At 44.7% G+C, this 71,578-nt stretch overlaps 1 protein-coding gene across 1 annotated transcript; it reads left to right on the top strand.

Moving 5' to 3' along the window:
- The first annotated feature begins 29,111 nt into the window (after nt 1-29,111).
- Nucleotides 29,112-69,377, top strand: DDRGK1 (DDRGK domain containing 1). Its single transcript, XM_042808138.1, has 9 exons — nt 29,112-29,216; nt 35,765-35,923; nt 46,074-46,180; nt 48,103-48,204; nt 58,101-58,223; nt 60,404-60,442; nt 64,997-65,053; nt 66,387-66,435; nt 67,753-69,377. The coding sequence occupies exons 1-9, from the start codon at nt 29,129-29,131 to the stop codon at nt 67,923-67,925; spliced, it is 897 nt and encodes a 298-aa protein (XP_042664072.1). The 5' UTR covers nt 29,112-29,128; the 3' UTR covers nt 67,926-69,377.
- Nucleotides 69,378-71,578: the final 2,201 nt, after the last annotated feature.

Here is a 71,578-nt window from a genome sequence, read left to right as displayed (position 1 = left end):
TTACTGAAAGCCACAGCTGCTATAAAAGGGAAGTGAAGAGACGATTGTTCCTTTGTTAGACATCAAAATTTGATGGCATATCACTGTGACTGAAAGGCTCATGAATGCTGAAAATAAAGCAGGGTTAGAAGTTCCCCAGGATATCAGCTGGGAAGTATCATGGGAGAGGCTGACCACTTTTGGTCTCTTGTGATCACGCTTGCATCCAGGAGATGTGCAAGGCTGTTGTGAGCTCTGCACACCTCTGGCAAGAGCTGGTCTACCACAAACAAGTCAAGACAAGGTTGCTGTGAATCAGGGTGGGGTTTTTTCCCCTCCAATTTCTCCATGCAAAGTATTTCAGGTAGAGCCTGGATAGCAGGAGCTGTAGTGGGTCAAATACCCATGCCGTTCCTGTTACCCTGAGCACGGGAACATAAGAGTAACTGCACTACTCTAGAGCAAAGGTCTGCCTAAACCCACGTCTGATAGTGGCCCACGGTGAGTGGCTTCAGGACAGTGTAAGTTCTGCAAAGGTCTGGAGCAGTGGCAAGCAGCCCTGGCTTTGCCAGGACACACCACTGTGGTCATTCACTGGAGCTGAACTGGAGAAGGGTGGTGAGTAGCTTTGCTCATAGGGGTTCACAGCCAGCCTAATGGCTAGGGCTTTCTCCAACAAGGTAAGGTCTAAACCCACCATGTCCCCACTGGGACAAGAGCTGTAAGAACTGGTGTGTTATGCAGAAATTATTCATCTCCTCTCTCTTTAGGCATTTGAAAGCTAGACCACATTCAGCACTTTTGGCTATAAGTCAAAGAAGAGTTGGTACTTCTAAAAGGTGCTTTTTTTGCCTCTTTGCCTGCATGTGTGTTTCCATATGAGAGAGAGACAGACATTGCCTCTAGAAGATAAGTTGGACTTAGACACCAAGCTTTTAGATAGTTTAAGGAGCTGGATCCCCTGCGTGACTCACCCACACCTCACCTCTGGCAGAGGAGGAGACCTGACCCACCTCTCCTGAGCCCTCTCTGTCCATCTTCCCCTCACTGGTACCAGAAAGAGCAGGCTGGACATCACCATGTGTTCCCCCCGAAATGGGAAGCAGGGTCATTCCCGGAGGAGAGATATTCAGGTACCATCTTTATTTTTGACTAAGTCTTCCGGGAAGGAAGCGCATGCAATCATGTCTACATAGTATTGAATCAATCTAAAACCCCTGCCAGATCCCAGCAGCACCTGCCCCCCTCTCAGCTACGCTTTGTCACACCAAACCCAGTGCTCTCAATCTGCTCAAATTTATGAGGATTAGACGACACTGGTGAATCTTTGCTTGGCAAACCCCTCTGCAGCTGGAGTTTCCACCCAGCTGAATGGTCCCAGACCATCAGCAGCTCAGACAAAGGAGTCCCAAATTTTGTTACACCTCCAATGACCCTGGTCGCACAGACAGAACTGCCACGTTGAGAGCACTAGAGAGCAGTGAATCATCAGATGGATCATATCTTGCTGTCCTCTGAAGTTTGTGAGGAAACAAATACCCCGAAGAACATAAAAATTAGAGGGTTTGAGTTGTTTCGTTGTTTTTTATTTCCCTGAACAAGTGTCTTACTGTTTAACTTTGCTTCTATATAAAAACTCTTTTACTGAGGGCTTCATGGGAGAAGGTGTCCCAACTCCTTTGGGCATCGGCTAGCTTATCACCAGTACCTGTTTGCAAACCAAAACACAGAGGGTGCTGCAAGTCAGCTGGGAAGTTACTGGGCATGGGGAAAACTGCCTGCCTGGTCTGGCAGAGCGAGCCCTTTGCTCTGTGCAAATTCAAAGGCTTGAAAAGCCCTCGCCTGCTGCCCAAGTTCACTGCACAGGGTCTGTTTCCCTGTTGTGCCACGCTGCTCCTAGATTGATGTCTGAACACACTGGACGGATGATGCTGGAAGGAAAATACTGGACAGATGGACATAAAACAGTGCTGGATCTTGCCCAAAACAACAGGCAAAAGTATCTCCTGTGATTTACAGGTAGAGACCTATAAATCACAACCACAGAGGGGCTCAGGTTAGATCAACACCAAGGATGAGGGGTTGCATCTCACACTGGGCAGTGTTGCCAATTCCCCATCATTTTCTGCCCAGACCAATGTGCCAAACACCAGTGTGAGCTCTGCCATGAAAAATACAACTCAAGAGTGTCGTCCAGATCAATCATCATCCTCTTTACGAGTCACAAGGACAAGCAGTGGCTGTTCCGATTGCTTTTGGACTTTGCTGGTTTCATTTATCTACATTCAGTGCTCCAAGCCCCATCTGTCTCGCAAAGATTTTCTCTTGACATCAGCCCTGCGTGACAGTTCTTTATCAACTTCATTGTGTCTTTTAACACAAAGGCAACCTGCCATGACTCTTCCAGGGGGCTTTGTAGCAGAACAAAATTAAAATGCTCCTCCACTTAACACTTTGCCTACTTCAAGAGTGATTTATGGCTGTTGTTGAATTCATGCATCGTTTGCAGAGATAAATCTCAGTCACTTATGTGTGGCTCATCTCATGAACACCTTTTAAGTAAAGAAGGAGGAAAAAAAAATCAAATGTGAAACTGGAAGAGAGATCAGCACAGAATGGAGGGAAGTTCTTTGGGTAGCTTTTCCTCTGAAGGATCTCAAGACCTGCATGAGAAATGCGTAGTTGCTATTTCCTCATTTTACAGATGGGCAGAGGGAAGGAGAGGGGAAATGTTGTTCCCACTTGCTTATAAAGTGGTTAACCGAGTAAACAAATAAATAAATAAATAAATTTACCTTATTTTCCAGACTAAGGCTTGCCCTCACATTTTCACAGTTTTGTAGATTCCTCCATTATGTAAAACAAAAAGCAGTAAGACTGTACACTGGATACAAGTTTCAGCTCTAGCTCTCACATCTTTCCAAGCCCACCTAGGTAAATTCCTTTCTCACAAAAAGGCAAAAATATCAGATCACACATTTATAGCAAAGCAATTCTCACTTTATGCAGCACTGGCTACCCTGTACACACCAGAAAACCTCCCACAATGACAAATATTTGGCCAACACAGCTCCAACTGGTGCTTCCAGGACTTTTATCACGGGTGTAACTGCACATAAACTGGTTATTCGCAGAGTTCACGGCAAATACAAGTCTGGATGCCCAGAGCCACACCAGATCTGAGCATGCTGATTGGATCTGCCCAGAAAAGACGGAGCGAAGCAGCCAGCCCAAAGCATGATGTGCATGCTGAACAAAACCCACGCAGAGATGGAGAGAGGATGAGCTGTGTCCTCAACCCTCACCTTGTTTCTCCCGTGCTCCTCCTCAGCCATGTGCCCGGGATCACCGTGCTCAGCCCGGGGACCCTCAAGAGGCATAAGCAGCCCCACATCCCTAAAGCAGAGTTAGTCAAACCATGGAGAAGCAGGTCCCAGCGCAACTGAGAGTGTCTGCAAATGGGAGCACAACTGATACGAACCTTAATTTCATGCTAAGGCATGTTTCAGTGCTGATCAGAAAGCAAAGTGGGGAGCGGAGCTGGAGCACAAAGCAGCATTTAGTACTTTTGTTCCTAAAATGTTCTGCTGTTTTTGAACAACTCACAAAGACACAGCCCCCATAACCTTCTCCCAACACTTTTTACATGAAAGCCCTAAAACAGTAGGCAGATCATTTTCTCCATTTCACAGTGATGAAGAACAGTTTATTCATCAGCTGTCGCTTTTTATCACTTCCTTTTAGGGGCCTTTAGACACCTTTTCGGGAAAATAAATCTGGGAATGTTCTTAATAACCCGCACGCTTGATTAGCGGTTATTACGCTGAGCTGGGAAGGTGACACCCTGCTACATCCTCGCTCTGTGTCTGGGGACCAAGAGGAGAAATGATTGATGCAAGGCCATCCAGGCTGGCTCTGGAGGGAGCAGAGTGCAAGGCCAGGTCTTTGGTGGCTGTGAGGATGGTTTAATTACAGACTCTGCTCTTCTCTGAGGACATACTGCCCAGTTACTCCCAGCGGTTCCAGCCACAGAAGCTGTCCTTAACATTCAAGCCTGGTCCTTCTTTACTACCAAAGTGGGACTGCAAATATTTTGGCTGATGACTCTATCAGCACACACCCTTTCATCCCACATGTCTCCGTCTCAGCGTCACTAACCACCTCCACCCAACTACTGTCCCAATTCTTTCCCCTGCTCCTCCCATCACATAGAATCAGAGAATTATTCAGGTTGGAAAAGACCCTTAAGATCATCGAGTCCAACTGTTAACCTAACACTGCCAAGTCCACCGCTAAACCATGTCCTTAAGTGCCACATCTGCACGTCTTTTAAATACCTCCAGGCATGGTGACTCCACCACTTGCCTGGGCAGCCTGTTCCAATGATTGACAACACCTTTAATTGAAGAAATTTTTCCTAATATCCAATCTAAACCTCCCCTGGTGTGACTTGAGGCCATTTCCTCTCATCCTATCATTCAACTCATTGCTGTGTGGTCTCCACCCCAGATTGCATCAGGAAAGCTGATCCAAGACCCTCCTCCTGCAAGAAACCCTCCTTCCCCAGGAGATGTCACCAGGTTTGATGGCAGTCTTCCCCATGCCCTCAGACCCAGCTCCCCTCTTAGATCTCTCACCACCCTCTTAGCATCCCTTCCTCCTCTGCCACCTGTTTTGGGAACCTTCCATTCATGCCCTTGGGTGGCCCACCCATGCGGGTCAGGCAGCAGGCAGCATCAATCAGCCACAAACCCAAATTAAGCTCGTCAAGGCTTGTAGGCACCTGGGGACCTTCTTTCCATGCATTATCCTCACTGCACTCAACCAGCCTGGAGAAATACCACAACCAGGGTGAGCACCAACCTGGAGAGGGGAGAATGGAGGTCCAGGAGGGGCGGAGAGTGAGAAACACTGATTCCTGCCCCATCCAGCTCTTATTTTTAGATAGTCTTCTTGGTGTGGCCTTCACACCTCACTCCATGCCCACGCATCCTAGAAGATAAAAGCAAATCACCCAGATCATACCGAAAAGCAATCCTCCGCTTTCAGCGCTGATAAATTAAAAGCTCCTTGGCCTCTGAGTGAAAGGAAGTTTTCCCACACAATAGCTCAGATCCCATTAAAGCAATGACAAGCAACCACTTTGTGCTTCACTTAAAATTTAGCTAGGAGGGAAAATATTACTTCAGATGGCAAGAAGAGATTGCTTTTAATTGAAACTCTTTCTGAACTGAGCTGCTGTTGACACTTAGTTTTCAATTAACAGTTCCACGGGTTTTAGTTCAGTTCTGTGAATCAAGGCTATAAAGTGAGAAAAAAAAAAATCAAATCAAATCAAAACTTCTGGCTAATCTTTGAGAAATTCAAAGGGATTTAAATGCGAGTCTGTGTGCTTGTTTCTCTTCGTATCCTTGACTCAGTGGTCTCCTCGTGATTTCCAAGCCCCACAAGGTTACCTTCACAAACTATTGAAGAATTGAAGTTGGGAGGAACCTCTGAAGTCTCTTATCCAACCACTTGCTCAGAGCAGGGACAACTTGAAAGCCAGAGCTGGTTGCTCAGAGCTTTGTCCAGGTCAGATGAACATCTCTAGCAGTGGTGGTTACACAGCCTTGGTGGTTTGGGACATCAGGGTCTGCCTGCAGCTCCCCAGAGGTGGGAGGCACAGTCATGCATCCATACAGCACAACAGCCTGGGACAGGGTGGGAAGAATACATCTCTGACGAGAGAGAAAGGTGTAAATCAGGTAAAATCACTACAGACACAAGTTTAACGGTGTTGCACTAAAAATACTGTTTTGTGGGCAAAGAGGAAGCACTCTTTATATGTATATATATATAAAGCCAATAATTTATTGTTGGCATAACTGAAATCACAACGATCTCACCATTACTGGTCCATTTATAATACAGAAAAAATACTTGTGCTTAGTTTCTACTCCTTTTCCTGGGGTTTGCTCACCCTGCCCTGCTCCTCTGGGTCCTGAGTGATTTCACTCTGGTGTTGTTCAGCCATATTTGGAGTCCTTCGCCAGGAGGAATATGATGTTCATGTGATTGGTTTCTTCTTCCTTGCTCTAGGATCCACGTGAGGTCATTTTTACATATTTGCTAACATGCTTTTACACAAGCTTATGGGCTGTCTTGGGATGAGGACACAATTTCAGGAGAGTTTTGAAAGCCTCAGGGACCTAACTGAGCTCATCTGCTCAAAGACATTGGGTCTGTGCTTTGTCTCAAGGACCGATGGCATGATTGGAAGGTAAAAATATAAGATATGCACAGCTCAGGCAGTCAAGGCAGTTATTTATCGGCTCTTACCCAGAACAGACTAAGGCATTTCATACTCACCATCCTCAACGAGACCCACCAGGCTCTGCTGTCTCTGCTGGCATTAGCCAAGCTGCTAGAAATTCATCCTCATGGTTGCTGAGCTGGCACCTTCCAACTCTCTGCTTTTTAACTTAGTTTTTTGTACCTTTTTTCACGATTTCCCCCCCCCAAACTCCTCAAGCTGCTATCAACAACTCAGCGATCATGCTTCTGTGTTTGACTTCTAAACCAGAGGTTTGACTGGAGAAAAATTCCCTTACTTGAAACATTTTATTCACCCTCGTCCATCACAACACACCAGTTTGAACCATAACACGTTGATAGTGTCCTAAAAAGTTTGGTTTAGGTTTTCACTGAAGCAGCAAAACCTTTGTGTAGCTGATATAGGAACTGATATAGAGATTGAAACTTAGAAACAGAGATTTAATGAATGTCCTCCAAGTTATTCCTATGAAAATCCACCAATGTACAAACGCACTTGTACCCACCATAGTCCTGTGGGTCATGCCCAGCCCTGGGCACCACAGTATGGCAAAAACCATGGTTCCCAGTCCCTGCTTGAGGATCCTGTTCTTTTCCAGCCACCTGTGTGATAGGCTTGGATGTCATATGCCAGACCCAGGGCAATGCCAGGAGGCAACCAGGTGGAGCTGGCTTTGTCCCCATGCAGGCAGTGTGCAGGACCAGACTCACCTTGAAGCCACTAACCACCCAGTAAGCGAGTTGCTTAGCTTTGCTGTCATCTCCCCACCTGTGTTCCCAAAAATGATCAAGAAATAACAATAATTAAGGTCATTTTCTGGGAGTTACTTCCAGCGTTCTTACACGAGAAAAAAAATATCCCTTCACCCACCAGTATGGCCAGGGAGGTCATTTTAAATGTAATCCACTGGGATTGTTCCAGCCAAGAGCAGGAGGTTGGCTGGAGCACATTTGCTCCCAGCAAGCCCTGCCATGGGAAAGCGAGATAGAGAGGAGCAGCCCCTGCAAAGCCAAGCCCTTAAACCCCAGCTCGTGGCAGAGAGTGGTCCAAGCTGCAGTCAACAAGCCTTCCCCAAGACATTAATTTTCTCATTATGGCCTGATTTTAGCACTAGAGCTTTTATTGTCTTCGGTCCCTAGAGGTCAATAGAAGGAACGGCCTGAATGTTGGGCAATTTGTTTGACTCAATGTAATAACATTTAAATGGGCCGTGAAGACAAAACAAGATGCTCCATGTCTATCCAGAGGCTGCTTTTGTCCCTTTTTTTTTTTTTTTTAATCCCTGGTGATAAAAGTGTAACTCTCCCAGGTCCTTCAAGCTATTTGCTCTAATATATTACCCACCACACTAGAGATAGTGCAGTTCCATCTCTTAAATTTTGTGGGTGTTGTTCTTTATTGTTTGGGTGAGGCTTTTTGGGAGGGGTGAAAAAGGGAAAAGTTCAATTCATTTGTGGACTTTTCATTCACTTTCCTGAAAAAGGATGATTTAGAGACTGTGCTAGTGGGGCTTATGGACCATAGGCAGTCATACAGGCTTAAAACTGGCCTTGCTCTTGATCTAGATAAATTGCCTGCTCTACTGTACATCTGGGTGGCATTTCATCTGTCTGGAAACCAGATGCCTGGATCCTGTTACCAAACCTGCCAGTGAATCACCCCATGCCCCTGAGAAGATCACCCAGGGTTAGATTTGGGTGGGCAAACTCACCACTGAGCCATGTCTTATTTTGTGAGCAATTTGATGTGAATAATCTGGGAAGAGGACCGATCCACTTGAAAAGCTATTGTCATGCTTATCTGCAGAGCAGTGTTGTTATGAGTAATTAAAATTGACTTGGTGAGTTAATTCTTCTAATGATTTAATGGAGAGAAAGAAGCCTGTTATCGAAGTGCTCGGTGGGCTGCAGGAAGATCAGGTTGTGGATGTGTATGGATGACTTTCCTGGCATCGCTCAGCTACACTTGCAGGCTGAGGGGATCTCCCTTTCTTGGAGGGTTTGGGGAGGAGAAAGGCACTGAAGAGCATGAGGAGATCAGGTCCTCTGCAGGAAGGATCTGGATGGGCCCCAGGAAAACATGCCTCCGTCGGCTGCATGTATCAGAATTGCAGAATAACTGAGGTGGGAAGGGGGCTTTGGAAGTCTCCAGTTCAACTTTCTGATCAAAGATGGGCCATCTTCCAACTTAGTAGATTGCCCTTGGCCATGTCCATCAGAGTTTTTAATATCTCCAAGGATGGAGAATCCACAGCCTCTCTGATTCCCTTTTCCTATGTTTGACCACTCTCACTGTGAAAAATTTTTCGTTGCGTCTCACTGGATTCATTTGTCACCTCCTGTCCTTCCCTGTGACCCTCTCAGAAGAGTCCAGCTCCACCTTCTCTATAACCCTCCTTTAGTGGTTGTCGATACAACTTAGACCCACCTTAGACCATTACCGTTTCTCTATCAATCTGTCATCTCTCTTGAGCGTGCTTGCAACAAGGGGATGTTGGCTGTGCTTTGAGACACAGCTGTATTTCACGTGTGCACTCCACCACTTAGATGACCTTGCAGGTCCCAGAAGACAGGACACCAGGCTGATCTGCATGAGGTACAGGAACCTGAGGCGCCTCCTGGCTCTTTTAGGCTGAAGCTTTTTTGGCAACTGTCAAAACCAGCTCTGCAGCATATGGTGAGGTTATGAAAAGCTGGTATTTTGCATGTGTCTGGAAATTGGTGGCCTTCCAAGTAATGAAGTCCAGTCCACTTGATTTATTCTCTGGATCAGGATGTGAAGCAAGTAGAAAAAAAAAAAAAAAAAAACAGGAAGGGGAAGAAAAAAAAAAGGAAAGTGGGGGAGAAAAAAAAAAAAGGATTGTAAGGGAGATGTGAATACCAGGATGGAAAGCTACGATGTGTGGTGGCAAAATGTGTCTGCTCAGCTCATATCTGGACTTCTTCCTTTCGAATCTGAATGGAGAAGGATATCATTCACTGTGATATCCTAGTTTTGGTGTCCAGCGTGGGTGGAAGAAGATGTGCAAGATGAGACAACTCCAAAGCTTAACAGCAAATTTTGGAAAGAATTTGAAAATTGCAATTATAAATGGAGGTGGACTTGCAAGCCCTGGAGACAGGCTGTGGGGACAGAGGAGTAACTGAGGCGAGGTATGGCCATGTGGCATGGCCAGAAGTTCCTCCTGTGGGTATTCCAGAGCTGTCCTTCCACACATCCTTGGCAGGACAAGAACACTGCTGCTCTGCTGCTCTCCAAGAACATGTCTACACTTTCTCCTTCCCTGACATTGTTTCTATTTTTTTTTAAAAAAAAAAAAGAAGTTTTGTTTTGATGATTTTTTTTTTTTTTAACATGGCCTAACAAAACTCCAGATAATGACAAACAAGTGAGCAAGACTTCTGGCACAAGCAAATGAGATTTAATCTGTCAGCCCGTGGGTGGATGGAGCAGGATAGTGCTGGCTGTATTCTCTTAAGGTGGCTCCTTCCATCCCTGGAGCTGCTTAAAATAAAGCAGATGGGAATACAGAATTATCCTCAATGCTGAAATACGGTGCTGCATCCAGAAGGTGTTGCTTTTTGTGGAGTCTCTGTTCTGACACACTATATCCACACTAGTCACACTAGCATCGACTGGAAAGTGATTGCCCAGAAACTTAAAGTGCCAATGCTGGAGGCAGCGAACCAGCTCCCCTGCAGTGTTTGAGCTCGGTTTAAGGGTCGAGAGGGTTGACACATGTAAAAGAGGCCAATTGGACTTGAGGCCAAAGAACAAGCCCTAGTTAGTTTGCTGATAGATACAACCACAGTGCACAGACAGACCCAGAAAACACAGAAACACCTCACTTGATGTGGTTTGCACAAGGCTGTTTGGTGAGAGAGCTTCTAGCCCGTGCTGAGGTCTAGCCAAGAGTTCATTTAAAGAACCTGGACCAAAATCAAGGAGCTGTTTAAGTCACCCCATGGGCCAGGAGGTGGCATTGGCTGCTCTTCTCCAGGTCCTGTTGAATTTTTTTGCTTCAGTCTGATCCAGATTGTGTTGGGTAGATGAAGATCCAGCTTGGTTCACACCAAAGACCTGTTGCATTAAAGCAATGGGTCACACCAGGACAGAGGGATGGATGTTTGTGTTCTCACTACAGCCAAAGGAAAAGTTGGGAGTGGTTAAGTGACTTGTCCAGTGCCACACAGATAAGCAGTGGGAGAAACAGGGATGAACAGAGATCTCCCAACTCGGTCAATGACAGGACCCAGAAAGGTGCTGGCTACCCACCAGTGAAAGGGCAGAAATAGCTGTGTTTGCCTTTTAACATGCTCCAGCACTCTGCCATGCTCTGCCCTGAGACTTGACAGTTGAAGGTGATGCCATGAACATCGGGATGTGCAAGATATGGTCCAAGCGCTGCCTGATCGCATGCAGGAGGATGCTCCATCCCCAAGGAAATACATGGCAGCAGGAAAATGCTTCCAGGGAGCAGAGACAGTCACAGACCTGCAAGTGGTCCTGAGGAGCAAGGGGGACCTTGGGCTTCCCCAGGGTCCAGAAGAAGGACAAGATGCTGCAGGGATGCTGCATGGGACAGGACTGGCTTTGACACCAGGCTGAGGCTGGAGGTGAAACCCCTCTGAGAAGGCAGAAGATAAGAGTGACAGGGACAAGTATAGGACCCCCAGCAGCCCCAAGGGAGCAGGAGGAAGGTGGAGGCCATGACCACTGAGCCTAGGGCTTTGGCTGGCCGCAGGCAAGCTCCATGAAGGACTTTGGCAGGAAAATGGCCAGTTTGGCCAGCAGAGACCAAGCCTTAACCAGGGACTGTGTGGATGCTAACCAGCCGGGAGCACATGGGTTCTCGCAGCATCCTCCCACACTTTATCAACTCCATTTTGCACACGGGGAAACTGAGGCACGGAGAATTGAGACTGACTTCAGGCAAGCAGCAGATGTCAGAGTGATATGAATCCCTTGTCTTATGCTTCCCAGCCTTCCTGCTTGCGTCCTTGAAAAGTCTGTGGGTAGATTTAGAAAGGGCTTTAGGCACCTACAGGTGAAAATAGGGTCCCATGGGCATTCTTGTATTTAATGGTGATTAAGCACCTTGTCAGCATCTGCCCCTATACGTCCTGTCCTTGTGTTTTGGAAGGAGTGAGGAGGAGCAATCACTTTTTCTTGATTTTACTGCTCTGGGTAGGAGTTTGTACAGCTCCCAGGACCAGGGAAGAGACACCGCAAGACCTGCTGCAGGATGGAGATCATCAAACTGCTGCCTTGAGACCAGTTCAGTGACTTCAAAAGGCAACGACCACAGGATGGCAGCAAAATCCGTCCCAGGGGAAGTCTCCAAAACCAGTTTTCCCCTGTCCTTCTTGGCTGGGTACCGTTAATGGCACCAGGAGACACATGTGCAGTGGCTGGCAGTGCCACAGCAAGGTGAATGCAGAACCCAACCCAGGGCTGCAAAGGGACAGGGCTGAGGGAAGGTAAAATGGCCTTTTGATATTCTCCCGGCTGGGAGTATGAGTCTGCTCTCAGCCCCATTTCTCAGGGTTATTTTTTTTTCTTTTCTGTTGAAATGCAATCCTAAAAAACAAAACAAAAAAAAAAAAAACAAAAAAAAAACAAAAAAAAAAAAACAATATAACTGCAAAAACACACCAGGATACTTCCATTTCTCTTGGCTGAATCCCCAAGGATTCAGTTCCAGCACCTCACCACCCTCACAGTAAAGAACTTGCTCCTTAGATCTAGTCTAAATCTCCCCTCTGTCAGTTTAAAACCATTCCCCCTCGTCCTACCCCCACCCCCTGACCCAGAGTCCCCCCCCCCTCTCCTGTCCCCCCTTTAAGCCCTGGGAGGCCGCTCGAAGGGCTCCCCGGAGCCTTCTCTTCTCCAGGCTGAACCCCCCCAACTCTCTCAGCCCGGCCCCCCAGGGGAGCTGCTCCAGCCCCCCCAGCATCTCCGTGGCCTCCTCTGGCCCCGCTCGAGCAGCTCCGGGTCCTTCTGCTGTTGGGGGCCCCCGAGCTGGCCCCAGCACTGCAGGGGGGTCTCCCCAGAGCGGAGCAGAGGGGGACAATCCCCCCCCTGGCCCTGCTGCCCCCCCTGCTCTGGCTGCAGCCCAGGGCACGGGTGGGTTCTGGGCTGCCAGCGCACAGGGCTGGCTCACGGGCAGTTTTCCAGCCACCAACCCCCCAGTCCCTCTCCTCGGGGCTGCTCTCCAGCCACTCCTCACCCAGCCTGGGTTTGTGCTGGGGATTGCCCCGACCCATGGGCAGGACCTTGCCCTTGGCTTTATTGAACCACATGAGATTTGCCCAGTCCCACCTCTCCAGCCTGTCCAGGTCCCTCTGGATCCCATCCCGTCCCTCCAGCATGTCCCCGCACCACACAGCTCCATGTCGTCAGCAAACTTGCTGAGGGTGCACTCGATCCCACTGTCCAAGTTTCCAACAAAGATGTTAAACAGCACCAGCCCCAACACCAACCCCTGAGGAACGTTACTCATCACTGCTCTCCACTTAGCTGTGATGAGGCTGCAGCTTTCCAAGGTTGTTTCCCTCCAAGCACTAACCTCTGCAGATGGTAGGAGAGCAGAAGACGACCACACCACATGTGGAGCAGGGAGAACAGGCTGTTCTGCTGAGAGATGCAGAGATCTCTGGCTAATGAGTTGGCCCCGTTTCCATAAGGACTGCCAGGATGAAATGGGGTCTCTCCTCCACTTATTCATTTGAATTGGCTGGTTAAAACCTCTCTGTCTGTGTCATCTCTGTGATGAAAGAGTGAAATGGGAAGAAAAGGAATGCACTTTCATTTATCTCTCAGTAGGAATTTTGGCTGAACCCCACTAAAACCAAGGTAAATCAGGGCTTTTTATCAGAGCTTTCCAAAGCAACATCTACCTGGTATCCTTTCCCTTACTTCTCTCATTTCTAGAGCAGATAAAAATTGCAGGACAGAGGAGAAGAAAACTAAAGGTGTGAGGCTTGTTGTGTTTTTTTAAGTGGGACATTTTGGGAATTAAATATTTTCTAAAAAATAACATAAACATTTCCTGATTGAATCTCCCCCTGACCCTTTTTAACCCTCAGAAAACTACTGACTCCACACAGCTATAATTGCTGAGTGTTTCATTCAATTCAGGGCATCTCCCATAAATAGAGGCAGAGAGACTTCCTTGAAGGGTTCCTGATCTGTTTTTAAACATAATGGAGACATGGGTGCCCAGAAAGGCAACAGGTATGAAAAGGAGGCAGAGGTATGTTCAGTACCTACAATAATAAATCCTACAGAAATAAGAAGCCTTTGCACGGGCTTTGGCATGAGCCTCAGCAGAACCCGGCCAGCAGCCCACCAGCTTGGAGCAAGAGCAGAGCAAGCCCCAAGCTCCAGAGTAGATGTTCTCCACCCAACATCTCCATGGTCACTCCAGACAATCCATCCAGGTCACTCCATCTGTGCCTGGCCACTCTGCTCAGCATCTGTTTGGGTTTAAACTTTCCTTCCCAAGCTAATGCGTGCTGCTTTTCAAGGACCACATGGTTTTCCAAGCTCTGATGCACGAACACCGATCCATTGAAAGACGCCTGCAGAGTTTCACTCTGACAATACTGACATGTTCTCCTCCAGGGTGCTGCACAGCCAAGAACAAGTTTTAAACCAATCTGATGAGAGCTGAAACAGAAGAGCAGCAAAACCATGCTACGTTGTTGAAAGAAAACGAGGGCAGGTCAAAACTCTTTGAGATTTCCCTTGCATCAACATGTCCTTGGATTCAGCAAAACTGCCTTTCCTAGAAGGAGGAGTTTAGTCACCTCTGATGATATTGTGTCCTCTGCATGCCACTTTCTGGCGTTGGGCTCTGCACTCTGCAGGGGACACTTCAGCCTTACAGGTTTTTTTTCCTATATCATCACCATAGGGCAACAGGAAAGCTATTGCTACAGGCTGCACAAGAGGTTAGTAGTTTGGTAACCAGCAGTGGGGATTTAAACACTGTTCTCAGCCCAAAGATCAACAGATCTACGATTCCATGTTTCCTCCATCATTTGTCTCCAGCTCAGAACAGGAACAAAGCTCCTTCCTCCTTTCATTCATAGCAAGTATTTAGCAGATCCATGTATCTGAGAGCACTCACAGAGGGGACACTTTCCCCCCATCCATCGTAATTTCCAGAAAGGGATAGTTTCAATGTAATCATCTTTACCAGAAGATTCAGCTTGAAAGACATCCCACCGAGAGAGGATGGCTTCACTGCATCACTTCAAGGGGTCAGCGCGCATACAAATCAAATTCCTGCATCTCCAATATAAAGAGATCTCTTAGGACTGTAGGGTTAGGATTGAAGAGTCTAATAAGGGGAAAGAATTAAGCCTGCAATCACTTGGACTGATTTAAATTAGGTTTTTTTCCTCTCACTTTGATTAAAATAAGCCGATTTTCCTTTCCACCTGTGTTTCTTATGCAGGCAGAATTTCCATTAACTTCAGTCGATGCTTTTTTTAACTTCTTGAAGCTACAGCTTCATGGCATCCCTTCATCTGGTTGTCAGGAGTTTCCTTAGCACATTGCCACTCTCATGATATTAATTATAATATCTCCCTGCTTTATATACCAGTCACCTCTGTTATTGAATAGACCTGTGTGCCTTTCTTCTATCTTATTAAAGAACACTGACCTTCGTTATGCATTACAGAATTACAATGAATATTCATTACAGAATAGTGATGATATTGGGCTTACATTGTCCACAGGAAGATTTAGGTCAGGCTTAAAAGAAATCCTTATTGTCACAGGGACAGTGATGAACTGGAGGAGTTTGGGGGTGGGACAGGGCACGTTCCCCATCACTGGAGGCTTGCAAACAGACAGCCAAGTATCAGGGGTGCAGCAGGTAGAGCTGATGCTGATTTGGGGCAGATAGGCAGGATCCTTGCCACCCTTGCATTTTTGCACACTTTCTATGAAAGTAGGAGTATTGGAAATCTTCCAGTAACTTCTACCGGTAGCCATCCAATAAAAGGAACTGCACAATGCTTAATAGCATAATTTTCTAGCTCTGGACTAATCATACAGTGATTAAATCAAATAGAAGACAACGTAGCCTGTGCATTCATCACTGGCCATCGATTCGTTCTTCCAGCCCTGTGTTAATGGTACAGAAGACACTACCTGTCCCCACCACCGCCGCCCTGATGTATTCATTAATCTCCCTACAATCCTCCAGTAGCTACTCTGAGTTCAGCTCCTCCCTTTTTGCCCCTAGGTTACAGCTGGAATAACGCCCAGCAATGGGATGGGAAGCCTGAGGAGCAGGCTGTGATCCCAGGCATGGAGAAGGCTACGGGAGCCCTCGGGGCTGCGATGGTCATTTTCCTGCCTCCCATGGGTATTCACACCCTCTTCTTGACTTATAACAGGCATTCCTTTAAATGGGTTCAAAAGCAAAGATGCAAACCCAGGGAGGAAAGGTCCACTGAAGGCACTAAAGCAGTCTCAGTCAGGAGAGTCCTAAGCTGCTTTTTCCTAAGTGCAGAGAAAAGATCTGCTGTTTATTTTTCTCAAGGCACCTGGCTTTAGCCACCATTAGAGGAAGGAGCTGTTAGGAAGAAAGACAACACAGACCAAGTATGAGCTCTAGCACAGTTCTGACCTCAAGAGGGGTTGCAGTAGGAGCCCTCCTTTGAGTGGCAGGGTTATTTCTTGTCCCCATGCTGACGCTTGTATGGTCAGAAGCAGACCACGCTCAGCAAAAGCAGGTTGCCACAGCAGGGCCTCAACCACACGATACGGTGCAGCTCCCTCTTGGGGGGCCTCCTTCTCTCCCTGTCTGATCCAGCCACCATGAGTCAACCTCATTTGGGAACAAAGCTGGGAGTGGATAAAAGCAAATGTGTGTTTTTCTAGTGTTTCCACTGGAAAAAAAAAAAAAAAAAAAAAAAAAAAAAGAGTTTAGCACGGTTCTACTTCCAATCTGTAAAATATATGGTTGCTTGATTTTGAAAAGTCAGGTAAATGGAAACAAACTCCCAGGACTAATATTGTCTGTGAAAAAAAATATTAAAAATATGGCCTCTGAAATTGAAGTATTTTGTGAAAATAAATGAGTACTGCAGGAGTCTGAAAACAAAATGAGCCCTGGATTCTGTTTGTTCTTTTCAGAGAGTTTATTTTAAACACCAACATGGCCATGCAATCTTCACCATATCAAAGGATACACAGAAACCATCACTGTAGCTGAACATCCCCAGTAAGTCTCTGTGCTCCCACCAGCAATGATGCATCCCTTCCCAAGGAGCATGGAGAGGAGACTTGGATATGAACTGGGCAGCCTGAGCCCCTCTTACATTTATATTAGATGGAAACAAGGAAACTCAGAAGCTACGACCTGAGCTTCTGTGGGACCCCAGAGCCCCTCTCCCACCCTTACCAGGCAGTCCATAGAATCATACAATAGTAGAGTGGTTTGGGTTGGAAGGAACCTTTAAAGGTCATCCAGTCCAAACCCCCTGCCACGGGCAGGGACATCTTCAACTAGATCAGGTTGTTCAAAGCCCCATCCAACCTGATCTTGAACGTTTCCAGGGAGGGGGCATCTACCACCTCTCTGGGCAACCTGTGCCAGGGTTTTATCACCTTCATTGTAAAAAATATCTTCCTTATATCTAGTCTAAATCTCCCCCCTTTTACTTTAAAAGCATTATTCGTTGTTCTGCCACTATAGGCCCTTTTAAAAAGTTCCCCCCCCCCCCTCTCCTGTCCCCCCTTTAAGCCCTGGGAGGCCGCTCGAAGGGCTCCCCGGAGCCTTCTCTTCTCCAGGCTGAACCCCCCCAACTCTCTCAGCCCGGCCCCCCAGGGGAGCTGCTCCAGCCCCCCCAGCATCTCCGTGGCCTCCTCTGGCCCCGCTCGAGCAGCTCCGTGTCCTTCTGCTGTTGGGGGCCCCCGAGCTGGCCCCAGCACTGCAGGGGGGTCTCCCCAGAGCGGAGCAGAGGGGGACAATCCCCTCCCTGGCCCTGCTGCCCCCCCTGCTCTGGCTGCAGCCCAGGGCACGGGTGGGTTCTGGGCTGCCAGCACACGGGGCTGCCTCACGGGCAGTTTTCCCCCCACCAACCCCCCCAGTCCCTCTCCTCGGGGCTGCTCTCCAGACACTCCTCGCCCAGCCTGGGTTTGTGCTGGGGATTGCCCCGACCCATGGGCAGGACCTTGCCCTTGGCTTTATTGCACTTCACGAGGTTCACATGGGTCCACAGTTCCTGCATCCCACTCCAGCCCCAACAGCACTTGCAGAGTGGGGAGCCGAGCCCGGCTCTCAGACAGCTTCTTCCTGGGACTGAGAGGAACTCACACAGGTGCCCTCCTTCTACATTCAAGCAATACATCTGCACTAGATTTTTTTTTTTCTTTTTTAACAAAGCAGCTACAATTATCTCTTGCCAACGGTCTGATGATGCTGATACCAGACACTCTTATGATCTCTGATGAGCTCTGATAACATGGAGCAGAGTAGGATCTCTACACCCAAACTGCTTAGCTGCTGAATCCCAGATGACAAAGGAGTCCAGCTGCTCTGAGCAGGGCATTTCTGTGCATGCCCAGAGGCAGATCTGACAGCCCTGAGGGACTAGGAAATCAAGCCTGAGGGGCCTGATGATGTCCAGTGCCTTCTGGGTGGGATGTGTGGGAGTAGAGGAAGGATTGGGCTGGGAGATAGTTAAAACACAGACCTCTGCACTTCAGTCACGGACTCTTTTTAATACTTTTTTTTTCCCCAGTTTGCTCAGAACGACTCTCCTCTTTCACCTTCACACACAGACTGACACATACACATCCCCGTCCCATCAAGCCAGATTTTTCATTAATTATCTCCAGCACCAAGTGGCCAGCCATAGCAGGGGTCAGTGCAAGCTTTAAGCTAACTTCAGTTCTCAAGTACTCCATCCAACCCCACCGCTTCTTGCAGGGCTTTTCACTTGCAAGTCTATCTACTTACGTATGCAACGATTTCAGCCTCAGCACAGCTCCCTGCCTAATCTCCACCCTCCCTGGCCCTGCTGAGTGAGATAAGAGCCGCTGCACAGGCAGCAAAGCAATCAAAGCTAGTGGAGCTGTAGCTTGCAAACCTTGGTGGGAAGCAGGGAACGGCCCCACAGAGAGAGGCAACAGCAACACCACCACCACCGCAACGTGGTACAGAGCCAGAGGCAGATGTGGTAGGTTCAAGCAGCCAAGGCAAGGAGGAAGAAGTTAGGAAAGCAGCTGGGAAACGCTATGGGAGCCCCTTTTCCGGCATCGGTTTTGGTATGTAACCCTACTTTCATCTTCATTTATCTCTTTCATCTTCATGTATCTATCACAACTTTTTTGTGCTCTGTTGCCTTTATCAGTAACGCCGTCCGGCACAAAGTCCTTCAGCCCTTAGACAGGATCATTGTCAACATGGCCCTGGTGAACATCTTACTCTGTTGCTACAAGGAGGTCCCAGCAGTCATCTCCTTTGCCAGCACTGGCATTTTTGGTGAGAGGGGTTGCTGCATCCTCTTTTACACATACCTCATGCTGAGGTTGATCAACATTTTGTCAGTGGAGAATCTAAGTTTCCTTCATAAACCTGACCATCACTGGTCCAAGTTCATCCACAGGCTCCAGGGGCAGTATGTGAACAGCATCCTTGCTGGCTGCTGGACCTTCAGCATCATCTTCCAATTGCTCTGCCTTCATTACAGCACAACGGCAGAGAGGATAGGTAATGAAACCACTGTGTGCTTGGCTACCAGCACTTGCTCAAGTTCTCCAGAGAGTTTCATCATTAAGTCCACCACCTACGCACCCATCAGCCTGGATCTCAACTTCAACATCCTCGTGATAGTCCTGAGTGGATACATCATTGACTTCCTCTGGAAACAAAAGAGAAAGATGAGGTCTGCCTCACACACAGGGAGCACCTGGAACAAGCACATGGCTCAGGCAATCAAGATCTCGTCCTCGCTGCTCTCCATTTATGTTGCCCTCTGGCTTTCCAATGGCATCACATGGACTGCTCTTGTTTCAGGACTCCTTAAGCACAACTTTGAGAACAGTATCCTCAGAGGTCTCTGTGGAGTGCTGTCCTGCATCTATTACTCATCCAGTTCCTATGTCATCATCGTGTTTGTCTACAAGTCGGATGATACCTCACTGAAGCCTGCTGGGGTCTGAGAGGCGAGAAGCCTACCACTGTCCAGAGCATGGAGATGTAACCTCCCAAAATCCTTCGTGGGTTCTCCACCCCTCCAGACAGAAAAACATGCCTGCTATGAGGGATTTTATTCAGGCATTTAAAATAAACTCCTGCCAGCTTTCTGGAAACATCTCTCAGATCGTGCTTAAAATTCAGGGAGTTGCCACCGATCTTCTTGCACCTTGTGATAACATTGCAGGGTATTATCAACCAGCTGAGGGAACTAATCAGAAAGAAATATACAGTAGATATCAAACAATGGATTCAGCCCAGAGCTGTGTGACAGAAAATATCCCACAGAAAGCTTATTTCAAAAGGCAGGTAAACATTTACCTTCAGCCAGATGAAAGCAAATTGAAGTACTCTCATCATTGCCAGTCAGCAACAGCCCATAATGAACATGAGATCAAGTGTATATTGTCTCTAAGGACTTGTTACTTTTGAAAACTATAGGAGGGGAAGTAGGCATTCTTCAGTATTGTCACTGGCAGGCAAGCATTTCTATTTCCCCAGTAGCTCATTGAGAGAGAAAACCAGCAACAAAAAGCCCTCTGAAAGCCTGACATTGCATGAATGCAGGCAGCCGGCAGAACTGTTAGATTCTAGGAAAAATTACTGCAAGATTATGTTTTCCAAATTCATGATTTTATGAAGATGAAAATATGACCAGGAAAATGGTGCTATGCTTTAGAAGTTTATGGCTTCCAGCACCAAGTATTTATTTCTCAACAAAACAGAAATCATGAAATCACAATGCCAGGGTACACTTTCTTGTGTCAGGTCATTCCATGTATAATACAGCTGAGAAAATAAAGGAAAATGTAACTCCAAACACCTCTGTATCTTTTCCTCCTAGCAAGAGCAGGGAATAAAAGGAAAACTTCATGTGTGCCATTTTGTCTTTAAAAAAAACTTTGTTCCCATTATTATTTTGATTTGACTGAAGTGATTATACATAATTAAATGTTAGCTGACATGCTGAAAGGTGCTTCCCTTCCTTTCTAGCGCTGCCTAAAAACCTCCTTCTGCTTTTGTGCTTCTCTAAAATAGCAACACCTGCAGCACAGCTACTGGGGCTTTGGGAGTCTCTTCTTGCTGTCTTGTCCACACAAGCTTGCCAAATATTTGTATATAGGCATCTTTTGCCATTTTGGGGTATAATCCTCTGGGGTAACAACCTGCCTGCAATCCAAAGAGGACACTAAGTGCCTAGGGCATTTCAACAAGGGATGGGCTATGCAGAAATCTAGCCCAGGAGCTACCCAGCCTCCACATTGCTTTTCCCCTGATAATTTGGTTGCAACTGCAGATGAAATCCAGGGAATCTCATTTATGGGGTTACTGGTTTTGCATCTCTCTCCAGAGGATCCAGTTTAGCTTCTTTTCCTTTAGGCTCTGCAACCCAGAGCAAAGACCATTTCTGAGCATCTTGACCTCTGTTGGAGGTAGATCCCTGCAGGAAGAAATTCCTGAAAAAGTGCTTTTCTGACTGCTTTTGAGGGACAAATGTTGCCTGGATTTCCCTGTCCTATTTTTCAGAGGTTCCAGGCTTTCATGAGTCAGTGCACCCTGCACATGTTAAATACACAGAGGTAGCAAAAGACTCCTGGTAGCCCCTGCCAAAGGGGCTGACCACTTTCCTCACTTCCACTGACCTCTTCCCACCTTCCTGGGGGGATGCAAGCTGCCTTCCCCAGGCTGCCCCTGCCACCCAAGGTGCTGTGACAACCCCAACCACTTGCCCCTACCACCCACCGTGGATCTACACCACCATCAGATACTCACAGCCTTCCAGAGACTCTTAGAAATCTTCCTGATTTTTGAAAGTTGACCCTGTAAGGAAGGCAGACAATGTAATAATTCAGGGAAAATGGGAGAAAAGAATTGATTCTTCTCCTCTGCAGCCTTCTGCACAGCTTTTAAAATGACCCCTGGAAACTTACTGTGTTGGCCATCAAAGGAAGCAAGGTACTAGATTATATGTGTCTTGAGTCTAACCCAGCCTGACAGTCCTCACAATCTTATGTTCCCCCATTTACCCACAGATTAGGTACAACAGAGACAACTGCTCGGCTCCTTTTCCCACACTGCCCAATTAACACTAGCTAGGAGCACCACTTGTTGGAGAGAGAAGGCAATTCAGTTGAAACACATAACACAGGTGATGAATGCAGTACCAGCAAGGATTGGTAGTTCCCAATCCTGCTGGATCCCTACTAAGTGCTTTGAGTTTAAGGATATTTTAAATTTATTTTTAAATAAAGAAACTCTGCCTTCTCCTGCTATCCCCCCAACTTCCTCCAGCAATGTAATCTATGTGGATTAGCTCCAGGGAGATGAAAGTAGCCTTGCTGCTCTCAGTTATCTGTGAACTCCACACAGTTCAGGTAGAAAAGCAAATATTCCACATCAGTGATGCAGCTTGCTTAGCTGTTGGCCAGTCATCAGCAAGGAGCTGCTGAAATGCAGTTGTGTTATTTCAAAGCCAGATAAGGAGACTGCGCATGCTGCCTTCAAACTGATCTCTTCCTGTATGTGCAATTCCTTGTTTCATTTCACAGTCATTTGCAGAATTGCATAAAAATTAAGGCTGGAAGGTATGTTGTCCAGCTGAGTGTTGAATACCTCCAAGAAAAGCAATGTCTCCACTTCTCCAGGCTTCTGGTCCAGTGTTTCCACCATCTCACAGTGAAAACATTTTTTCCTTATATCTCATTGCAATTTGCTTTGCTGTAGCTTATGCCAGTTGCCTCTCATCCTGTCACTGTGCACCCCTGAGAGGAGTCACGCTCTCCTTTCCCTATAATCTTAATTATGTCATTGAAAAGAGCAATTAAATCTTACTAAGCCTTCTTTTCTCCAGGCTACACCAAGACAGCTCCCTCAGCCTCTCCTCTTATGTCATGTCCTCCTGCCTCCTGACCACGTTCATTGGGACATTCATACAGTGTTATGGGCAAGGCAAGACCTTGTCTGGCCAAGTCACTCATATTCAAGACAGAAAGACAGACAGACACATGCAGAAGTGTGGAGAAGTCTGGCATCACTAGGGCTCAGAGCAAGAGGACCTGGGCTTGTTCAGCCTCATGGAAGAAACCTGAATGGGAGATAAACTCGGGCAGATAAACAGTCCGCTCTTGAGTTGCACCAGTGTTTTCTAAGGTTGTTGTTCCACAGACACATCTTTTGGTGATAAAAAGGTTATGAGAAGCCAGGATCCTGGCCCGTTCCACCGTGTGCTCATGAACACGGAGGGAAGGCACAGGTGAAGGGATGCTGAGAACGGCAGGAAGAAGCCTTTAGAGGAAGGGAGGCTTCTCCCCAGAGACAATGTCTGGGAGAAGCACAATTTATCCTCTAGTCAAGACAAAGTAAAAGTGCCTTCTTATGTGCTGCGTCCAGAAAGAGAAATGCAGGCTACGACTCAACCTGCTCACGCCCAAACCAAGATGTTAAACGGTGAGCAACATTCCTGTTAAGTAGAGTCTGCAACCCAGCTAAGCACACTTAATGTATGCAACTTGGCTGGAAAGGTGGAGTTTTGCAGCTAAAGCCTTACCTCAAGCAGCAATCACATTGCAGTTACAAATCCCCATCAGTCCCTGGGGACAACCTAAGAGAGGTATCACTGCTTACAACAACTCAACCCACTTTCTCACCATGTCCATGTCCAGTAAAGAAACCAAGTTGCATTTCAACATCTCTGGTTTTCTTTTCCCTCCATGCTGGTGGATATGTGGAGAGAGAAGAACGGTTCTCCATTAATTTGTGCTGGAAAGCCTGATCATCTGGGTTGTGGTCACTACTTGCCTGTTGTCAGCTGAGTCACGGACACTGTTTATTTCAAATGGTGATGACTGCCCTGAGAATGAGATAGCCTTTTAATTAAATGGGTTTTAATGGAAACATGGGAAGGGACAGGTGAAATTAAACTTAGCTGCAGTGACAGACTTCTTAACTAATGACTTCTAAATTGGTTACAATTTACATTTTGAAAAGATACAGGAAGCTCATTAATGCTCTGAACAAACAGCTCGGCAGGCCAGAGCAAAGAGGAGCAAGCTCTGCAGTCGGAGCAGCACTGTATGAAAAAGATATCCAGAATGATAGCAACTACTGAACATTAACACCACTGCTATTTATATAATAGTTGTCTTCCCCAGGACTGACTTTGTGTAGAAGGACAATATTTTTATCTCTGATTTTCAGCTACAAAATGTCAGGCACAGAAAAATAACCTGCCTGGTACTGGGACTAAGCTCAGACAAGCTATGCAGTTAGTCAAGAATGATTTCCAGCAGAAAACACAGGTCTAGAAGAACAGGTCTTTTCTGGGACTGTGTCCATTCCCAAGAAACATTGGTGTGGAACCGGCTGGTATAATTTATAGCCAAAAGAGAGGAAGAAAACAATGCAGATGAACTGTTGGAAAGACAGCCACACACACAAATGCAGTCACAGCCGCATGGTCTAAACCAGGCGGGCAGGGCTTTAACAGGGGACAGCCCCTGCTTGAAATCAGGGACAGCCAAATCCACCCACCCTGCACGGCTTCTCTGTTCACCAAAGCGCCTTTGGAAGGGTTTGGTTTTGCTTCAGTGCACACCAGGAAATTTTTGAGAATCGCTTCTCACCCACGCTGCTCTTTTGCAGCTCAAGCCAGCGCCTTGTCTGCCAGGCTCCACTGCGAGGGGCTGAGTCACAGTGAGAAGGTAAATCCCCAACCCTGCGGCCATGCAGGAGGAAAGTGTCTGAATTTCAGTCTTAGGGATTCTACTTCACCACTACTTTTTTCTTTAATCCCTCATTAGCACGGCGGCCTCGATCTCCAACTGTTTTTGAAGACCTGCTCAAGGAAATCCTTAGCCTCGCTGGATTTCTTTTAGATTTATATTTTTACTGGCATTATTTGTTTCATATCTTCCCCTAGCTTTTCAGGTGAAAGAGGCCTTTATCTGACCACCAAGTCTCACCCCCTGCATCACTCAGCCAGTAACACCTGCCCCAGGAGAAGCTGTGGCTGAACTAGCGCAGACACTCAAACCTTCAGGGCAGAAATGAGCTGCCATGAAACACAACGCGGTGGGACAAACCTCCCAGTGGCTTCAAAACTTCAAACCTAAAGCACCTGCCAAAGTGCCGTGGACTCTGAAACAGAGGAAAAACAAAATAAAAAATGGAAACTTCCACATAGTGAGAATCAAGTTTGTGGTATCCTATTTGCAAATGACAGAGCAGCTGATGACTGTGATCCCCTGAACTCAGTAGAAAAAAGGAAAATAAGGAGATAACCATGAGATCCCACCTAGCAGGTCTTTCTCATACAACTTCCAACTAAGCTCTGTTAGCATTCTCACAGCCTAACCAAGGCAGGACCACAGAACTTCACTTGCATTCAACCTGGGAGCATACAGGAGATGGAAATCCAGGGCTGCAGTTCCGTTCTCATGGCAGAGCCCTGACAAATAATGCCCTTTCAATAAAAACTTCAGTAACCTGGAACAAGAGACCAATGCAAGCAGAACCTTATTTTCCTCTGCCTTGTTTACATCTTGCTTTCATGCATATCTTAATTTTGCAGTTTTGTTTTTAAGAACTAAGACACTATTTTGATTACGACTGTTACTTTTATTTACATTTCTCTGTTTAAGGTAGAATTTATCTCAAGCAACAATAAGTCATGTTATTTCTCTTAGAACAAGCAATCCAAGTAGAGCAGTGAGAACAAAGCATCAGGGTCTCAACAGGCCAAGCCAGGTTTCACAAGCTTTCTTTGGAGGCTTTGGGGAGGTGCTGAGCTGCCCCATGGTGCACCAAGGTGCTGGGTGGACTTGGCCCCACATGTCGGGTTACCGGTTCACTGCCCTGCAGCTGTAAAACACCTCGGCAGCTCTTTAACTCCGGCACACTGATTCAGACACCTCCCAGGGTCCCATCCTGCAATCCACCCAGTGCTTCCTGGAAGGTGCTGAAGACCTTTTGTGCCCACTGGCACAAAGGAGTGGATCTAGAACTGCTTCTGTTCATTAGCACATTTATTGATGAGTGTTTGGAGGAATACCAGAGGTCCATATCCAAGTGGGAGGGAGCCGGCAGGCAGAGCTTGCATCATTTCTCCCTGTAAATATATTCCGTTACACGAAGGTTACATCCACGCTGTAAATTCAGGCATGCCCAGGCACGGGAAAGTGAGAAAATTGTTAGAAAGTCCCCCAGCATAAATTTGGGTGTCAATTTGCATTTTCCTAGATAATTCAATTCCCAGGCATGGTTCGACACCCAGAACAGTCCAAGAACAACTCCCAGCCGGCAGTTTGCATCCAGCCACCTTCTTCCGGAAGGCAAGACAGTTTACAAGCGTGGAAGAGGGCATTTTGTGCCAGCTGGCCACAGGGCCCAGGATACATTTAGTTCCTGGATGCACTTAGTTTATTAGTACAGACGAAGCTGAATTGCCTCTACTTAGAGTCTCATTACCGGACATCAATACATGACGCCACCGTACACTTACGGAACCAAACACTCCGGGACTGCACCGCCAGCTGGATTAATTCTCATTGCTATTAAAAAGAAGTGACGAGCACTCACGCAAGTATATATAATTCCTATATACAATGAGGGATTTGAGGGAGGAATGTGCTATTTGACCATGCGTCAAAATAAAGAGTAATTTGAAAAGCAATGTATTTCCCCCCCCCGCAACTGCCTGCATCAGGATCACGTGCTGCCCACAAGCTGGCTGAAGAAATCACATGCGTTTGCAAGTTTCGGATTACTGTGATCCCACCCCAGTGGGGTATTTGCAAGATTGGGACGAGTCATGATCCCACAGCGGTCACTGAACTCAATGAACACCCTCTGCTCAGCCCAGCCTTCACATACATTTTTCCTAGGGTCTTGGTAGAAAGTCATTCTCAAAATCCTCTGAAATCTACGTGGCTATTAAAGAAACTGGAGCGATTTTTCCAGATCTAAACTAGGAAAAAAATATAAAAGGGCATCTGAGAAGTACAACCCAAGGGATGTAAAATGTTCCTGAAGACGACCCTGGTGTCATAACCAAACCGAGCATCTGATGAGCTGTGGTTCATCTGTAGAGTTAAAGCTCTGTTCCTCAACAGCATAATGGTGACACCTGCAGGAAAAACCCCATCTGCTACCTCTGCAGCCCAGAGAGGAGAGGATGACATCACATCATTATCTCCTTATTAAAGGCTGTAAGGACCATGCAAGCAAATAAAATACATATCCCTCTCAAAATTAAGTGCTGGCTGCAGGGTAAGGATGATGAGAAAATAAGATCTGGGAGCCATCAACTCCCTCCACATCTGCTGTAGCTGCTGCTACCAAAGCACAAATGACAGCAGCTAAGCAAAATTAAAAAAAAATATATATATATATATATATATTTATTTCTGTAATAACACTTCTTTCTGGATGCATCTTTCAGGCTTTGCTTGGTGTATGACTCCAGAAAACGGCTACTTGTGCACCCAGAGCACCTTGGAGGGAGTTAAACTGAGACTATCACTAAACAGAGAGGTTTGTGAGAACTCCCCACCGCTTCCCGCTCCTTCAGCCACAACCCCAGCGCGGGGCAGAGCACACTTGGCCTGTGTCCATTTACCTTTTTCTCAGCAGTTACAGGACTTGATACAGGGCTACGGAAGAACATTCAAATGTTAGAGCACATAATATTCCTTAGGAATGCCTTAGGTATGTTCTCTAATTGGAATGGACGTTAAGAAAGTGAAACATCTTATGGACAAAATAACTAAGAACTTTGGTTTAAACTCTCATTAAAGAGTGACCAGTTTTCAAATTTGCAGGCAAAAGCATAAAAGAAAAACGCAGACATTTTTCATTCAGTTTTTATTTTTACAAGCAATCCTGACCATTACAGATGATTAACCATTGTCTGAAGCATACCCTGAAGACAACCACCAGCAAAGCTTCAGTTCATAATTTATCTAATTGTGTATAGGTGCAATTTCCCTTGTACTTCAATAGTTACCAGAAGCCACGTTCCTTCTGACCACCTATCACCAGACTAACCTGGTAAGACAGAAACAGAGCACAGGGAGTTTCAGCAGAGCATGAACAAAGGGGCATTGCCATTGATTTCCAAAAAGAGATTTGAAAGATAATTATTAACAAAACTTTGTAATAAAACATCCAGTCTGTAGTTCAGTTGCTTTTTGAGAACTTCCCACTGGTTCTACATTAAGACTTAGCAAATTTCCTAGTAGAAGCTGTTTTTTCCTGAGAGACAGATATGTATTTGTCTCAAGCTCATGACAGGATATGGACAGGCAGCTGTGCAGTCCACAGTAATGACTGATTAGCTAAAACGTTTTTTTTGCTCATGTCTAGATGTCCAATAGTCTCTAATTTCCAATTTATTAAAACATCTCCCCCCCACAACACACAGTGCTTTAAAAGGCACACTGAAGGGGTCTCTGAAGCAAGAAAGGGCTACATCAGTCGGAACTTTACAACCACAAAGTCAAAACGATTAAAAACTCAAATCCTTTCCTTCTCACGGACAGAAGGACAAGGGCTGAGCCCAACAAACAGCTTCGGATCTAACAGTGGGTGAGCATCCAAAGAGGGGGGAAGTTTTTTCTCCACCCTCAGCTGCAAGTTTCTGCAGCATCTTTTTGTGCTGATGCATGTTCTGATCTGGCTAAAAACCAAATGCAGGAAAAAAAATAAATAAAGAAAAATAAATTATTTCCCTGCTGTGGCCCACTGCAGAGTCATGGAGCACTGCTACCAGTAAAAGGGAAGCGACGGAAGGCAGATCCTCCATTTGGCTGGACACCAGCATTAGCTCAGCCTAAAGCAATTATCAACCTCCAGCCAAAGCCCACCCACCTTGCACTGGCTCCGCACAGACCAATGCAAACCTGATTTTTAAACAAATCCGCTAACTCTGGGCAGCCTGGCTTCCTAGTTTTACCGAATTAAGCCAGTTTGCTACACGAGACAGCTGGTTTTGGGCCGGCCCAAAGTCAGGCTTTCTGATTTTGTCATGTTCGGGCTATCATAGGACCCTAGCCAGGCAGCTCCAGCGGGACTCCGTGCCCGCACGCCGCTGGTTGAGAGGCAGAAGTTACAGATTACTCACAGCTGCGATTTAAAAGCTTGCCGGCCAGGGCCGCCCCAGCAGCCGGCCTTGCTGAAGCTCGCCACGCACTTCGTGGCATAAGCTCGCGGGTGAAGACACCCCCCACACAAACGCGTGGGCCGCCTGCTGAGGAACACGCCTCCCCGGCGCCGCGTTGGCGAGAGGTTTTGCCTCATAGTTTTTAATTTTTCCTTTCATTTTCCCGGCCCGGCCCCGCCGCTCCCTCCGCGGGGCCGCCGCTCCCTCACAGCCGCGCCAGGCCCCCCCCCCCCCCGCCCCGCCCTAACCGCGGGCTGCCCTGAGCCACGCCTGTCCGGCCCCGCTGCGTCCTCCTCAGCGCCTCCGTGCTTCAGGCAGCGCGCGGGCAGCCCGCACCCAGGTGGGGGGGGGGCCTTGCGGCGGGGAGGGCTGGGCGCGCATCAAGCTCCGCCCCCATATGGGCGGGGCCGGGCCGGCGGGGCGGGGAAGGGGAAGGGGGGGGGCCGGGGCAATGGACGCCGCGCTGCTCGCCGCCGTTGCCGCGCTGCTCGCCGTCCTCCTCTTCTTTGCCACCCGCCTCCGCGGCCGGGCGAGGGCAGGTGGGTCACGGCCTGGTTGGGCTTTCTCCTCCTTGTCTCTGTTCTCGGTGGAAAAGTCCGGGAAGGTGGAGGCGGGGAGGGGCGCCTCGCTTCGCCTCAGGCCTTCCCCTGTGGGGGAGCCGCCATGGCGGGCGGTGGTTCCCTCAGGATCCTTGGCCTCCCGCCCTTCCCTCTGCCCGCCGTCTCTCAGGCGGCGAGGCCCTGCTGGTGGTGCTGAGGGGAGGGGGTGTAGGGGTGTCCGGGCCCGGTTCCCGGCCCGGGGCGGTCCCGTTTTGCCGTGGAAGGCTGTCGGGATTCTCGCTCTTGGAGGGAAGGTGGCCCTCGGGGCTCTTCCTGCAAACGGGGCGTGAAATCCAAGGGGGTGAGGTGACAGCCCAGCCCGGCTGGCAGGCGGGTCTTCACCCTTCGCCCTCCCCAACACGTCCCGGGCAGCGGCCGCTCCACGTTCCTCTCGGACACCTGAAGGCAGGCCGGCCCCTCTCCTGCCTCTGACAGCCTGCTTTCCCTGCATTTCACAGAAATTGCCTGCTTCTCCACCTTCCCTGACGCTGTGAAAGCTGGCCAGCCATGCCAGGTTTGGGTGCAGGGTTGCGTAGTCCCGTTCTGGGAAGGGGTGGATGATACAGCACTTCGGTCCTCCCTCAAACGGCAAGAGTTTCACTGCTGACCAGCAGGTAGAGTCACAGAATCATTTCGGTTGGAAAAGACCCTTAAGGTCAGCGAGTCCAGCTGTAAACCTGAGGCTGGCAAAGCCACTGCGGCAGCGTGAAGCGACCTTGTGTGGGTGTGAGATGAATGTTAGGGGAAGAAGTCAGATGCAGCTTTGAACGTACCAGCCTTGTGTTTTCGGAGGGGAAGAAGAGAGGTTGTTTGGCTGTGATGTCTCAAACTCAGATATTTAGCCAGGACAAACACTGAAGCTGAGTGGCTCAGAGAGCTGGGGAGAAGAGAAGGCTCCGGGGAGACCTTCGAGCAGCCTCCCAGGGCTTAAAGGGGGGACAGGAGAGGTGGGGAGGGACTCTGGATCAGGGGTGTGGGGGTAGGAAGAGGGGGGACGGTTTTAATCTGAAAGAGAGTAGGTTTAATTGTTCCCTGTGCGGGGGGGGGGGGTGAGGCACTGGCCCAGGGTGCCCAGAGCAGCTGTGGCTGCCCCCTCCCTGGAAGGGTTCAAGGCCAGGTTGGACGGGGCTGGGAGCCCCCTGGGCTGGGGGAAGGGGGCCCTGCCCGGGGCAGGGGGTGGCACTGGATGATCTTGAAGGTCCCTTCCAGCCCAAAGCATTCTGCAATTCTTTGTCAGTGTAGCAACAATTTCTAGTATTTGGGGTGTTTGGGGGGTTGAGATTTTTTGTTTTTATTTTCCTCTTGAGGGAGGGGTAGCTTTGACAAATTTTTAAGAGAAAAAAAAAAAACAAAACCCCTCTAGTAGCAACACAGTTGTGCCAATGCAAGAGTGTATGCTACCAAGGACTTTGTGTTAAAAGTTTTTTCTGATAATAATTACATTTTCCAACGCATTTATCTCACACCTTCTCTTGTATAAATCTGGTCTAAATCTTTCTCAATAGCTTGGAAACCGATGAAATTTTGTCAGAATCCCAGTTAGTCAAAGCTTTTGGCAAACAGTGAGTGCCTGTCCCAGAGAAATGAGGCTGCTGGAAATACATAATTTCCTGAACTTGCCTTGTATCATGACTTAGGTAAATCAGGAACTGTGGGGCTTGGGAGGATTTCTTTTTTCTTTTAAGTGTACACAGTTCTAACTAACTTGAAGCCCCAACATTTTTTTTAAATGGTCTGAATTCTTAGAGCTTTAAATATTGGTTCTGAGCAGCTTGGTTAAAGTTAGTTTACATTCAGGATACTTTTATAATTTTGAAGCCTCTTTTTCAGTGGCATCTTTTCAACACTTCCACATTGGTGTTCCTTTTTTTTTTTTTATTATGGTTTTAAGATAATTTCTATCTTAATATACTGCTTTCTGTCATTATGAAGTCCTTTACAGAATTTCATATTGTGGGTTTAACATTGTTCTCCTTACACAACAGAAACTATTTTTCAAAACCGCTGGGGCTGTGGTGTGTTTAATATCTGCAAAATTTGGTCTTTAAACACAAATTTGCTTTCCTGTTCCTTTTTCTTATGTGGAAAATGAAAGCTGCTACAATTCTGCTAGTAAATCTGCGCTGTCTGATGGAGAGGTCTTGAAACCAGGGACTCTTGACCTAGAGAAAGGGTTGGTAGCGCTCACCTTTTCTTTTTAATGTCTGGGGATAAGGTCAGCAGCTTCTTTTCACACTCACACTTTGGGAATTGCCCTTTTAAAAATGATCCTGACCTGTCTGCTTCAGATCACAAAGGGAGCTGAGGATCACAAGAGGTAAGTCCTGTAACTTTGTATTTCGTTTGAAAGGTCATTTGGAGCAGCACAGTGTTTCCAGCAAGATCATGCCTGGACTTGTTCTTCTGAGAATAGGAAGAAAAACCGTTGCATTGCTGGCTTTTATACGCAGGTTGGCGTATCTATTTGTAAACAAGCCCAAATGTGATAAGCTGTACTGGGCAAAAGTGCCTCCCCAGGGAAGCTGAGCATACTTCCTCCACCTGTTGCATTTTGAATCACCTTCTTGCTGAATTTCACAGATTAGGTTAGCATGAAGGTAGAAGATGCTGGATGCTGCCAGTGCGGCGGGAAGTACCACTAACGTGTGAGGGTGCAGTAGGTGGAGCTCTCTCCGCGTTGGTGCAGAACGAGGGAGCTCACAAACTGGTAGCTGTGTCTTGTTGGACTGCCTCGAAACTTGCCAGCCCAGGTGTTACCCTGGTGGACTTGCTTATCTGATATAACTGAAGACAATGTGCTGTCATAGGCAAAGGATGACTTCTCAAGAAAAAAATGTCTTTGCTCTGAGCAGGTGGAAATTTGCAAAGCTTTGTAAAGGAGCAGATTTCTGCCTGGGGGTTGTAAAATTAGGCCTAGGAAGTCTGGGCTCTGGAAGGTTTCACAGTATTCTTTGTAATGTTATAACAGTGGTGCTTCATATCTAGTTTAGGAAAGAGCTCTGCTTTCAGAACAGAGTTCTGCCCTGTTTCTCTTTGGGAAGGAGCTCTGATAGTACAACCAGAGTTTCACAGTTGCTGCTGTGCGCTGGCTGACAAGTCAGATGAAATAATCTCCATCGCTGCCTCTGCACTGTGCTGATGTTTCTGAAAACACAGAGGCAGAGCTGCTGTCTCAGCACGGCAGTAAACCTGCTGTCCCCAGAAAAGAGGTATTGCCTGGGTTTTGAAAGGCTGAGTCAGAAGCTGGAGAACGTGCAGCTTAAAATACAAACTAAACCCATGTCCATTTTCCAGACACCTGTTTAATTTTTCATTTGTACTGCCTGTTAATTTGAGAGCTTTAATTTATTCTGGCCTGCCATTCTGCAAACCATCACACAGCTTGTGGAATCACTTGTCTCACCTATATAATGTTGGGCATTAAGTTACACTCAGTGGCTCTATATCAAGTCTAATTCGTCCTTGTGTGACTAATATCTTCATGAACTGGCTAGCCTGGGTTGCCACTTACATACAAGACCTCTGCAGCTACAGGAAAATGAAGAGATGTATTCAGATAAGTGCAGTGGCCAAACCATACCTTATGCTGCCAGAGAAGGTGAAAAAAACACAGGGCCAGACCCCAGAGAAAATTATTCTTGACCTCAAATCTTACGGTCAATCCATTTCAAAGAGTAAGAACAAGAGGGTTTTGTGTGTCCCCTGCATTCTGTGAAACCACTAGTCACACCCCTCTGTGTGGAGCTCTAATTAATCTATGGTATTTCCAGTTCAGAGGAGGAGAGAGCATGTCTGACTTTCTAGATAGTGCAACAAATGATGTGTCTTGAGCCACGTAGACAAATCGTTGACCCCTGAAGAACCAGCCAGGTACCGAGGCCTGGGTGAGTAGATTTCCTCTGCCCCCTCATGAAGGACCAGAAGAAATGAGAGGACTAACATTCAATTTTTTTCAAATGATTGTCCAGCTGAACGCCTTGTGAACAGAAGCTGTAGGGGATGGGGGAAGAAAAAAAGCTGTATTAAAACGTATCTTTTCCTACTAAATGACAGTCCATAGTGTCTAGGTGTCCTCATTTTTTTTGTCCAAATGTTTTGGAGATCTGACAAGTATCGCCTTACGTGTTTGACCATGATATGGCTCGGGTTTGATGGGGTTGACACTTGTCAACTTTGAGGGAATTCCCATGTCTCCTGTAGAGAGTTCAATTGAGAAAGCGGGATAGTTTGGCTCACACATTTGTCTCTGTGAGGGTTAAGCACCTCAGTTTGAAATGAATACGTGGCTTATAAATAGATTCCTCTTTCCCAAAGTGCAAAACGCTCCGTTTCACAGGACAACTGGAACCAAAACCAAGCCCCAGAATGGGTGAGCACTAGAACTGCACAGCTGATACACTGTGCAGGATGCCCTTTGGAAGTTACTGAGATAGACACACTGAAACTTTCATCTGAAATGATGCTAAGGTTTGAATTGCAGTGTATCTCAAGAACTTGTTAAGAGAGATATTGCATTTATATAAAAACTCTTTTTGCAGACTAAGTATTTCTGGCATTTAGTAGTGTCCCAATAAGCGATCTGCTGCTCTGCAGTATAAGGCTTTCCTATAGCATGCTCTGTAGCATTCAAAATAAGCATTATCATGATATAAATAAGACTGGTCAAGCGTTGAAGGAAAATGGTTGGATCCCTGCAGACTGTACTTTATAATTTATTATAGACGTGTTTTGATCCACAGATAAAAGGAGAGGGTGAGAACAAGAGGGTGCCAGCAGAGTACAGTGACTTGATTCAGAACGTCAGGGTGCGTGTCAGTGCTGGAGTTTGCTGGGGGGGCTGCTAATGCCACTGGTGCAGCAATCCTGAACTGCTCGTGGCTTTGCTGGCCAAATACTTCCCCAGGTTGTTCTGCTGTGCAGCCTGTGCTGAGCTCGGTGCTGCTGCAGCTGCAGCGTTATCAGTGCTGAAGTTAGTGGCTTTGAAGCTCGTTGAGATACACTGAGATGAGCTGCAGGCATACCTTTGATCGTCATGTAGATGTAGTCATAATGAATCTTATTTTCTTATCATAGATATGCTAATAGTAGGGTTTTTTTAGGAAGGCATTGTTTGGATTGAGGATGCTGGAGACTTGGCAGAGTATGGGAAGCATTTTGTGCTCCTGCTGGGACACCATATAATTGGGCAAAGCACAAAAAAAATGTGTCCTGAGTTTAAGTAAATGAGTAGTTCTGCAGCTTTCCCAGAGACCATTTGAATATTTACCCAAATTAAGGCATAGTAGTTAATACTTTGCATGATTGAGCAAGTAACAATGTACACAAATATCAGTTACACTTATCAACAGAATATGCAAAGCTGGTATTGAGGATGATGCTATTTTACCATTATCTGATTGTTTCGCCGTGACTACCATAGTTGATAGCAACAGGATCATGGAGGTCTCAAAGAAAAACCTGGCAGGGGTGGTTTTTTTTTTTTTGGAGAACTTCTGAAAAGAGACCACTGGTCAGTCACTTGCTCCCATGGTGTCTCCCAGCCGCTCCTCTTATGATATTCCTCACTTGTCAGATCTTCATTAGGAACTGAAGCATATGCAGAAAGGATGGTAGTGAGAGCTGCAGTGACCTTTGGTGTTCTTTCTTCCCCTGCCTGTGTGTGTTGGGAGACCTGCAGTTTAAATCAACGTGGTAAAATTAAGTTACCCTGTATATATGATGGCCTTTTTTTTGAATTAAGGATTTTTTTTTTTGTATTAAGGATTAATTTGTAATTCTTATTCGCTGTTCAGGTTTTGTTTCAGGTTGTGTTTCAGGTATAATGATTTACATATTCCACTCTGAAACATGCATGCTCTGGGGTTTGAATTCAGATGAATCTACTTCTAAATTACACAAGTACAAAATAAAAATTTCAAAAATCAGAATACTTAAGAAGGGAAAGAAGGTACTTCAGGGTCCTTGCCTTTTGGTAACTCAGAAGTGGTTAGACTGCTGGTTCTGCCAGATAAAGGCAATTGTTTTCTGGCAGAAGGGAAAAGCAGATTAATCTGTTTAGATTAAATAAAAATATTTTTTGAGCATTTGGTGAGGTGTGTGTGTCTTTGTGTGGTGATTTTTCAGGTTTGGGGGGGGGGGGCTCTGTCAGATCAAGTAACATTAGCAGCACAGAGCTACAGCTTTTTCTTTACAATGATCTGTATGCTGTTGCAGAAGAGACTGCTGTCAGGATAAAATTTCCATTGCACAGAGCACTGTGCACAAATAAGAAGGTTCCAGTGCATGATCCCGCTTAATCACGGGAAAGCACCTTGCACGTATCTCCTGCCGTGCAGGGAAAAAAAAAAAATCCCACACCAGAGCGGGGAAGCGTCCTCTCGTTTGGAAAACACCACCGGTATCGCGCTTCTGATTGCGAGGCTGACGGGCAGAAGGCCAGCTGCAGCAAGCAGAGATGGCGAGCCTCTCATCGTATTTCCCTTTTGCAGCTGATGAGGAACACCAGGGAAATGCAGCGGCGGCAGCAGCGGCCAGGCCTCGGCCCCACGCGGAAGAGCGGGGAGAGGGGATGCCAAGGCGCCGGAGGAACATGGGGAACCGGATGATGGCCCAGAGGAGAGCGCAGCAGGAGGAGGGCTGGGTGGAAGGTAACTTTTGGCTCTGCTCATCTTGCAACCTTTGAAACGGACCTTAACCGCAGGCGTTAAGGTTGGTGAAGGGGTGCGGTTGGCTCCTGAAGAAAGTTTTTCTGTTCTGCTGACTGCGAATGATTTACCGCTTGACTGTAGTCTGTTTGACCGTCCAGCTTCTCTCTGTACTTCATCCCTTATCTCTAGATACTGCTTACCTTTAACTGAAGTGCCTGCCGCCTTCTGTGGTGAATTCTGGCAGTTTGTTCTGCATCACAACATATTCTTCACTTACTTCCTAGAAACTGCCTTTCGTATTTCCTGCTTGGCCACGCGGGTTAAAATTGGGTAACCAGAATCCACACCTTGCGCTAGAATAACAAACTGTAGCAAAGTATTGGTTTCTTGCAAATCAGTGGGAAGCATTAATTCCCCAATGTAATATCTGCAAAATCTGGAGTTTTCTTTCTGAGAAGCCACCCAGGTGGTGATCAGAATCGAGCAATTAGCTGGAGATCACCACAGACTGCAGCATTTTGTCTTAGTGCCAGCAGGTTGTTGACAGCAAGTCCTCTGTTCCTGTGCTGAATCTACAGTTAATAGCTGCACTTCTGTGGTGTGGTTATAGACAAGAATATGGTGAGAAATAACATCTTTCTGTACCCTGTAAGCCTCACTCCCTTTTCTCGTGAAACTTCACACATTATTATCTTTATTGCTAAAGAGACGATGTCACCATGATTCACCTAATTGGATTTCTTCTTTCAGATTGTAGGTTAAGTGTTCAGGGGTTTTGTTCAAATAAAAGTGAGCTTTGCTTCACTTGAGTTTTCAGTGGAGATCAGGGTGTCTTTCTGATCTGTGGTAGGTCAGAAACAGTGAGCACACATCTGTGTGATGCCTTGATTAGGGGCTAGTTGCACTTTCTTCAGCTTTTCTTGTCTTGCAGTTTGTAGAAAGGGTCTTGCCCTCACGTTGGCAGGTAAACGTGCTATTCAAGCTAATTGTGTTCAGCAGTTTCACAAATGGAAAATTGGCAAGTCTGAACTTTTCAACTTTTGTTATTTCTTTTCATGTGATAGCGTCCTGGAAAAAAAAAAAAATGGAATCTAAAAATCTTTTGCCTTAAACTCCAGACATCAAAAGTTTGAATGCCAAAGGCCGACAGTGAAGCTGTCAAAGCAAATGGCTTATCTTTCTTTGTCACTTCAGCAGTGGAAGAATCTGTGTCATTGGGCTTTATAAATAATTCTTTTGCAGCTTACTGTACATCAGATGCAAGTTTTGCAGCTCTTGCATGAAGTTTTCTTTGAAATGACATCCCTGTTCTATTTGGGTTTTTTCAATTTCTCTTTCAACTTCTTGCTCTTTGCTTTTATTTTGTGCTTCTGTGTGGGGTTTTATATATATTCTGGGATGGTCTTCCCATGTGTGTGAGCACCGCTGCACTGCAATAGCACCAAAGCCTTTGGAGACTGAGCACAGATTTTAGCAGTATAACTGTGGAGAGAAGCATCTGGCCCTGGTTCCCCAGCATTGAGGTGTGCCATGACTGGTGGCCAGTATTACTTGGCATTAGCCCCCCTCTGTCCTGGACTAGACACATCTATGCTGCGAAGCCCTTACTCTGGCCCTGAGCTACCTGTGTTAGTGTGGGGTTGTTGGTTTGTTGTTTTTCTTCCCCTTAGAAAAGGATGTGGTAGGTGTTTTGAGGCTCACTCTGTGGACGTGTGGCATAGGCCTGGAATCACCTCTTGGATTTGTCTGCTTTGTGTGGGGGCCATGTGCATTTTCTCTGTGTCATGGCAAAAGAGCAATTTTATCTAATTACTGCTTCCATCTGAACCTGCTGAAATAGCAAGTTATCCCCACAGCAGAGTTTTGTGTTATAAAAATTAGTTGACTCACATGGAAAGAGAGCCCAGAATGCATGCAGTGACGTACAGTCCCAGGAAATGCAGGACCAGTTGGGGCACCTGGGGCTGAAGAGTGAAGTTATTTGGCAATAGAGACAGAAACACTGAAAACAAGGCAGTCTGGTTTCTTTAGTCTTGACTTGTAAATGTTCTTGTTGCTTTAGAAGGCCCTGAACATCTGCAACTGAAGTGGGGGTTTTTTTCATTGTTAAAATGTTGTTAAATTTGTTGACATGTTTTACTAGGAAGTTTCTGTTCTCTGTGTGGAATTTCCACTTTGGGCTGGTGTTTAGCTTTGGGCAAAGCTACCTGGGCCTGCTCGGTGTCACTCTGACTTCTGCCACAGGTCAGTGCAGGCATAACACCAACCCATTGCTGCAAGATTTCTAGCCCTGAACTTGGGAAGGGCGTGAGGATGCCCTGGCCATACCTACGTTACCGTTAAAGACATAGAAGCAGAGCCAGGTAGGATCTGCTGTTATCACCAAAATATTCTGCTTCATTGGAGCCAGTTCTGCTGACTCTAGGAAATAGTCTCAAAGAAACACTTGCAGGCTTTGGAGTTGTGGTTAGCATGAGGGTTTTCTGTTTTCCATCCAACAGCAAGATTTCAATTCCAGAATGAGAAAGAAAGCTTCAAGGGTAAAATAGCAGCCCGTGGTTGCTGTTGCCTGTGCTGAGTTCTTGTATTGTGACAGTACTCAAATCTCTTGCAGAGAGACTGGGGGGGAAATGTGGCTCTAGGATGACCTTATAGCAGTCTTCCAGTACCTAAAGGGGGCCTACAAGAAAGTTGGAGAGGGATGTTTTACCAGGGCATGTAGTGACAGGATGAGGGGTAATGGCTTTAAACTGAACAAGGGTAGAGCTGGATTGGACGTAAGGCAGAAATTCTTCACTGGGGGGGTGTGGGGTGCTGGCCCAGGGTGCCCAGAGCAGCTGTGGCTGCCCCCTCCCTGGAAGGGTTCAAGGCCAGGTTGGACGGGGCTGGGAGCCCCCTGGGCTGGGGGAAGGGGGCCCTGCCCGGGGCAGGGGGGTGGCACTGGGTGGGCTTTAAGGTCCCTTCCCACCCAAACCATTCTGTGATCAGAACCTTGATAACTTTTAATTGTCACTTCTGTAGTTGAAATCTTAATCTTATTTACTTGCAAGTCTGCATAAGGAGTCATTTACTACAGACAAGGATAGTAAATGACTGTTTAGAATATTCAAATCTACACCCATTGCCAGTGGAGCTAAACCAGGTTATAATTCTTCCTTTAGCTCGGTGGGGTGGGTAGGACACCTAAATTACTTGCAGACTGTCACAGACAGAAAATAAACGGTGAAGCACTAAATGCCTTGACTTTCCTACCAGAATTGCAACCCACACGGCACACGTAGGTTCCTTATTCACGGGTTCCGTGTGGGCAGCGCTGTGCAGCGGGGGCAGGCCCGCTAGCCGGGTGCCTACGTGAGCTCCGTTTGCCTGAGTAATGTTTTTCAGTGGTTAGCTGAGTACTCAAAGGAGGTCATCTGTTATGAGAATATCAACATCTAATAATATCTTCTGATGACCAAAGATTGCTGGGGAGATATTTTTCATGGGTAACAAAGTAGTTCTCAAAATGACTGAGACCCCTGAGCTGTGTTCCACCAGAGTGACTTCCAGGCTGACTTTAGAAAAACGGGTTTGGCTGGCTTCTATTGCCCAACTTAATTCGAGTCATAACACTACCGCCTTTCCTGCAGCCCAGTGTGATCTAGGCAACTGTTGTTAAAGTCTGGGCCTCAGAGGACATCTGCTCTGCACATTGTAGCAGGGTTCCTACGCCTTTCCCTGCGGAAAATGAGCCTGGAAGGAGAGTTCTGTATTCCTGTGCTTAGGTTGCTTCTGAGATCCCAGCTAGCAGACTTAATTAGTTCTGTTGTATCTTGATTTAAATTGAACCCAGGCAGAAGTGGCTTTTTGGGGCTAGCTACAGCCAAGATGAAAATAAACTCACTGCAGGGCATAAATGTGTGTGGATTCCAGGCATTAACCATTTAGGGCAGGAGAGGCCAAGCTAAGCAGTGGAAGGAAGTGGGGGAAAGGGGATAAATTGGAGTCAGATTGAGTGTTGTTTGGGGCATGGGGTAGTGTGAATAAATAGCATTAGCTGTTTTCCAATTCCAGATCCCATTTATTCATTGACTGAAGATGCTCTGAGTGCATCAGCTTGGACTTTGATCACCTTTGGGTACGTGTAAAGATGTTTTGTTGAGAGCTTTTACTTGGTTGCTGGTCACATGCAGAAAAAGCAGTCATCCAATTCTTGAGTTAGGCTTGTGTTTCCAAACCTGCTCCTTGTACCTTGAACACTGCAAAGAGCTCTGCAGTGAAGCGTAGGTACTTCTCTTGACACTACGTTTTTTTTTGCAGCTTGGAACAGAAAGTTACGCAGCCAATCTGATGTTTGCATAAAAGTTTTTAGTACTGTAGTTTCCTATCAAATGACAATAAACCTGCAGGAATGAACTTACAACAGCAAGTATGGTTGGCTCGTCTTGATCCCACTATGGTAAAAATAATGAGGATCATGATCTGAGGCTAATGTCTGTTTGCTTGAAGGACTGTTATACATTATTCCCAACAGTGACTTTGTGCAAACATGTAGTGAGAAAACCTGCCTGCCTCAGCACATGAAACAGAGTGGGGAGAGACAGGGGCATGCACAGGCGAAGTGCCTTTTGCAGGGTTGTTCAGTCAGTCGGTGGGTAGGACACGGGTTTTTGCAGTCCAGGTTTTCTGTCACTGGGAGTGGTGTCTTGGACCAAAGCTTGCTGATGATGATTTGAGGGGCTGGCATTTTTGCTTGCTAAAATGGGTGTGTGTCACCACACCGTGATTTGGGGTAGTTACGAAGAAACAAAACTTCTCTAAGAAATGATAGCAATCTCCAAACCACCAAGCAAAACAAAGACCACTGGGCAGCCCTCTGGGTGGAAGGCTTTGGTTGGGCGTCATGTGTGAGACTGAGCTAGACAGAGACAGAAATGAGGCAAAAGAGAAGGATTTGCAGGGAGAGCTGAAGCAGCTCAGTAGATTTCAAGGGTTTCATTTTGAAAGGTGCTCATTTCAACATCCTACAAACAAATGACCTCTCAGACTTGCTCCAAATAGTGTTGCCAAAAGAATTGGATTTTATGTGGATTATTACGTTTTGATTTTTTTTCTTAACAAACAGAAAGTAAGGACTGCATCAAAGAACCAATCTGGTTTTGTCAACGGCTTTATTTGTAACTGGAACAAACTACAGGCTCCCTACTTTTGGCAGCAGCATATAGCTCTAAAAGGTTAAATATCCCAACATCTGCATGCCTTTTCTCTGAGCTTTTAGACCTGTGCATCTAAGCATATGTTTAGGAACATTTAGTACAGTGATCATTGGGTTAAATTTACTCTACTTACACAGAATCGATAATGATAAAGTGAATGGTTTTTGGCACTGTGAATGCTCTACCTTGTAAAATAAAAAATGATAACAAGAAGTTAACAATTCCAACATAAATTAAATCATAAGTTTCTCTCCTCTTTTGTTTGACAAGACTTGGAGATAAGAATGTCATGTTTTCCTTTACAAGTGTTAATCACGATTGGGGAAGAAAGCACAAAACAAACAAAAATGGGTCTTAGAAATTTAAAAAACTATAGTATTTGGGCATTTTAAAATGCCCGTTATTGTTTTGTGTAGCATCAAAGTCCAGCATTCAAGTCTTGCATCTAAACAAATATTGCATGAGTGTGATTTGCTCGTTTTAGGGCAAAAATATTATTAAAAATAATTATAATTTTTTTATCCCCATTCAGCGATGGATACTGTGCATAACTTAAAGTGAAGAATGTGTTTGTGCTGAAATTTGCCACTATAAGAAGCACTTTTTCTGAGCAGATTCTGTACCGCTCATATAACGTGGCATCTCCCCGTACTCTGGTGTGCCGAAAGATCTGGAAAATGTGTAAACTTAGAAACGCTGTCATGGTCCCATGCTGTTCTTGTGAAGCAGCTGGTAATAGAGTTATATTAATTGATGGAGCAGTTGAAAGAATTTTAATGCTTAATCAGTAGGAAAACCTTTCTAGTACAGTTAAACTTTGACTACTAATATCCTAACTAGTGAATCAAAAGTTAATTTTGACTTGCTGCTATTCATATAGAAAGTGACTTTAGTGTTATCAAAGTATCCACACTGTGTGTCTGCCCTTGAGACATTTCAAGCACAGATGGTGTGTGGAAGAGGTAGGTGTGTGGTTTCTCAGTTATGCCATATGGCTTTATTTGAGAAAAAACTTCCAAGTTGTTTGACTTCTGCTCAGAAGGGCTAATGTCCTTTGCTTGCTGTCCTTTTTCTGTCCTAAGCGTAGGCTGGTTTTGTGGCTTCAGATTAATAAGCCAATGTCTAATTCGGCTCCTAAATTGAATAGCTACCAAATTAAAAATAAAAAAAAATAAAAATTGTTATGACTGTACCATCGCAGGGCTGTGTTACTCATGAATGCCCACACCTTTCCATATGGTGGACCGATTCCTTTCCAGTGGCTTGTGTCATACATCTGTTCAATGTTAATAATACACATATGTCTTCTGCCTTCAGGATGAACTATTTGTTTTGCCTGGCATCTTCCCCCCCCTTTCTCTCACTCTTTTTGTTAGGTGCTGCATCAGTAGTAAATAAAGCAGCTAGCTGTGCCCAGGGGACTTTTTGTGAGTAGCCACATGTGCAGCCTGCATCCTTTTCCGTGAATGGGAATCTGTGTGTTTCTCTTCCAAAACATCACAGGAAGCAAGATGGACCCTTTGAGGTAGATGACAAGGGCAACTAAAACATACAATTTGGGTTGTTTTCTTCGGAGTTTTTGCATATTCTGTACACAGTAGCTGGTAAATTCCTGTCCTGATTGAAAACATGAGCACTCCAGCACACTTTCAGATGGTATTGGGAAGTATTTTTAAAAAGTACTCTGTAAATTTCAAGAGATTCAAACACCTGTGGGACTATGAACTGTTTCCTGTTGTCCTGCCTCTCAATATGTTCAAAACATTAAGGAAAAGCTAAAGTTCCCTGAAACTACCTCACAGCTGGCTAGCTGAGCAACCCTGTGTATGTGTAAAGCAGAATACGTAAAGTGGTGTGAAAGTGTCACTAAGTCAGACAATTTCTGCTTTCTGTCTTTTAGAGCTGGAAGCTGGTGGCAATGCTTCACAAGCTCTGGCAGTGTTGGTATAGTTATGTTGGATGCTGTAAAGACGGGCCAGAACATGTTAGTAGAGTTGTGACAGTGGTCGAAAGCAGTCCATCATGTCACACCCAGGCAGCTCATGTGAAGAGGGTCCTGCGTGCCTCGAGGTTTGGTGTTTATCAGTCCCATATCCTGACGTGGGAACAGGGCTTTGGTGTCCTGTGGTACTATGAGCAGTTAAGGAAAGTCACTGAAAAATTGCATGGGTCAAGTTTGTAGCACTAAACTTCTCTCCCTTTCCTGCCACAACCCTACATCCATTAAGACATCAGATAAACTGTACAGAGCACTATAGAAGATCAGCCTTCAAGCAAAAATACATTTTCAGCTTCGACTATACGATAAAGTCTGATGTTGTTAGGTTTCCCAACCAAGTATGTACACAGGCTGGCCAACCCTAGTGCTTAGGGCGATGATAAACTGCTTTCACAACAAGTGAGCACAATTCACTGAACATCTTGCATCACGTCTGAAGCACGGGGTAGAGGGAGTGCATGTTCCCATGCACCTGACCCCCTGTCAGGTCTACTAGTGTTAGCAACTATGAGTATGTGAAAAGTGATTGTTAAAAGCTGCTGAAACAGTAGTTTATGTAATAAAAAAAAAAAAAAGACACACACAACCAAAAAAACCCCAATAAAATAATCTCCCTGGCTATGAGCATCATTCACTCTGCTTTTGGTGCAGCTGTCCTGCTATAACCACCAGTTGATTCAGCAAAGCCTTTTACCATGTGCTTATATTCTTTTCAGCATGTTCAGGGTTATTTAGCACATATTAATTGCACCCAGGTTTAGTGCATTGCTGACCTTTAAAGCTCTAATGAATCATTGGCTGCATCTGCATCACTGTCTGTCTTTTGGTTGCAACTCTGTGCACTAGAAAAAGCTCGGAGGAAGTGGTACTTAAGGGATCACATCAGATGCTTCAAATGGGAGGAAAGCAAATGCTACTGCACAAAGGCATGTTTGATCCAGGAGTGGGAAAAGGCTTTAAAAGCCTTTCTAGACTTCTGCTTAACCTCTGGCTCAGGTACTTTTAATATAGATGAAATCTGAGATGCTCTCGCAACCTCAGGTTGAATAGTGTCATAGTTGGTTTTTTATACTTGTGGTGTTTTCCAGAAATAAGTTTCTAAAGAATAATACCAGTATTGAACTGTTAATTTTGGAATAATAGCTGCTAATGCTGGCTTGCTCATCCACTGTGATTGGAACTCCCCTTGGCCTGGTATTTAAAATATAAATAAGGTTATTTTAAGGTCCAGCAAAACTGTAGAAGCAATTGTGTCAAGTCTGAGTGTCCCCTGTTGCTCTCTGTGGTGTAGGAAGGGGGAACCCTTTTGATCATCTCAGTGATCAGATACCAGTAATTCTCTGAAGCCCAATTCAGCAAGCCTGCTTCAGATTAACTTCCATATCCTGAAAACAGCTAAGTTATTTGAGAGCCACCTACACAGCTCTCAATTACATTTGTTTCTGATGATGTATCTCGGTGGCTTAACCATAGTGCCATACTGTGTATTGGAATTAGTAAAACAAAAGTGTTTCAAACCTATTTCTACATATAAAAGAAGGGTGAGTCTCATTCAGCCATATGCTCCTTTTAACAGCAGCTTTTTGGGTTCCCAAAAAAGGGAAGCAGGCTCTCTGGAGAGACCTCCCTGCAGAAAAAGTCCCAGCACCAGCCCAGCCAACCCAGTTCTGGTGATTGCCACAGCACGGTCAGCTCCAGGTGCAGCTGCTGCTGGCTCGCATGAATCTGGTTATCAAACGTTGAAGGGCTTTTTCTTCTTGTTAGCCCAGTCTTAGAAACCAAGGGCTCTGGGGTTGTATGAGTAGGGAACTGGGTTTCCTTCCCCCGCCATGATGAGGGCTAAAACTTAACTGAAGAAGAACATTCCCTGCACGTTATTCCCCTTTTCCCTCCCCAAATAAACACTGCATTTTGGGGGAAAAAAAGTAGGAGCTAGCCGTGCAGTTCTCAGCTTACCCAGCAGACTTCAAGCGTTTGGATTTGACGTCAGCATCAAGCATAACAACACTGTGGATGCTCAAAGTATATATTATTTTACCCCAAAAGGGATCCATGTGATAAAGATCTTTCATTTTGATTCTGCCATCTGATTCAGACACTTGAATCTCGATATATTGTGTCGTGTTTCATGAAGTGAGCTGATTTCTCTGAGTGTTGAGGTCAATCCACAGTATGTATGTTGTAGGATCAAGGACTAATTTAGAGTAGCAAATAAAGTGGCCAAATGTTCATGAGACATTGGGTGGGGAGGAACTGGCAGTCTTTAAAAGCTCTTTAGTGTTACTTAGCCCATGGGTAAGCAGAAATATAATGCATTTGTACACCATTTGAGCATGATGCTTTCTTATTTCACAATGGCAGAAATCATTTTTATAAACAACCAGTTGTCATACAACAGAGAACTATTTACACATAGCTTGGTTGCAGTTACATCCACAATTTGCATTGCAGGGATTATTTCCACCCACCCCACCCCCCCCTCCCTTAAAGGTTACTTATATTGGGCTAGAACTAGTGAATGAGTGGCGTGCCTCTGAATCCCACTTTTGAATGGGTGTCAGTTGTGCTAAGCTTAAAGGTGACTGGGAAGAAAGTCTCTGCAGGTGGGTGTTAAGCAGTTATATAATGACAACCATTAGCACATTTTATGTATAAAAGAAAGTATATCTTTTAATTGCAGAAAGCAGGAAATGTTTGTTAAAAGTCTTCCTTCAAAAGAGCAAGTAAACTTTTACTTCTGACTTCACTTGAGTGCCTTGTTACTTCTACACTGTGGCTTTGGCAGTCCTGTATGATTTTTTTTTTTCTTTTTTTGCCTTTTTCCATCTAATAGATCTCGTCTGCAATGTATGTGTTTCTCTCTTTCATCTGCTGCTGCTTTCCTAGGAAGCAGGGAAGTTTCTCAAAGGGACTTTTAACAGACAATTTAAAATTTGTCATTTACGCAATGTTGCAGAGGAAGACGACGCTGAAGAGGTGCCAGAATTTCAGGTGTCTGGGAAAATTGGAGCAAAAAAGCAGAGGAAATTAGAAGAGAAACAAGCCAGAAAAGCACAGAGAGAGGTAAGCATTTCCTGCCACGTATAGAGCCCAGAGCAGAGCCTGAATAGCAGAACTCTGCAAATAACTGGTGATGGCAGACTCCAGAAAGGCAAAGGCAGTGTCATCACTACAACGGTTATGTGTTTTAAAAATGTAAATTCAGCTTTATAGATCATATCCCAAGAGAGCCATGGAAAATGGTGTCTGGTTTTCTTTCCATTAGGTTCTCTGGAATTCTTGTGGGGAGAAGAGAAGAGTTAAACTCTTGAATGCTCTTTATTGAAGGTTTCCCCTGGCTTGCAGTTTAATGTCAGTACTGTCTCCCCTTAAAAATATACCCAAGCCCACATAGCATTGTTGTAACACTGAGTCTGTGACCAAAACCGTGGGCAGTTCTGAGTAGTGTTTCATGTGCTCTCATAGTGCAAAAACTTTGTATGGTTTTATCTATGTTTAGCTATGTTTGTTGATTTTATAGATCGGGGGAGATGAAAAGCAGACACTGTAATCCACCAAAATCTGTGATGCAGTCAGATTTTGGTTGAAGTTTGGCCCTTAAACAGAGGCTAAGTATGCAGAGCGAACACACTGTGGCTTTTCAGTTTTCTTTCTTAAATCTGTGTGCAAAAGTACTTCAATACTGTTGCATTTTTTCAGTTTTGCCTAGCATTTTGCTGTTAATTCCAGGGAAGCAACAGGCTTTTTGAAACTTGCGTGCTGAAGTGTGCTCCTGGATAGCAGCAGGTTATGCGTTATTTGCCTTTGGTTGTTCTATATATTTTTTTACAAACTCTGTATTTTTCTGTAAGTTGGAACGTGGGGTTGTAAGAAGTAGATAAAACATGCAGAGCCTTTGCATAACGGAGGCTGGAGTGCACGGTGGACTTCACACGTTTTACACCAAGACAGGGTTTACAAAACTACTAATATTTCTAATGTGTAGGGAGTCCAAACAAAGCCAGTGAAATACCATTTTGAGATTATTAGCATCACTTGAGGTTTAATCCAGTTTCTGCTTTACCCTGAAATGGAATGCCCTGTAGATAGGGCAGTTGGTAATAAACTAGATTATTATGTAATATATAAACTTCCATTATGGTCTTTTTCTCACTCTGTGCTTTAACCATTTTGTCATTATTTTCCATATTCATTCTATTTAATTAGCCTCTTTTTTGTGGAAAATTTGAGCAAAGGTGAATGAAGTTAGATAAGCACCGGTTGGTGGATTGAGGAATCTTTTGTTTCATTTTAAAACATGCTGATTTTTATTTTCCCATGTAGATAGATAAATTTCTCTGTTAGAGCTTTTCTCTGAAACATTCAAAGCCACAAATCTTCCATTTTAATGTCTTCTGCTTGTTCTCTTAATATATTTTCAAATGTAGGTATACTGAAGAGGCTGAAGAACAACTTTGAAAAAAACCTCTAAACAATACACTAAATCCCCTTTTTAATTTTTTCCCCATTTTGCAACAGTATCTTTACTAGGTTTGGTTTGCAAACAAATAATAAAATTATTTGAAGAGACCAGTACAGCTTTTTCTTTAAGAGATTCTTCCCAGTCTAATGATAAATTTGAATGTACTTGGTTTTACGGAGTTTATATTCCCCTCTCCTTAGAGTCCATTCTAACTAAATTTTAAGTGAGAAGAAATGGAATGACATGACACAATATTACTTAATACCACTAGAGTAATAAGCTGGTATGCATTTACCAAGCTTAAACCTTTACTGAAGTACAGATAATGCAAGTGAGAAGGGTAATTTTTAAATTTATAATGTTAAGTATACTGAAGATTGGGGGGTGAGAGGGAGTTAAATGATAATGATTTTTTTTCTTTACTGTTTCTTTCTGAACATGCATCTAGTAAGAAACCCTCCCATAGCATCACAATATGAAATTTAAAAATGCAAGTAAGGCTTGGCTTGCATGTTTTTTTTAGGCTGAAGAAGCAGAGCGAGAAGAACGGAAAAAACTTGAGTCAAAAAGAGAGGAGGAAAGGCGGAAAGAAGAGGAGAGAATACGTCTCGAGGAAGAACGACAGGTGGGATTGGTTGTATTTTTAGATGGAAATTTTGAACCAAGTTTGTTGCTGAGATTGCTTCTCTGTAAGGTCTGTGATCAGCAGAACTCCCTTTGCTTTTCATTACTATTGCATACATTTTTTAATTTGTTTTTTTTGCTGCTCCATGTTGTTTGAATGAACAACAGTACTCCGTTATTTCAACTGTAGATCCCAGCTTTGTTCCCCCAAGTGCTTGGCAGAAGTGAAAACTGCTCCAAACCTCAACGCACACATGTAGCAGCAAGCACCCACCCACGGTTGAGTCTAGGGCAAAATGAAACCCAGTCTCTCCTGGTTGTGGATCTGCTACTGCTGTATGCCATAGTGACAGATTGCTTGGTCAATTTGTTACGCTGACAAACACAGCTGATAAAGTTGGCAGTTAGTTTGTCTGGGAGCTGTTTAAGTGCAGGTATATGAAGGAAGGAGCTGTACTGAGTCACAGGGGAAATTCTGGGGTGTTGCTTGCTTGATGTCTGACAGGAGAAGTTTGGTTATCACAGAACCATAATGTAGGTTGGAAGGTACCTCTGGAGACCATCTGGTCTGACCTTCTGCGCAAATCCTGTCCAGTTAGAGCAGGTTGCTCAGGACCTTGACCAGCCCAGCTTTGAGTGTCTCTTAATGAAGGAGATTTTGCAATCTCACCCAGTGCCACTGCCATTACGCCGGTTAGTGCTGCTTGCCCACCACCTGTAACCAGCAGGGCAGAAAGTGAAAGACATCAGCAACCGATTTTGCAACCGTTGCGTAAAATTACATTGCTTTATTCTAATTAGACAGATTTACATGTGCTTCACAATTAAAAGATCTCTCAACTATGCATACGAAGGTGTATGTTAGCAAGAGTGACCCAGAAAAACAGGTACTGTGCAACTGAAATGCTTTTGTTGAATACTTTTCATCAGTGAGGGAGACAAACTTATTTCAGAGCTGCTTTGCGTACTTCAGGTGTCACTGCTACTGGCCGAGAACTAGGAATGAGCTTTGTGCTCTCTGGTGCTTGAGCAAGTTGTGTGGTAGCTTTGCAGCGTGCTTCTGGAGGCAAGGACTGAGGTGTTCTGCACAGCCCTGTGCTGGATAATTGCCGTCCTGGTGGAGCATAGCTCCCAGCTTGCAGCGTGAACTTCCTGGGATACTTAAATGCGCGTGGAAATTGGTGTCTCTGGTTCGCAGTGAGCAGATTTATTTTAATTTGTTTCTAGCGTGGGTTGTGTAAGCAGAGTGTGTTGCTGATAACATTTTAAAAGAGGAAAAGACAGTGTTTCCTTTCCTCTGCTGAGGACATTGAAGGCAGCATAAAGCAACTTTTAAAAATGTTTTCCATACATTACATATGCAGATTTTATCTATGAGCTCTTTTGTAGAACCTACATTTACTTCTGGGGTTATCTCCCCCCAAAATACTTCATCTTCCAAACTCTCTGTTGTTTTCATCAGTAGAAGGCTCCGGAATTTCAGAAATTGAAATGGATGAGGAGAATGTCAACACTACAACATCAGGATATGTAGCATAGTCTGAGACTTTGACTTGTAAAGCAGCTTGAACAAACTGCCAGGGGACTGATTATTCCACAGTTGCCCTTCTGAGAAAGATGTGCAAATTTAGAAGTACCTGGTAGCGGTCAAAGCCTGAACCCTGAGGTTGAATAACTGATCTCAGCTAGTCCAAGCGACTCCTGTGCTTAGCCAAGGCATTTCTTAACAGCACAAGTATTGGACCTGGCTTCCTCTGGACCTGCCTACTGCTTTTCCTCTGCCGGCACACTGCAGCAGCACCAGCTTCTGCCTTGAGGTCCCTGCGACCACTCTGCTTTTCTCCTAAGTATTGACAGTCTCTCCCCCTTGTATTTCCAGCTCGGAAAGAGGCAAGCTGAGCTCTGACTGCCTCTAAAGCACGTGTCTAATGCCCATCCTGCTTGCCCTGGGGCTTGCCATAACAGATAACTCAGCCAGTTTCCCTCCAGCCGTGTATTCTAAGTGTTTTGTCTCCACCCAATTCCCTGATTTTTTTTCTGAAGGTTCTGGGACTTTAATATGCTTGAAACCCTGAAGAGTTGGTTGAAATGAACCAAAGGGCTCCAGTACTCAGAGGAATTAAGAAGGCACACAGGCTGGACACTAGCACTGTTTAAACATCATCGCCTTTAGAGGAGGCTAATGAACAGAATTTCAATTCTTTCCAGAGTGATAGCCAGCATGGCAGGTGAACTGTTAAGCAAATTGCAGTTGAATTTGGCCAAACTGCTCAGAAGAAGCTGCAGCCCAGGACAAAGCTTTTATCCTGTTAATTGCCTATGGGTTTGACATGGGGTTTAGCAGTGCAGCTGGCTAATCAGGACCAGTCAGGCAGGGTTGAAAAGTTGAGTAGAAAATAAGGGTGAAATTCTAACTAGAGGTCTCCTCACAAAGAAAGTGCTTATTAACATGTTTAACTTTTTTTTTTTTTTAATCCACTTCAGTTTAGGGCTGAGTAATTTATTTTGGTTATATGAGGAAAATCTTACTTGTTTTTATTTTTTCAATTTTCATAGTAAAGATTGCACTAAAACACTTCCACCTCTATTTTGCAAGGCTCAGGAAAAAAAGAGGAATATAAACTAAGGCTTTGGGTTTATATTTTATTTTTTAAATTTTGTGGTCAATAGTCCAAAGAAGTACTTACTAGAATTTTGAAAATGACTCACATGCCCAAATCTAGCTTGCTATTCACTTTTTAGCCAATACTTTCCTTGGCTACTTAAATTCTGTAATTTTATCCTTTTTTTTTTTTTTTTGGTTGGTTGGTTGGTTCATTGTTTGTTTTTCCTAGTAGTCTTTATCAGGGCAGCAAGCCAACCCACTGGGCTACATCACAAATGTTATTCTGCTACTCAGGGGAAAGCATTTTCAATATTTTATTTTTGGCTTGGGTTTAAGACGCGTTGATAATCCAGTAACTGCTGAACATTTTTAGTGTGGATCAAAGTAAAAGTGTCTGACAATATTTAATGTCCATCCTCAACTGTCTTCTAGTAATTTTAAGTATCTGTCTTTTTCTAGGTCTTTAACGGGAAACAGAACAATTCAAGATTTGTACATGTTTAGTCTGTGTTGCTCAAGTTCCTGCTTCAGTCAGCAAAGCAAGCGGTTTTACAGGGAGCATGGTAATAAAAAGGCTTCAGTGTTTTAGCCTTGACTGGGTGATAGGAGAGGAAACAAATTGAATTAATAGATACTTGATTACTGTGCATGAAGCATAGCCTGTCTTTATGATCATAATATCTTATCTTTCAAATCTTGTTACAGACTGATTGTGTGATGTAAAAGATACTGCCTCTCTCTTCTAGGCCCCTGTAAGCAGTAAAGGGATCATTGGATTTATTGTGTTTTTTATAGAATACATAGGATAAAATGTCATTTATATGTTCCTCTAGAGAAGGGATTCCTCACTTCCACAAGCAACATTTTGTCACGAGTAAGCCCATGTGGACTACACGTGTGGTGGTACTATTCCCCCATATAAATTAGGAGATGGAAAGGCAAAATTACGAAAGCTGGCTCAAATAGTGATTGATAGTCATGAGAGAAAAAACAGAGGGGGTAGCTGATTGTATGATTTTTGGAGGCAGTTTGATTACTGACATTTCTGTATTTTATATAATCCCATAAAGCACAGCAACTTTAGAATTTATCACTAAAGTTTGTCTGATAAATGTTAGGGTTGTCAGCTTCATTTTTTTCCCCGTTCATTTCCCAGTACATCAGAGTATTTCTGCAGGTATAGTGACAGTGGCAAATCTCCAAACAAGCACAGCAGGCTTCGTTAGCTAAATTTCGGTTTAACTTTTTTTTTTTTTTTTTTTTTTTTGCTTCAATCTCTCTCCCAAGAAGTGCTACCAGAATTGTGCTGACTTCTATGAACATTGAGATTGGCTTTGTGTGAAGAAGGAGAGTTTCCTCTCAGCATTTCAGCTACAGCCTTAAACTAACAGCTGAATCCTAGTGAACAGCAATCGGTGATTCCTGCACCATTAAAAACCATCTTAAAAGTTTGTCGGATAATGAGGGAAGCCAAATAGATTAGGAGGATATAAAATCATGTTGCAGCATGCAGATCTTCTAGAAATTCCCCAGTGTTGATATTTGATAAAGTGACTGGGGCTGTTAACCCTTTCACACATATACACCCCCCCACACTCAAGTAGTTTGAGATGCAGTCTAGTGGAAATAATTCTTGAGTCAGATGAAAACCCACTTTGTTTTATAAACAAATTAATATCTTCTTCCAATTATTTTGGGGCAACTGTACACAAAGCTGTATGACAAATGGGAACTGTACCTTCAAGGGAGTTACACCTTGCATATTCTTGAGAAAAATACCCCCCTGGTTCTATTTAAATATATTTGTATGCACATATAAATAAAATGTGGTTGCCCCTTGGCTCCAGTGTTGCAAACCAGATAATATATTTTTACATTCAAGTTTCCTTTCCAGTGTTCTGCTGACCTGATTGGCTATGCATGTGAGGAAGCTCCTTTATAATTGGCATTTGCTTCAGCTCTGCTTTACCCTGGGGATTTCCCTTTCACTCTTGGAGTTTTTTAGTGGTGAGATGGTTTACCAACCGACACCTTATCAATGAGAGCGAACTTCCTCTGATGTTGCAAAACAGTATCTTCATACAAAGCCTTGCAGATTGCTCACACAAGAGCTTTTTTTTTTTTTTTTTTCCTGTACACAGGGATTTTTGTAGGTTTTACTCCTTCAGCCTAATTTTGCCGTTCTAAGGAAAGTGCTCGTGCAGATGCAGGGCTCACAGCTATCACTCTTGTATACTAAAATACAGTGTTGAACAGGATGTGTTGCTGTAAATCCATTGTGGAGTGGGCAGCTCTGGAAACATAGCTTGGTACAGTAGAGAAAGTAGCAGTCTTGCAGCGAGCAAACTTTTAACTATTGTGAAACAAAAGGCCCCAGCAGGAGTGGAGACTGGTGTTTGTCCACTGTTAGATTAAAATGAGATGAGTGTTGCTCAAGCACAGTTGTGCCCAAAGTTTCCAAACTAGGGCAATTTCATTTAGGCTTTCAATTTTGCATTTAAGTGCCTAAAAAAAGAAAAAAATGGTTTGGATATTCAGAGCTACAGAAATGGAGGATCAGCTGGTGATCCCAAGGGTCCTGCTGAAGCTCTTGAGGACTAAGACCCTAAAGTTTTGACTATTTGATCACGTCAGAATAGGCACCAAGTTTTAAAATGTTGATTGTTGAGTTATTATGTGTAGCATTATGCGAACATCAAGATTTGTGTGCTTCTCAGCAGAGCTTTTCATTATTTGTTTGTCATTTATATCCACTGTTCATACATAACCAGTGCATTTCTGGAGGCTGATGGAGACTACAACATAGTTTCAGCTTAAGCATCAGTTTTCAAGTGTGTATACTTTCTTGAAAATTAATTTCTCCTAAGGCAGTACAAGTTGAAAAGCTTGCAGAAAACTCATTTGACTGATTTTGAGAGGATGAGGGCTGGTAAGAACACTTATTCTGTCATACTAAAGGTATTTTTTTATGTTGTGTCTCAACAGTGAGTGCGATAGAAATCCTAGAGATCTGTCTGCTCTATTCCAGATTATTTACTTGTAAAGTCCCTTTTCGCTTTCTGCAGAATCTGCACTAATGGCACAAAACCTAATGTTGTACAAGGAGGGTTTCTTTGGCCCATGAACCCCAAAGCATTTGGCATAGGATCCAGTATGCTTTTTCTCATTCTGCCTGTTAAGGAAACAGCCACAATCAAGGAACGACTGGTAGCAGGTGGCAGTTGAAGAGAGCCCAGTGTTTGCTCGACCTTCCTCGCTAGCAATGAGATCAATTCCACTTAAGAGCCGAATAAGAAGCCTATAAATGATTTGTTTGTCAGCAAGTTGGTCCTTTATCTGATTTGGAGGAGAGTTGGCACAGCACACAACTAGCAGTTTCCTCCCTGGGAAAGCCGCTTAGGCAAAGCTCTAGAAAAAGCTACTCTACAGGCTGATACCACTTAGTCTCAGTGTCACCTTAAATGGGTTATTGCACTGATATCTGGAAACGGTGGTTCAGTATCTTCTTGCTGGACAATACTGTAAGTGTCCTCACCCTTTGCTAAAAATAGTAATGCATGGGTAAACCTTCAAAGGCTGTAATTTGTCAACTAGCCAGAACAGTGCAGTTACTCAAGCAGCATCCCAGGACTCCAGAGAGATTTGTGATCCTGAGTCGTGATCTGTTGCCAGCTGTGAGTCTAAATGAGTTTTTGAGCTCTTGTGCAGTTGGCACAATTAATGTTTTTTGATGTCATGGAAATAATCGTTGCAATCAAGCTAAGAGGCAACCAGAAGGTAGAAAGGAGCCTCACAGCACATCCAGATCCTTGGTGGGATGGAGGGAGCCTGGAAGGCAGTAGAAATACTGGGACTGGGTGCAGTGGGAAATCGGTGCTGAGCAGGTCTGGTGTAGGACGGGGTCAGGGTGTTGGAAAGTGTCTCCCAGAGAGCTGGAGAACCACAGACTGCACGGAGCTCTGGAAGCTCTTGGGGCTCTGCTACACAAGGTGGCACGTGAGACTCATAGCAAGCATCCAGCAGTGATAATGTGGACGTTTTGTCAGAAAAAGGAGAGAGGGAAGAAAGGTTTGAATAATTAATTCTATTTTTTTTTTTTTCCCAATGAAAACATGATCAAAGTGGGAAAATTTGTCCTTCACCTGCAGTATAGTAAGCTGGTCAAAAAAAAAAATCTTTACACTGTAGCAAGCCCCCAGTTTTTAGGTAACATTTAGGTGGGTGAGAAGCAAACCTGCTTCAAAAAAAAAAAAAAAAGCCAACAAGCAGCTGAAGGTGTGCATCTGCAGTTACCAAATTTCCACGATGCTGGGATTTCCCCACCACCCCACCCATCGTTGAAGGGAGGTGGCCCAGCTATTATCTCTGCTCTGAGCCACATGCTTTACCACTTGACTCCACAGCAGTTAATGAGATCAGAATGCAGAGGGGCAAAGAAACCTAACAAAGATGTGGGGTTTTTAAATTTGTATTTGAGCTAAGTGCCCCCTGTATGAGTTGCTTGAAGCAAGTGCTGGGCTCTGTTTCATTAGCAGGCCCAGGGATGCTGCCTGTGTTTCTGTGTGGGGGTTGTGCATGCCGACAGAGTGTTTTTTGTGGGAATGCAACCTGCCTAAATTTGAACCTGCAGCTTCCATGCAACTGCTGGATGACTTGGGCACATGAAAGAAGAGTGCTGGTGTGATGGTGAAGAAAAAAATAGCTGAAAAAAAGTGTTAACAGACAGCATGACTTCTCTAGGGTTCCCCCTGCTCAGCTTCCACCTCTGTTGCTGGTTGTTTCTCCTAGGGCAGTTATGCAAAATCATCTCTCTTCTTGGCTTTGAACCAGTTTACAGTTTGGCTTAAATACTTATTTTTCTACAGCTTGAATCATAGGTGAATTTAGGTATAAAGCATGTGAGACTGTGCAGAAGTGACTGGGATTTTTAGTTATTGGATGAAAAATCTTCTGGAAATGCTTAGTGTTATGGAAGAGGCTACAACCACCAGGAAACATGAGGCTTTGAGGGCTGACATGCTTTAGCTCCCAAAGGAGTGCCTCAGACCACCTGGAAATGCTCTGCTGATCGTAGCATCAAAATTTAGGATCTGGAAAACAAACTCATGTTGGCTTTTAGGGGAGACCGCAGAAGAGCGACTGGCAGCTGAGCGCTTTGCCAGTCTCACAGCAGAGATGCTTTTCTGCATGTGTTAGAAATGGAAGTACTGATAGTAACATAGCTAGTATGCTTTAATAAAATTGAAGGTACTGTTCTTTCTTCAAGGAGGTAAGGAAGACAGGAATTAGGCTTGTTCGTTCATGTTGTTAGTTTTTCCAAAAATAGGAAAATGTTCCTTAGTTATTGTTGCTGTCAGTTGTAACCACAATGCTGTCTTCCGATTATTTTTTTTTTTAGAGAACCATCTAGAAATTTGCCAAAGCAATTTTCAGGTTTTGTGATTTATTTTTTTTTCCTCACTTCAAAGCCTGTTGAATTACAACCTCTGTAATAGACCAGGGGAAGAACCTTGGTCTTGCATTTCCAGGATCAAGATTAAATTTAATGCACTTACAAGAAAAGAACAATTGCTGTCACTTCCAAATGAAATATGGTTATATTGTTCTTGGCACCTGTAGCACTTGTAAGTTTAAAATCTACTGTTGGGCTTTTGCTAATAAACATTACAGGATGAATGACCCAGAAAATGGTCTTGTTTTGTCTCAAGAGCTTCCTCAGATCTGTAGGGGTTGGGTTTTTTTATGAGATACTGGTTAAAAAAATAGTTTTGACTTTGCACATACAGTAAGATCCTTTCAGTCCTTTTTTTCCCTCATACTTGCATGTTGGCAGCATTCCTTCTCATGACTCTCTGGGAGTTTGATTAAATACAGTTGGGACCAAATACAGTTTTTCTTTGGTTTTTATTGAAGGGCAGCCCTCCCATCCCCATTTCTGGTATCCTGCTTGTTTTGGCCTTGCATGACATCTTTTTTGATATGGACGTTTTTCTGTATATTTAATGATCTGTTCCTGTCTCCTCCTGTTTTTTGCTTTCCAGCCATTTAAGGAAGCAATTACTATATTAGTGTCGAAGATGTAGCATGGCAAGCATTTAGAAATCAATAGAATTATTCTTTAAGAGATCAATTCCTGTGCCTAATAGTAAAGGAATGTCTTGAGATTGTAATTGAAATTTGAAGAACTCGTCTTTCTAAGTTTTAATCAAGCCTTTGCAATGTGATAGCAACCAGAGGTCGGTCAAATTGGAATCTCATTGTACCAGGTGCTGTACAAATGTAAATTTCTCTGTGGAAGAAACCATTCTGTAAGGAAACGTTTTTCTTCTGTGTGAAGCTACATGTGTAAAGTGTTTTGGAGAAAAGCAAAACAAATTTTAAAGGACAATCACAGAAAGCTACAAATTTATGAGCCTCCAGTAAAACCCTGTTCTTATTTAAAACATTTTTAAGTAATCTATCACATTCCAAAACTTTTAATCACAGTTCTGCTGTGTGAATGTGCAGCTACTCTACGTTACATAACCTAATATGCATCACTGGTTTAGAGTTTTCTGGGTCAGAATTTATTATTATTTTTTTTAAGACTTTACCATTTCTTTCAGGGCAGGTAACAAAGTATTTTTATTGCAATTAACTAAAAGTAGAGTCTGAAGTTAACAATCAAACATGTGAAAAAACCCCTTTTTTTACTACAGTCATACCTTATCTCCTATGCCTAAAATACTTTATACAGTTCTTTACATTCCATATAGACATAGTTTGCTTGCATGTCATAAGAAAGAGATTTTACTTAACTCTTTTACAGGCCAGCTTCTTCTCACACACAGATGGACACCAGTGTAACTCCACTGCTCCTTGTGATCACTCCTAATCTACACTAGTGCATGTCAGAGCAGAATTGGGGCCAGTTACTGAAAATGTGGATGTTGCATCAAAGAACAGTTAGGGGCAGGGACTTCCTGTCACGGGATCTGCAGAAGAAACATATTCATGCAAATTAAGAAGCAGGTTGCTATATAAGAGCGGCTTTCTCCCCTGTGTCAGATCTGGTAAGAACCAGCCTAGGTGTATTGCATGCGAGCTTATGCTACCATGCGAGATGGTTACTACCTTAAGGGTGGCTTGTGAAATTAATGATGCCATCAGGGGAGAACTTAGACTCATTTTAGAAACTTGTCATCTGCTGGCTGTCCTAGTAAAACCAAACTGCAGATAAAGAAGATGCTACTTAAAACTAAACTTGATTTGGGGAGGAGAAAACTGACCACTTGTCCTCTTCTTTTGTCCAGGAAGAGGAAAGAAGGAAAGCAAAGGAAGAAGAGGAGAAGAGGGAGTATGAAGAGTACCTGAAGCTGAAGGAGAGTTTTGTAGTTGAAGAGGAAGGGGTTGAAGAATCAATGACAGAGGAAGAGGTATGTATGTTAGGCTGTTACTGCAGCTTCCTTTATCTTTGTTAGACTCGGGCTGCCCTTACTGCATTCTGTCTCATGTAAAATGGACTGGAAAGTAGGAGTCAGCCAAATGTTTTTGCTTGTAAAAGCTAAATTGTGTATATGGCACAGGTTAATCTGGAGTATTTTCTGAGGAAAGCTGCAGTTCCTCATACCAGCCTCCTACGAGTTAGTTTAGAGTGCTAATGCTTATCTCTGGAAATTAGTTCTCTCCTCCCCTAATCTAAGGACTGAAATAAAATTCATTCTGGAATTCAGATAATCTTTTACTGTTGTCAGCTCTGCCCTAACTAGATACAGTAGACCAGATGAAAGTAAGGCTTTGTTTGGAGTTTGGTAGTGCCCACGTATCTTGGGGGATTGCTTGGTTTTGGCTTTATTTTCTAGACCAACGGAGCTGCTGTGAAATCAAATCAAAAACCAACTTCTTGTCTTAAAAGGTTTCTGTTAAGAAAATTCACAGGACGCAACCTGGGTGCCTTGTGGGTTGTATGCTGGAAAAGTGCATTCAGTGTTGCAAATGATTGCTCCTGTTGCTAGTATTTCAAACTTGTGCATAATGTTCTAGCATGCTCCTCCTTTGGCTGCCTTGCAGACGTGCTGCTGGTGATGGTGGTTGAAATGTGATACTTGACATAATATCACAGCAAACTTGAAAAAGTTCCGCTGTTGTGGGAGGCAGTGTTCTTATTCTGTCTGCTGAAAACCTGTTAGACTCATTTTAATTGCCATCAAATGGTGAAACTGTTCTTAGCTTGTAGCTGCCAAATTTGAGCTGTCCAGTGCATTTGATGATATCTTCTGTCAAGGCCATGTGTGCATTTGTTCCTCTGCTAAAGTCACCCTGTTGAATGGATCTGCCTTTAGTGTGACTGAGTGGCTTTGGGCTGAGGAGCTTGTAATGGGTCAATATTGCTTGACATTAGTCACAGGTTCTCACTATGGACCCTTTCTATTAAGATAAATTCCTCTGTCATGTCGGATTAATTCCAAGAGAAGTTGTATCTGGTGATGGGGAGTTTCCTAAGATGCAGAGAACAGCAAAATGCATACTTGCTAATGAAAGTTCCTTCAAAAATGTGTACCTATCCTGTTAGAAGATCAGATTATATCTAAATTTTAAATTTCTCCACTTTAGACACCCTTTAAAGCCAGAATGTGTGTGCTTGTGTTCCTGTAGCTGCCTGTGAAGGAGAAACTAATTGGAAGATTAATATGTGGGAACAGAGAAGGGTGTTGCACACTCAGAAGAGCTTGGCAGACAGTTGATGATACCTGGATCTCACCATAAGATATCTTTGGTGTAGGGGTGGGGGTTAGAACTTTAATAGGAGGCAATTTGAAAGTCATCTTCAGAAACAATCACAGGTACATAGTTATGTGGAGACACCAGCCTTGCAGAAATGGGAAGCCACCCTTCTGCCCTGTGGGGGTGATGCACCGAAGCCTTTCAGTGTCCTCTTACAATAGCTGACTCTGCCCGGTGGTGGTGAGGCTAGCGTGCTGAAACTCGTGCTGAAAATGAAGGTCCTGAGTCCAGAGCTAAGCAGTTAATTAAGGTTGATTGATTTCCAGGGTTGTGGAGTAACCTGATCTCCTGTTAACTTAAATGCACATTGTTTGCATTGCCTTTGAAAATTGAGCTGCTTAGATTAAAATGCCCGGATTTCAGGTGCATAGCTTTGAAAACGGCTCCGGCTTCCACATGTGTTGCACAGCTGTGTGCTACACTTGACCATCTGCATGAGCTGTCTTCTGAATCACTCTGTGCTTTACCTCTACACAAAATGTCCTCAGTGTGTATATGTAACTTAATACACAGTGCACAAGCTCATCCAGATGTGGTTATTTCAGGGTATGTATGATGTGGAGCATAAAAGAGTCAAAGATTTCCTTTCAGAAAAGCACTTAAACACAAATCGTACTTGAGCCATTCTGTCTTAGAAAATACCTAATAAATTCCTAGTTAAGATTAAATCTAGATATATCTTTTTCCCGTTCAAAATCTCCCTCAGTGTGTACTTTTAAAACTCCAGAGGTATGCAAGCTCAACGCTGTTATAATATTTGTACCCTGCAAGTTTGTGATGCATTTAATGTTCGTGAGTTTAAAATAACCTTTGTTTTCCTTGCTGTATTCAGTCTCGCAGCTTTCTAATGGAATTTCTTGAATATGTTAAGGTAAGCGACCTTTGGTCTTTCTCCTCCTTCCATACTTGTCAAATTGTGTAAAGTACCTTTGTCTAAGAGCTGAGTTGCAGAAAGAAGGGAAATCTTTACTTCCTCTTTGCTTTACTTAAATATTCAACAAGTATCAAAAGTGATACCTTAGATAAAGTCTGCATTATTTACTTAACCATGCTTAAGCATGTCCATCATTGTTAAAATGGCTTGTAATTATAGCTGTGTTTTGGCTTTAGGGGGCAGGATTGTGGTTCTTCTTTCATAAGCACATGGGCGTTATAAACTCTGCCTGGTGGATGCCCTCAGAGTTTATGAACAGCGATGTTTGCTGTTGATTGGGATTTGGGACATTCAGACTTTTTGTTTGTGAACATCAGCTACTGATTTAGAAAACAATCTCTACATCTCAGCTCAGCATGAATGAGAATTGCTGTACCAGCATGTGGCCTGCCATGCAGGATGTGTTTGTGCCTGAAACACTGGCATTGTTAAAGGTCAATCCAACTTTTCATGTAATTTCTTTTCTTGTTTTTGTGTGTGCAATTTGCGATGTTGTCTTAATGTTTGGAGGGGATATTTACAAAGAAGCTCACATGTTTTTAACAGGGTGTATTAGTCTCCCTTTCCTCATATTGTATGGTTGGTTATTTAGAATCTGTGGTGTGTTCATGAGGATTTCCACTTCTGATCTGTAAGGACGAATGCTTCTTTCTCCACTGTTGGTATATCAAAGGTCAAATGCATTTTTCTACTCTAACAATGTTATGCAAATCTTTTGCCCTGATGAATCCCTTTCCTCCTTTACTGGAAGCTTGTCTCTTATCTGCCAATGTATGGCATGTGTGTGAAAGGCTTCATTAGTAAGCAAATCGCTTGTGTACTTAGTAAAATCCCAATCGTTTTGTTAATCCAGAATCTCACACTCCGGGCCAGTTTTGCACGCCCATGATCCCAGCAGAACCCCAGACTTCATTTGTGTGATGAGTAGCTCTCCGTCAGGAGTCGATTTGAGTGATTGCCATGCAGGTCTGAACCACGGCTCCATCGTTGCAGGCTGGCTGCAGAGCTCGGGCACAAGCGTCGTGTCGTGCCGCCCGTGTCACCGGCTCTTCTGCTGGTGTGTCCCGTCGCCAGCGGGCCACAGGGAGAGGGGCTGCTAGGTTTGCATCTAAGTGCTTTCTGAGCAACGTGATCTCTGGAGGTGATCTGGAAGCGTCTAAGCTAGTAGCACTCAGAGTTAAGACATAGCTTCGCTGCAGAAGCCCGAATGAAAATAGCCCCCTCTTCAGCCCCCAAGCTCCCCAGTATAAGCCAGTCGGCTCTGATCAGAAGCACCATCAAAAGCGGATGAGACAGCTGAGAATAGATTGGAAAAGCTACGGGTGACGTGTTTAAAGGGCTGAAGTAAAACCATGGAGTGAAGATGAACCTTCAGACGGCGCATTTCATTTGGCAGCCATGCAGCGATTTCAATATTCTGTTTTCCACAGAAGCCAGAGAGATTTCTTTGAAAGGCAGGGGAGTTTTGAAATGGCCACAACTGTTAAGACCACCCTCTGTTTCAGTCGCTATCCATGGAAACGGATTGCATGGGATGGTGTGATCCCAGTTCAGCCGTTCCCATCTAAGGCTTTCAAGATATAGCCAAGCTGTGAATTAAGGAAGAGGTGCTGTTCTTTATCCTAGGGCAGCTTGTTTATCAATAGCAGCAGGTAGAATGATAGGATATTTCACTGTCCTTTGGGACCTTCCACTAAAATTGGGAGGGTTTCCAAGGGGTAACGCAGTGGGGTCCAACAGATGTGGTGGCTGGAACAGATTAGTCACAAACTCTCAGTTCAGTGTTTTAAGCACATATGTATAGTTTTATATTAGTCACTTCTACTTGACGTCACAGGAATTAAGCACAGGCTGAAAACCTAATTCAGAAGCTCTTCAACACCTGATTTCCTATGTAGAGATGAGTTGCAGAACTGGGACGTTGCTTTCTTCTACAAGTTTTAGTTTGTTTTGTTTTGTTTTTTTTTAATCTTGAAAGTGTACTTAATATATAGATTATGTATTGCCCTTATCTTCTGTTCTATCCACAGAAAGCATTGACTTATATCAAGAAGCAGTGCTAAGATGCTAGTAGCTGTCTGAAAAACATATAAATTAAAAGAGAATTGGCATTTTTTTAAAAATAAAATTTCATTCAGCTCTTCTGTTGAATAACTTAATATATTGGTATCACTGACTGGAGATAACTCACCCCATGCTTCATTCCTAAGGGTGTTTGAAGTAAAATGCAGCCTCATTTCTACAGCTCTGCCTCATGGGATTGTTTTAAATGGGATTTTTCTTAAAGGCACTAATGGGATTGATGCTCTCCAATTCTGCTTTTCTGAAAGCTGAGCGTCTCCCTTCCTTTGGAGCTTTCACAGTAGCCCCCCAACCTCTGTCTGCTGCCGTGTCACCGCCTCACACCCCAGGCCATGGCATTGCCTCTGCTGCAGGAGCCAGTCCTCAAGTTACAGACTTGCCTGCTCTGCTCTTAGAGGGGCAGAATAACCAATTCTGAAGGGGAGCCTTATGGTTTTACTTAGCGGTGCTTGTAGCTGCACGGCATACCTCACAAACCAGCTCTGTGGGCTCTCCGAGCGCTCCGGAAAATTAATAACGAAGTGGGCAGAGGTTAAAGAGTGGCTGAGCGGTTCCCTCGCTGTGGAGCACCAGCTCTGTTGGCCCAGGGAATTATGAGCCTGTACTTTGTCCAGCAAACTATTCTCACCCGGCTTAGCAGTTTATCACTGAATGCATCTGAATTACAGCCAGTGAACTGAAACAGCAAACAACATCCAAAAGGGATAGAGCGAAGGACTTGGAGGCTTTACCCCTTCCTGGTTTGTTTTGTTTTGTTTAGTGTTTTGGGTTTTTTTTTTTTCAAGAAGAATGGCACTTAAAAGATAAGGAAAAAAAACATCCTACTCATCTTAATCCTGAGAGCTCTTGCTCTGTTTCATCCCTTGCTGAGGACAGCGGCAGAATCATACCTAAAATTAAATTAATACAGTAAAACGTGGATATATGTATGTTGCTCTGTCAAAGTTAAGCCTGTCTCTAAAACGTGAAGCATGTGGTGACGTGTTTTGTTCGCTTGGGACCTCACAATGTCATTATATTTAGGAGTGTGTGTGTGGGAAATGCATCCTAATTCCACCCCACCCTCTGGGCTCTTATTCACAGCAGGATCTATCTTGGAAAACTTCCACTAAACTTGGTCACTGAGAGTGAATATCTTTAAGTGAAGGTTTAAATCCTGTTTTTCTTGTTTATGTGGCTTTGCACTCCCCCCCCCCCCCCCCCCCCCCCCATCCTTTTAAAAGAAGATGTGACGAATCTTGGCAGTTCCCAGCTCTGAGAACTGAATTCCATGGACTGGTTCCAGTTCCATGCATTCAGTCCATGGTATTCAGTTCTCTAGCTTGGCTGCATCAAACTTCACAACTACTAGGTCTGTGTGTGGCTTTTTTTTTTTTGTCTGATTAATTAATGAAAAAGATTCATCTATTTCAGCCTCTCTTTGTTTCTTCAGTGTCCTTCCAGTGTACTTTCAAGATCAGAAACAAATGCATTTATCATTTGAAGTATTGCATCTGATAAAGTATGGCCGTACATATATGGCTCTTAGGAATGTGGTCCAGAATGTTAACTCAACAGTTTTCAAAAGTTTTATGTGTTCCAAATTCCTTATAAGCAGTGCATCATTTTACTGCATCTGAACAGATGAGCTTCTAAAACTTTTGCAGATAAGAAAACAGGAACCAAGTAGCTCCAGATGAGTTCACCAGGTGTTTTCTTTGTAATTCTCTGGAGCTACAGAAGCAGCATAAAACCAGATGTGAGCAGTGGTGACTGCGTCCTGACTGAGAAAGGCTGCAGTAAGAATCTCCTTCAAAGGCAAAACGAAAATTTGCAGATCCTCCTTCTGCCTTTGTTCTCAGAGCTCATCGCTCTGCCTGTGCAGGAGTGCACTAGCAGTACTCTTCCAGCACTGACAATTTTAATCAGGTGTTCGCTTGCTTAGGAAGATTATTATGGCATTAATACACATGACATTAATAAAACAGACTAAAGCACTTAATGCTGCCAGCCTTGTCTGGGTTTCTGTGTATGCATTGATACATACCACTGATCATTTCAAAATGAAATATCTCTCAAACGAAAAAGGGATTTTGCCTATCGCATACAGGAAATTAAAGGTAGCAGTTGAGAAGCTGAGGTGGCAGGGAGGACAGAGCCATGGCTGTTCATTGTGCTTGTGCTCATCCTGTCCCCCTAACATAAGGAAAGGCTCAGGATAAATGCTGGCAAACGTATTTGAGTCTTCCCTTAAGTGGGTCAGAGCATCCAGTCTTTCCACACAGCAGACTGGCTTCAGTAACTTCAGTTAGAGCTTTTCAAATGACAGGTTCTACTTTGTCTATTAAATGCATTTTTTATTTGAAAGATAAAGAAATAGGCTAACCCTTTAATTCATCAACTCCATGTGACTCTTGTTTGTTTCCATAGAAAACAAAGGTAATCCAGCTGGAGGACTTGGCTTCACATTTGGGTTTAAGAACACAGGTAAGTACTAACTTTTGGGGCTCAAGTATAAGCAATGAGTTTAAAAGGACAGGAAAGTGGGTAAATAAGGATAATATCGATGCAAGTGGAGTCGGCATTTCTGAAAATGCTTGAATTTTGGTGAAGATCAGCAAAGTCAGCCCTAAAAATGTGGCCATTCATCAAAGTGCCAGCTAGCCAGTGAAGGATTGTTGGCTTACAAGATTGTTTCAGTGAAAAGTGCTCAGTCTGCCTCTTGCACAGCTGCCTGTTGGCTAATGGATCCTGTAGTGTTTGCTAATGTAGTAATAGAGCAATTTGGGGTACTTGGGAATCAAAAGTAGAGCTAGAAGTAAATTCAGACACTGCCTACATAATTGGACAATGTTGTTATGTTTGCAAACAATCAATAGATGAGGTGTTTTGTTCCAATTGCTTGTGTCTTCTTAAAACATTTAAGAACTTGCATCTTCCAGTGCAGCATTTAAGAAAATTGTCCTGCTCAGTACCATATAGGTCTGTCAGTGAGCTCATGGTGTGATATCAGTACTTTTTTTTTTTTTTTTTTCACCCTCTGTATTTCTAAGTGACCAGTGTTTTCTGTTGTTCTGTACCTAATCTGATCTTGGGGTGCCCTTTCACAGCACTTTACACTGCTGTAAATCCAAGCTGCTGTGCCCCTGCCTCTCGTAAAGCAGAACTTCATTTAAGCATGCAGGGAATTTATCTGGTTGAAATCTAAACTATAATTTCCTTCTGCCATCACATAAATACAAGAAAGGGAGAGAGGCAGAACTGGAAACCAAGGCTTAAATACCAACTTAAGGTGTAATGGAACCGCATGCTTGAAGTAATTATAGAGTTAATCCAGCAATAAATTCAACAGGCTACTGCTTTGGATTGGTAAAAGAGGTTTCCTCTTAAATGGAGCGTGAAAAAAAATAGAAAAAGCTCTGGAATGTACTGAGTGTAGCCAGGTTCTCGGAGAAGTACCTCAGTGTACTTTGTGGAACTTGCATGTTGCACTGGCACTATACAGCCTTTCCCTGGGAAGACTTCTGTAACTCCTCCCTGTTCCTTGAAACAGCCGGGTAACTTAGCAATAAAAGTCTCTTTTTTGGGGGTAGGGAAGTTATTTGAACACCCCAAAACGCAGAGGCTTATGTCATCCTTCCTAAGACCGAAGGGCTTATTGCATCTGTCTCTGTGTGGAAATACTGATGCATATCCTTTGCTGAAGTCTTTAACACTGAGGAATTAAATCTAAGCCTCCATCTGTAGTTTTTCTGAACATGTGAAATGTTTTTTGCTTCCCTCTTGATCGGTTCGTTATTTCTTTTTCTCTTCTGAACAGGATGCAATTAACAGAATCCAGGACCTGATGGCAGATGGCACTCTAACAGGTGACAGCCAAAACACAAAGGGGGCTTTATTGTAGCTGGTGAATAGTTGGTGCAGAAAATGCCTTCACTATGGTAGAGAGAAGCTTCCACTGTAATTTCTTTTTTAAACTGTAGAGGATCCTAGTAGGACTTGATAAGTAGATGTTTTTATTATCCCTGCTTTGGCCATGAAACTACCATTTAAAGCACTCTGGGCTGTGACTGCTCCTATGATACGTTACGCAGAGGTTGGGGGTGAATGTCCCCAACAGTTCAGGAACCAGCACGAGGCTTCTCCGTGTTGAGCGAGCCCTGCTGAAAGCTTTCAGGGGTTGCCAAGCCGCCAGCTGCAAATGGTGTCTGATGCAATCCGAATTTGAAAGAATCACTTGAATGTTTCGGGGTAGTTTGCAGCCCCATCGTCGTGGCTATAACCAGGGCTGGGGTACGGCCTGGGTGGGAGAAGCAAACATCCCAGAGCACTCCGGGATGCTGGAATAAGTGAAGTGCTTGTTCCTAGCCATGTACCCAGGCAGTCGGAGCTGCAGTGTAAGCAGAGACTGAGCGTGTGGGTGGCTCCCTGTCTGAACAAGTCTGTTTTATCGCTGGGCAGCCTTTTCCTTTCCAAAGATGAAGCAGGGGAAGGTGCCAACGCAAACATTGGTTGACCTGATCCTGTGGTCATGGCTGGGAAACAGCTATCTTGGTGGGTATGTGTGGATACCCATTTGAATGACCTAAAAGTGCTCTGAAACAAAGCGTGAGGATATGTACTGTCCCGCCTGTGTCTGTGGCCTAAAAAGCACGCCAGCGCGGCGCTCCGCCTCGCGTCTGATCCTGTAATGCATTAAGAACAGAGAGATCTAATCTCGTTCTCGTTTGAGCAATTGAAATATGGAAATTGAGCTTCATTCCCTTTTAGAGGGTAAGTTGGAACGGCTGAGCTGGGCCCCACAGGGCCTCCCAGTCACCTCCTGGCCCCTCCTGCGGCTCTGCCTGCCTGCACCAGCTTCCCCGGGCCCAGAACATCGGCTCCAAAACTCCGTACCTGAAGTCGCTGCTGTGGTACTCCCAGCTAGCTGCCCGCAATGAAAAGAATGTGTTACTTTGAGCAAAATTAGTCTTACCAAGGCACTCGGCTATTGTCGTAGCCCTGCTCAAAGCCTCAACAGTAGAGAGGAGATAAAAGCCTGACTGCTAGCACGTTCTGCTGCCTGCCCTGGATAGGAAATGCAGCCTCAGCAGTTTGAATATCCCTTCCAAAAGAAGTGACTGATGTCTGTCGGGAAGTGAGAAGAGCCAGAGTGCTGACTTCAAGGTCCTTTCTTTCCCCTGCAGGTGTGATTGATGACAGAGGAAAGTTCATCTACATCACTCCAGAGGAGATGGCTGCCGTGGCTCAGTATATCAAACAGCGAGGACGAGTCTCCATCGCAGAGCTGGCCCAAGCAAGCAATTCCCTGATCAACCTCCAGCCTGACAGCCGAGCTGCTGCTCCGACTGTGGCGTGAAACTGTGGCCTGAGAAGAATCAAGCAGGGGGTTTAACCTTTTCATGAATAAGCAACGTGATTAAAAACAAACGAGCGCCCCTCTAGTCCATTCACGGGGCTTGAAGACGGTAGGATGCTCTTTTTAAGCATTAGCTGCAAGACTTGATTGAAAGTTTGGCTCCTGATTCTGTTCGAGCTGATGTAAAATAGGACAGTCTTTTCTACAACAGAGGCTAGCCAAGAACTTGGGGCTAAAACGCTCTGATGCCCTTGTACCCCAGGAACATCAGTAATTTTTATATGGTTACTCTATCATGGCAGTCAGTCTCATGTGACTATACCCAAACTTTTAATTGTTTCCAGATTCTGATGTTTGTGTCAAATATATTTGGTTCTCATTGTATTTGGGATCCTCCAGACTTGCTCTGCACTTATGGACCTGTGTAACTTTGTGGCAATGATGTATACAGCCCAGAATAATAGGCGTGTAGGGATGAGGCTTGCAGATTATGTCTTCAGGATCAACACTGGAAGGCTAGAGTAAAAAAATACTGCAAGTGTGTCTTTGTTCTTAATGAAATATATACTGAAACTCTAGAAAGAGTGCTTGCTATGTTGTGAGAACTTCCAGAGGTTATTTCAGATAAACCTTTGCTATATAAATATGTTTTGTTTGGTTTATATTATGTAAAAAGTTCGCTTGCAGCAAAGCTGCGTTATTTTTCTGTAGCCAAGAGACAGAAATACCTCCAGGGAAAGGCTAGCTCGCCTCGTTTATTGTGCAGGCCAATTCTACTGATACCAACCAGATTCTGATGATTCATCCTTTGAAGTAAGAGCCAGCTCAGTGCGTCTGAAGGCCCCAGACACCACCCCCACCCCATGGCCTTTGTGTTCTGCATGTTTGGGGGTTTTTAAATACAAAATTCAGGCACTATGAGTCATGCAATTAATGTTACAAGTAAATGATTAATAATATGTTACTTGTAGGGGTCGGTATATTTCCTGCATAAGAATATTTATTTTTTTTAATAGCCTAATTGATGCTTTGTTAATTCTCCTTTCTGAAATCAACAGAATCTGTGTGGATAGACAGTAATTGGGGAGGGCGAGAGGGGCTGGCTTTGTCTCTGCCAAACTTGGAGATTTTGAGTAGACTAAAAGCTACGTTATCAGTGAGATGAGATGAGATAGCAATAAAGCAACAGAAGGGAAGCATATTTCCCTTTTAATCTCTGCACTGCTGCTGAATGTGATACTCTGCAGGAGTGCTGAGGCCGAGTTACAGTGCAGCACCACGCGTTGATGTGGAAGGTTGGTTCATCACTACTGTGGTACATGATAACCAGCAGAGAGATTACTTGAGATTTGATGCTTGTAAGGTCTCTTAATTATTCAAAATTTGATTTTACCATGATTTCTTCTTCTGTCCTAAACTATTCTTGTAATAAACAATATTGAAAAAACTGCAGAGATTTGCATTAGAGAGTTTGGGGTTTTTCTCCAATGTGTTTAAGGGATTTTATGAGCTAAAGGAGCCAGCCAGCAACACCACAGCCTCCCGTGTGCCCGTCAAAGACCAGAGGTATTCCATTAAACCCACAGATATCACTCCAAAGGTGTCATGGTTTGGGCCTGGTCAGCAGCCAACCACCACGCAGCAGCTCTCTCTCCCTTCCCCTCCGGCAATGAGAAGGGACAGAGAGCCAGGCTTGGGGTTCAAGATAGGACTGGGATGGGGAAAAATTCCCCTTTATGATCACGAGCAAAAGGCAGACTCGTTAGGGGAAGAAAAAAAGAACATACATTTATTACAGACACTAACAACACATAACAGAGTAGGACAGTGAGAAGCATTGCCACATCTTGAGAACACCTTCCCCCCACCCCTCCCTTCTTCCCGGGCTCAGCTCTGCTCCCGATATCTCTACCTCCTCCCCCAGTGGCGCAGGGGCAGGGAATGGGGGGTGCAGTCAGTGCTGCCACTTCCTTCATGTTCGGTGAGGGGAGTGTCCGGAACTTGTTCCTCCTGCTCCATCGTGGTCCCCCTCTCACAGGAGACAGTCCTCCACCAACCCTCTCCGATGTGAGTCCCTCCCACGGGCCGCAGCGTTCCCCACACTGCTCCGTCATGGGTCAGTAACTTCCTCCGACTGGATTCCCTCCCACGGCTGCAGCCCTTCCCGAGCTGCTCCGGCGTGGGACACCCCCGCATGCTGCAATCCTCCCAGCACTGAATTACAGCAGTGGGGCTGCCTTTTCCCATGAGACCCCGGCCTTCTTCGGGCACAGAACCTTGATCATCTGAGCAGGAGCAACAGGCCATAAATCAGTGTCTGCTCCACCACAGATCTCCATGGGTGGCGGGGGGGGCCGCCCTGCCGTCTCCCCACAGGATACAGGGGGGTCTCTGCTCCGGCACACCTCCCCCCTCCTTTCTTCCTCCGTTCCTCCACTGACCTTGGTGTTCATGCAGCTGCAGCAACTCCTCCTCACCAGTCCCACTGCCCGTCACCACGTCCCTTCTTAAATACGTTATCGCAGAGGCGCAGCCGATGGGCTCAATTTCCCAAACAGAAGTGGAGCTGACGTGGAGCTGGGGGAGCTTCGAGAAGCTTCTCACAGGGGGCCGCCCCGATAGCCCCCTCCCCTGCCACCAAAAAACTCCACCACTCACTCAACCCAGGACATTAGGACACTTCATTTCTGTGAACGTGACAAACAACACCGTGTCCACTGTGCAGTGCACGCTTGCTTCTGCTCTGCTGGTATAACTGCACCAGCTAAGCTGCCCTGCCGCTGCAGCAAGGGCCAGCTGCCTGCTGAGAAGGGTGTGCAGTCTCCTTCCGCGCACCTCTCTGTCCTGGCTCGGGCAAGATCTGTGTCTCGTAATGCAAAAATAATTCAGACCATTTCATTCGTGGAGTTTCACGGGGCTGTGCCAAAGCTGAAAGGGTTGTTTGTGAGTCACCGGCAGGTCGCGGAGAAGATGGATTATAAACTGCAGTTTAAAGGAGGTGCCAGGCAGAAGAAGGTGAGAGCGAAGTATTTATTACGAGCCAAATTCATGGTCTGTTAGAGGTCTCTGACAATAGCAGGCGCCTCGGAAGTGTCACCTGCCAGAGCTCCTGTTTCAAGCTCTGAAGGAATGTTTCCATATGAAGGGCCAGACTGAGCCCTTTCGCGTGAGAGGTGGGCCACCAAACAAGTTCTGTAGATCTTTCTGCATGTTGTCTGTCATGGTGGGAGACCAGATTTAACTTGGGGGTCCCCCCTAGTACCAAGCTCATACCTAATGCTGGGGTCTGGGGGTCTGTGCTTGTTTTTATCCACCATTCTCTACTGGGGATTCCCAATATTGCATTTTGGCCTTGACCCTGGCCATGCTGTTCCTCAGGTTGTGGAGTTGTTTTGTGGAAACTGGAGCACAGGTCTGGTGAGGGTCTTCAGAAGAGCTGTCACAGAATCACAACATAGTTTGGGCTGGAAGGGACTTTAAAGATCCTCCCAAGGTCAATCCTCCCAAGCCCCACAGTCCCTGATTTACCTAAGCCATGATACAAGGCGAGTTCAGGAAATTATGTATTTCCAGCAGCCTCATTTCTCTGGGACAGGCACTCACTGTTTGCCAAAAGCTTTGACTAACTGGGATTCTGACAAAATTTCATCAGT

The sequence above is a fragment of the Tyto alba genome, unplaced genomic scaffold, assembly GCF_018691265.1.
Source record: "Tyto alba isolate M040663 unplaced genomic scaffold, T.alba_DEE_v4.0 Super-Scaffold_6, whole genome shotgun sequence".
In the NCBI taxonomy this organism is placed as follows: Eukaryota; Metazoa; Chordata; class Aves; order Strigiformes; family Tytonidae; genus Tyto; species Tyto alba.
This window is presented reverse-complemented; position numbering and strand designations above follow the sequence as displayed.

Coding starts and splice junctions, on each gene's coding strand:
- DDRGK1 (XM_042808138.1), top strand. CDS start 29,129: ATGGACGCCGCGCTGCTCGCCGCCGTTGCCGCGCTGCTCGCCGTCCTC. Junction 35,924..46,073: donor GGAGGAGGGCTGGGTGGAAG/GTAACTTTTGGC, acceptor GCAATGTTGCAG/AGGAAGACGACGCTGAAGAG. Junction 66,436..67,752: donor GGCAGATGGCACTCTAACAG/GTGACAGCCAAA, acceptor TTTCCCCTGCAG/GTGTGATTGATGACAGAGGA.